The sequence below is a fragment of the Salvia splendens genome, chromosome 1 (assembly GCF_004379255.2).
Source record: "Salvia splendens isolate huo1 chromosome 1, SspV2, whole genome shotgun sequence".
Lineage (NCBI taxonomy): Eukaryota > Viridiplantae > Streptophyta > Magnoliopsida > Lamiales > Lamiaceae > Salvia > Salvia splendens.
The window spans coordinates 6,572,242-6,625,649 of NC_056032.1; the positions used below are offsets into that span (position 1 = coordinate 6,572,242).

Here is a 53,408-nt window from a genome sequence, read left to right on the forward strand (position 1 = left end):
ATATGTGTATTTCGTAGACGGTAATAAAATAATATTAATACCAACGACAATGTCATATAATAATATAATTATTTTATTATTAATTTGTCAAATAAATATTCCTCTGTTTAATAGTAACGAAGTCAATTTTTTTTTATTAAAAGTCTATATATTTCTCATTTACTTTATTATCTTACTTTTTATTTCTTCGTATATCTATTTTTTTCTTTCATACTTTACTATTCATTTACTTAACTCACCTGATATAATTTTTCTTAAATCACGTGATGAAAATAAACTCTTTCTTTAACACAGAACGGAGAGAGTAGTAGAGTAGTGTATATAGATCATCCATATTGCCTCTAAGAGTGTCCAATATAGTCGGCCGCAGCAAGGGTAGGACGGGGGCACACCGAGCACTCGGTGGGAACGGGGCTGAGGGAGAGGGGGGGGGGCGCTGACCGTGGCGCCCCGGAAACGTGTTTTTAGACCGCCCGTGGCGTGTCCACTATTATGGATACTCTAACTCATGAGAACATAAATTGTACTACTATAACACTTTTGTCGTCCCATCAAGATACATTATTTTTGTAAGACATCTAAAGTGTAATCCACTCCTATATTTGAATTATTAAAAATTTTCTTTTACTAAATTAACCATATTTCATATTTAACCAAAATAAAATGAAGTGTTATTTTTAGTTTATTTTGTACAATTACTCAAATCAGATACTATTGGACTATTGAATTAATTGCCAAAACAAAAACGAAAGAATAGATCTCAATAGTTGCACCCACATTTAATCCATCAAGATTTAGATTAGCTCGACTAGGACAATAGACTGATCGAGTGCGAAACAATCGGTCAAGAAATTTATACTGAATTAGAAATTTCGACTCTAATCCTCTAAATTTAGTGGATTAATTCGAACGGATCCTCAAATTTCAGATTAAACTAAGAGCATCCCCAACGGTGCTGGAATGCTGCTCGTCCGTCCTTGCCGCTGGCAAGGACGCGCTCCGCCGCCGCTGTGCTCTTGCCGCTGGCACGGACGTGCTCTTAGCTAAGAGCACGTCCGTGCCAGCGGCAAGAGCACAAGGCGTCGACGTGGCATGCTCTGATTGGCCCGTTGATTTATCATTTTTTATTTTTATTTTTTAAAACAAATCGAAAAAATCTGAAAATTTCAAAATTAATTAAAAAAATATTGTCTCACTTCCTAATAAAATGTATCCATTTTTTCACATTTTTAAATTTTTTTCCATCATTTTTACCCCAAAATTCATACTTTCATCTATAAATACTCTCATTTCAAACACAAAAAATGACACTATACTAAACAACTCTCAATCTCAATTTTTAGGATTTTAATTATGTAATTTTTTATTTTTAGGAGTTTAATTATGTAATTTTTAATTTTTAGTATTTTAATTATGTAATTTTTAATTTTTAGGATTTTAATTATGTCTTTTTTATTTTATTTGTAATTTGTATTATTTATTGTGGTTTTTTAATGAATTTTAATATTATGGAAATGTTTTTGTTTAATTGGATATTAAATTGAATTGTGCTCGTCCTTGCGGAAGAGCACAACTGTGGGTGTTGTGCTCTTGCAAGAGAGCAGGCAGAAAAAGTGGGGCCGGGCCCACAACCTTGCCGCTGGCAAGAGCACGGTTGTGGATGCTCTAAGCATCTCTACTTAGAGCCTATATTTGAACCTCCCACGTTAAAATTCTTAGAGCATCCACAACGGTGGAGGGACGGCGTCCGTCCGTCCGTGCCAACGGCAAGAGCACGAGGCTCGACGTGGCATGCTCTGATTGGCCCGTTGATTTATCATTTTTTTATTATTTTTTTAAAAAAATCGAAAAAATCTGAAAAATTCAAAATTAATAAAAAAAATATTTTTTCACTTCCTAATAAAATATATCCATTTTTTCCACACTTTTAATTTATTTTTTTTCATTATTTTTACCCCAAAATTCATACTTTCATCTATAAATAGTCACATTGCAAACACAAAAAAATGACACTATACCAAACAACTCTCTCAATCTCAAATTTTAGGACTTTAATTATGTAATTTTTAATTTTTAGAATCTAATTATGTAATTTTTAATTTTTAGTATTTTAATTATGTAATTTTAAATTTTTAGGATTTTAATTATGTCGTTTTTATTTTATTTTTCATTTGTAATATTATTTAGGTTTTTTTAATAAATTTGTAATATTATGGAAATGTTTTTGTTTAATTGAATTTTAAATTGAATTGTGCTCGTCCTTGCGGAAGAGCACAACTGTGAGTGTTGTGCTCTTGCCAGAGAGCAGGCAGAAAAAGTGGGTCCGGGCCCACAACTGTGCTCGCTGGCAAGAGCACGGTTGTGGATGCTCTTAGACCATCCGCAATGGGCGGACGATGGCACGCCCGATGGCGCGCATCGTCCGCGCCATTCATCGTCCGCCCCCACTGTGGGTGTGTGGCATAGGCCGCGGACGATAGTCGTTACCGTTAGGTTTCGATGAGGTTTTATCTAGGCAGACCTCAATGCGCAACCAACAGGAGCATGCGTAGCTCATGAGCGACATGATTGAAGAAGTGTGGGCTCGTAACCGCCGTCGCTGAGTTTGCGTTTTTTATTATTTCGCATTGTAATGTATTAATTTTTATTAAATGAATGAAGTTTTTAAAATTCGTATTTTAAATGTATTTTAGTTTTTTTTTTAATTCGTATGTATTTTGTAAATATTACAAAATTGATGATGTGGCGCGCCATAGGGCGCGCCTTAAGGTGCCCCACTACAGGTGGAGAAGGATAAAAATGCTGACGTGGCGCTGGACTTCTTTTGCATTCGACTACACGAAAAGCTAAATTTTGCAAATTTTGGCGTTGGACTTCTTTTGCATTTGCTAATTCAATAATCTTCGGTTTCCCTCTTTATTTAAACTAATTTAATGTTTTATCAATACTGAGTTTCAGAATACTTGCAAATACATACTGCAAAGCATTTTGATTTTATTTATTGTCTTATAGATTACACATATTCGTTTTACTTATTTAAAGTTTTTAAAGTGATATGTGGAGTACTACAAATTTACACACTTGTGATATGGTCAAAAGAATAACAAATGATTATATCAACGTTAGCAGAGAAAGCCACGCGACGTACCTACCCGCTTGATACCCACGCGCGTCGGTGGAAATATCAATCTTCCAGATCGACGTTTCAGAAACGGCCACGTGCCGACAGATGGGCCACGATACAGCTAACTGAAAACACGAGGTGCTCTGTCGTTGTCATGAGCTGTCGCAACTGCTCTTTTTTTCTGAAATAAAAAGTACTCAAAACATTTTTTTAATATTCACATTAAACATAAAATGTTTACTAAATTAAATAATATTATCTTTTTTTTTCATCTTTCTTACTTTACTCTTTATTTATTAACTTATAAAACAACATTGCATAAACTCTCAAACTAAAAAGCAAACATTTCATATTTATTTGGACACAGGGAGTACTTCCTCTCCATTCCAACTAAGTTGAGTCGTATTATTTTTTCAAAATATCTTAATTAAGTTGAGTTATTTTTCTTTTTTAAAAAAAACATCTAATAATCATTACTTTATTTCATCATTTATTTTACTCTCCTTATACCTCTATCTTATTTTTCAACATAATTTCTCAATTTCTGTGTCCAAATTTTTTGACTCAACGTAGTTGGAACGGACGGAGGGAATAGTACTTCTACTCATTTTTCATTTATTTATTTGAATAAAATTAACTAAATTTAACTATAAATCTATAAATTTATATTAGTGGATAAATTTTAATACTACTCCATCCGTCCCACAATAAAAGTCATATTTTGTCATTTTGGCTCGTCCCACAATAAGAGTTACATTTCACTTTTAATATAAATAGTATAGTAGGTCACACATTCTACTAACTTACTATACTTATATTTTATTATAAAATTAATGTAAAAAGTGGACCACATATTCCACTAACTTTTCCAATCCACTATTTTTTACTTTTCTTAAAACACATGTTCACACTAAATATGACTCTTATTATGGAACTGAGGGAGTACTATTTATTACTGCTCCTAATTACACTATATAAGAGACTTCGCATTATAAATCCCATCTAAATCTATAATTTTTGCAAGATGACAAACTAAAATATTTTTTATTTTTGTCCAGTTCCTGTTTTTCTCCAGTGGCAAAGATATTTCTCCATATGGAGTATTTTTTTTCTAATAGAGTGTTATTTCTCGAACATCAAATTGACTGACATGATTTTAATCACCCATCATCATTAACACGACACGATAACACGACACAGACCGACACGAAATTAACACGACATGAACACGCACGTTCAGAATTTGGGTCATTGTAGGGTCGACCCAATAAGAACACGAAGATAACGGGTCGGGTCGGGTCGGGTTTGGGTTATAGGTTTAAGAAAAAAAAATTATTAATTAAAAAATTATTAAACTTTAATTTTTAATTATTTTTGTTGATTAAAAACATTATACTTTAATTTTAACTAATTAAAAATATTATACTTTAATTTTTATTAATTAAAAATACTATACTTTAATTTTATTAATTAAAAAAATAGTAATTAAGTTTTTTTAATTATTTAATTTTATTATATAGATTTAATATTACTATACTTTAATTTTATTATTTTGATTAAGAAAATAATTATTTTAATTTGGTAATTTTTTATTTTATCGTGTAATATCATGTTTAAATCGTATAATAACATCATGTTTTAGTCGTTATCGTGTCGTGTCAAACTAACTTACTATCATTAATAGAGAGTTAACTTTTTTCTGGGTACACGATAACACGCACGAACCTGACACGAACCCGTTGGGTTGGGATACGATAAGAACCCGATAATTTCGGGTTGGGTTGGGACACGATTAGGTTGGGTCGATAATGGGTTGACACGATAACGACCCAACCCGCACGATTTGACAGCCCTATATCATTTATAGCACCTATAATTATTTACGTTTAAGAAAGCTTGAAATTCAATACCACGAATATTTAAACACGAATTTAGAAATATCAAATCATTACGATTAAACACCAACCAGTTAAGAATTTTGTATGATGCGCTAAATCCAAATTTTAAAGAAAGTTGTTGCCTTTTAAATGGGATAGATAAGAGCCTCCCCATCCGTGCTCTTGGCAAATAGCATGGATGTGGGCCTAAACCCACTTTTATTACTTTTTTACTCAATGCTCTTCTCCAAGAGCACAACACTCACATCCATGTTATTCCGCAAGGACATGCTCAAGGGTCTCATCATTCCATTATTTAATTTAAATACTTCAATTACTAAAAACATTTCCACAATATTAAAATGTATTAAAAATACCCAAAATACTATTACAAATTACTAAAAAATTAAAAATTACATAATTAAAATCCTAAAAATTAAAAATTACATAATTAAATTAATAAAATTAAAAAAACCCACTACTCGTGGCCGAATTTCGCCCAAATGGATGAGGAATGCGTGTATTTATAGATGATTTTGGGATTAAATTTTTTTAAAAAAATTAAAAAAAATGGTAATAAACGACTATATTTTTTGGAATCCGTATATATATATATTTTAAAATTTTTGGTATTATTTTTTATTTTTTTTAAAAAAATGAAAATGTCAACAGCTAATAGAAACGCGCCACGTCACCCTGCTCAGTAGCGGACATGGGTGCCCCGTGCCAGTGGCACGGAACCGCTGTGGATGCTCTAAAGATTTGGAAAATAATTGGGACAAAATTTGTGGTTACATCTTGTGAGAATTCCCTCTGCCGACACTCACGTGATCGACAGTCTAAAAAATGATATGGATGATATAATTTATTTTATTTATATTCAGAATAACATTATTATGGAGGATAAATTACAAGAATGCTGGAATGTCATAAAATAATCAATTATTTGGTACGCGTCTCACAATTTGGAAAATCATTAAAAAAAAGGTGAATGCGCAATTGTCTTACGGGATATTATCTGGGAAAATTCGCATAAATAGTCAAATTTGAGTGCAATATTTTCATCTGAATCTTCATATTTAGAATTCTTATCAGTTTGAAAATTTATTTAACATGTATATAGCCACATAATCAATTTGTGATATGTATGTGTCACATTAGTAACATCGTGCATAATCTGAATACTTTTTAAAAATCATGATTTTCCGGACCGATTTTTTAAATTAGGGGGAAAATGCTAAACATCAAAATTTAGTCTCAAATTATTAAGTTTTGGACTTTAAATAAGTCTAGCAGGGAACAATCTATGAAACTGAATAGTCAACAGCTAGTGAGTTATTTCATAATATGCGATATACTATGTATTAAAATAACAATTAATTATATTTGTAGGCTTCTTCAACTGAATAATTCATGTAGTAGTAAATAAAAATTTAATGATCTGGTCCAAAAGAGCAATGGGAAGGTAGAAATGTTTTAATATCCTAAAATTCAACATGTTGATTCTGCACCTACTCCAGATTACATCACGATCCTAACATAACTGCGCTGAATTTCTATGTTCCAATTTAAAATTTACCATGTTCTTACATTCTATTTCATTTTATTTATATATTAGTAAATTTTTGGTAGTAAGATTATTAACAATTACTAGTACATAACAACCAATCAACCACCATATCCATATGTATGGGAATGTTAGCCCATCCAAAACCCAGAACTTGGCCACAGATTAAATTAATAAAAATAGGATTAAATCAGGGAAAAATAATCACGGAATTAAGTCAATTTTGATTTAACCCATAACTTTAATAAACAGAAGGAAAAATCATAAAATTTGAATTTATTCATAATTATCCTACGATAAATAATGTTGGTATAATTTATCTAATATGACAACGGAAAATTAAAAAAGTAGTACTACTATTTTGAAAACAACTAAATAGCCATAACTAGGCCAAAGTGATTAATTACTTAATTAAGTTGCTACAAACAAGGAAAAGGAAGCTAATTCCGATAAAGCATTTGTTAGCGGAGTTGGTTAAATAGAAATGCGGAAATTTAACGTGAGTATATAAAGGCTGCTGTTTCACACTGAATTTCTTAATGCATTTTGAGTAAAGGCCAAAAGTGATCTTAAGCATATGATGATTTTACGATTTTGGTCCTAAACATTATCTTTTGAATTATTTCGTCCTACATAATTGAAAACGGATCACATTTAGTCCTTTTTGGACGGCACCGTTAAAAAATGACGGTCAACATTGGTAATTAGTCAAAATAATTATTTTCAAAAAAATTTAAAATTCTAATCTAAACCATTAAAATGACGTTGAAAGAGGAATCTCTACGCAAAGAGTATTCGATGGGTCGCTTAAGAAGGAATCGAGCTCGTCGTCGGAGCTATCACTGCTATTGTCGTTGAAGCAATTGCAGCGGTTGCAGGCGCATTTCAGCGGAGGACGCTCGTTGTTATCCTCCATGTCTGAACCATTTTTCCAAACAGACCAAGCTCGGATGAAATACGGAGGACGTTGGTGTACGAACGGTCAAACAACCGTTTAAGCTGAGACTTAAACACCGGTGGCTTCACAGCGTCGCTCGGGATCCAATCGATCGACTGAATTCTCATCGGAAAAGTTGATTTTCCACTGCGTTGGGATCGCTCATCCCCTGGGATCGACGCCTCTTCTTCCTCGAGGGAGAGGCGCAAGTAGGCGGCGTTGCAGAAGGAGGCGGCCATGGCGACGACGGTGCTTGAGGCGGTGAGGGGGTCGTGACTGTGCCGCAGACGACATGGCCCTGGGACCACAACGTGTTGGCCCTGTCGCGGGTGATGATGATGGGCGGCTTCGGCTTGTTCTTCGATCCCGTCGGCCGCCACTGTGGCCGCCGCGACACCTCGCCGCCCTTCTCTCCCGCCGCCATTGTAGCTCTGGTCACGGCCGCGCCACGCTTTAGGCTTAGGGAGATGTTGTTCTTGTTCTCATTGTTGTTGTTGTCGTCCGGGTTGGAGTGGTGGTGGTGCTAGAACAATTGGTGGTGGTGGAGCCGGAGATCTCGGGCGTGGAACAACGACAATAGATTTACGAATTGCTTCCCATAAAGGATAAGCAAGAAGATGGGTTTGCCGATTTAATTTCACTTTAACTAATTAGATTAGAATATTTAATATTTATTGAAAATAATGATTTTGACTAAATTGGGGTTGGCAGTCATTTTTTAACGGTGACGTCCAAAAATGACTAAATATGGCCCGTTTCTAATTGTGCAGGACGAAATAATTCAAAAGATAATGTTTATGACCAAAATCATAAAATCATCATATATTTAGAATCACTTTTGGCCTTTACTTCTTTAATCTATCTATCTATACATATATAAAAGGGGAGTTTTAGGGGTATTTATAGAATTACTATTTAAGCTTAAATATATAATTTAGATACTATAATGTAGACATTAAGAATAAAAACTATAGACGTGTCCTTCCCATGCTTTGAATCATTTCACACCATGAAATTGATGATGAAACGGCCGAAAGTTTTAATTGGCTGCCATGAATATTTACATAATGGGCTCAAGGATTTAACTATAGTTAACGGCCATGAACTTCATATTTTGAATGAGATATATACCATTAACCTCTATGATAGATACTCCATATAATTGTTGTTACAAAAAATAGGCAAATTGCTATGAGATTTCTACTTCAAAATGGATTAAATCAACATACGCAATAAATATATAAATAAAGGTAAATTCTAATAAACTAATTCAGATAATTAGTTTTACCATAACTAAAACACTCAAACGTTAGGGGAAAAAATTAGAAAATGCCAATTTTACATTTAATGTATAATCATGAATTTTAAAATTTAATGCACAATCATAAAATTCTATCAAATGTTGTTATGCATAGAGAGATGTAATCGTTATTTACTCATAAATATATAACTTATGTTGTATAATTAATTGGACCCAATATTAATAACATTTTTGTAGATTTTGACATTTACAAATTTCGATATTAGGGAAGTTAAAAAGATTTTATTTTATTCGTATTCTAAATGGGAAAAGTGAAAAGTTTAGGAAGACTTTCATAAATCTTTTTTTTTACTATAAGTACATGGAATTTATTATGTTATAATCCACACGTTCCTACATTTTTTTCATTACATTCTTCGTTGAAATTTCTCCTAAAATTTACTCACTTGGTATTCTTCCCCTTCTTCATCTATATTATTATAACATGAAGTCAGTTTTCTATTTTATGATTCCTTTTTGTGGTTTATGTGTTAATAATGTTTGTTTTGTATCCTCAATTCGCTTTCAATTGTTTTGTGATTAGTTGTTTTGTGATCGTGAATTGTTCTTTATTTTTTATATTAAACTTTTGACTTTATTTTTCTAATTTATCAGATGGTGAAGATGGACTTTAGGTAGGACAATCGGCGTTGTCCGTGTGTTTATTAGGAGTTATAGCTTTGGCTACTTCGTTGTTGTGTCGCGGGTTGGAATGGGTTGGTAATCGTTGTATATTGACGGGAATAGTGGGATGAAAAAATAAATATTGAGGATGATGAATATAGACTATAATGTGATTCTTGGTGCAAATTTATTATTTTATATATTGATTTATTATTATTTTTGTTTATTTATGTTCCTATTATTGCTCAAAATTACAAATGTTACAGATGTAAAACCCCCAAAATAGAATAAGTGATCAACAAAGTAAAATTAAACTGGGACGGAGGGAGAATTTTATTCATATTTGGCTCATTTGTTGGTCATGATGAGTAATATTTTAAAGTTAAGGGTTTAGGGTTTAGGTTTCAAGGTTTGAGTTTTAATTGTATAGGGTCACTTATTGCAATGAAATGAAGCTTGACTAGGAAGTGTCTCACCAGTGCAATATTAAATTATAGCTTTTGATAAACAATATCTTAAACCTCACTAGGAGAAGTGGTAATTATACATTCTTTAGGTTTTTTTTTGTGTGATGTAAATTTGCTTTATTTTTTAGTCTCACGGTCAGAGTCATTTTTCCATTTTACAAAAATAATGTACAGTATTATTTTCCACGTATTTATATTTTAGCTGAATCCTAACTTCCTTCGTTTGTTTTTACTAAGCGGGCCATAGTAAAACTTAAACTAAAAACAATCGTTTTTCTGGAAAAAAAAAAATGGTGCAATATATAGAGAGTTTAAATGAACAAAAACCAACAAGTCCAGAAGTCCAGAACCTTTGTCCTGGCGGCAATGAGCTTAAACATTATTGCATGAGATGCCTAGTTCGAGCCCTCTTGACATTAGTTGTAATTTCCTCCCTTATATAGGAGTTAATTTTTAAAAAAAGATAAAAAAATAAATGATTCGTTTTTCAATTTTAAATGCAAAACGGTTAATTCATATTTTCATAGAATTAAATGTATCAGTTTCAAATTCGTTATTGTGTATCAGTTTCAAATTGGTTATTGTTTGTGCTATCTCTATGCTGAATTAATTGCTTAGTTTTGCTTGTGTTGTGTGCATTCATCTTGGTGATAATTAAAATTGTGATTTATTAATGAATTCGAATCTTTAACAACGGCAGATTCATATATATGTATAAATGTAATTTACAAGAAAATAATAAATGTACACATCCATTTAGAATTCTTTTACTACAATTGATTGCATATTAATTAGAGAAAATAAGTTTCCATCATTACGGTGCAATTGTACACAAACTAGCGGCAGCAATACAAAATCAATTGATTCAAATTCTTTTTTATTACTAATAGATTATACCGTGAAAGGTCAAATAATTTGTAACTCATTTATTATTAATTTAATTTATAACAAATAATTTTAAAATTATTTACATTCTAAAATTAATATTTTAAAATTAATTACATTCTAAAATTAATATTTTAAAATTATTTTAGTCCGTGCATAGCATGTAATACTAGTTAATTTAATCACCGACTTTCCACACATCGAAAACTAAGACAACTTACATTGATAAGTACATGAAACCAATAACTTCTTGATAAATATGAAAAACAATAACCACCACAACCATTGTTGCAATAATTCATTTAAATATGAAAAACGAAAACCCAGAAAGAAGATAAACTAATTATGTTAAATGAACATGTGTAGACTTTCTTAAATTACACACTAATAGAGTATTGATGTTATAATTCCCATGGGCGGACCCAAAGTGTAAGGGGAGGGGCTTAAGCCCTCAATGAAATATTTTTTTAAACTTTTTTCTATTTATTTTTTTTGAAATTTAGTCAAGTTTAGTGTAAGTTATAGTGTAAAAGCCCCTACAAATTATCTAAATTATTCAAAAATATACATCAAAATAAAATTTAGAAATCTCAGCCCCTATGGATGATTATTTCTAGGGATGTCAATCGGGCCAGCCCACCGGGTTTCGGGCCAACCCTATTCGGGTTGCGGGTCAATCGGGTGCGGGCTAGTCGGGCTGTGACTTTTCCGGGTTATAAAAGTTCAACCCTAACCCTAAAAGCTCGGGTTTCGGGCTAGCCCATCGGGTTAATCGGGTTGCTACCGATAAAATTAACAAGCGATCAATCTAATAAATAATGATTAAAATTAATTATATTTATAAAATGTAAAATATTTAATTATGATAAATTTGAGATATATGTTTAAACTCAAACATAAACATGATCAAATACTAATATTTGAGATTTATGCAAAATAAAACATAAACATTAAGAAATTTTAAAGCTTGTTTAGAAATTTAAATATATTTTTTAGTGAAATTGAAGTTTCTAATCCATTTATCTATTGTTATATTAATAAAACTTAATATATATAATTTATATATTTAATATATAAAATGGAAAGTTATTTTTTCAGTAATCTATATTATAAAATAATCAATAAAGTGTCGAATTAGAGTCAAACAAATAGAACAATAGAAATTTTATCGGGTTTCTGGGCCAGCCCATCGGGTTTTCGGGTCTGGCCCTAACGGGTTGAGGGTTAATCGGGTGCGGGCTAATCGGACTGTAATTTTATCGGGCTGAAAATTTTCAACCCTAACCCTATAGATTTGGCGGGCTATTCGGGCCAGCCCACGGGTTACGGGCTAAATTGACATCCCTAATTATTTCTGCGTCCGCCCCTAATAATTCCAAACACCAATGTATACATGATACACTTTTTTCGACATATCATTATAGATCATTAAACTTGTAAGGGACCGTTGGCTTTATTACATATGGGCTTTCCTTAGGCCCAATTTTTATTGTGTCAATAAAACCAATTATTTATTCCAATTCTATGCATTGGAAAATATTCAATTATTCATAGAAGGAGTAACTATTTTTTGCAAACTTCCAAGTTTTTTTACTATGACCAAACTTCAAATTATTAGTTATCGATAGAATACCAAGTCAATTTACTAAAGTCAATATTGAAGTAGAAAATAGACTAAACTTCAAAGTTTAGTAGTAGTTCTGGAAACGTGTTTCATTTTAAGGGTTAAATTATTTAAATGTTTTTAACTTATAATTAGTCAGTCATTCAATGAGTTGGGCTGCACATTTTAGGTTTTGCATGCATTTAAAATTTAAAAAAAAAATAAAATTCATCTTAGGTCTATATTTAAGAATAATCCCATTTAAGAATAATTTTTCTTAGTTAAATTTAGTTTAAAACATAAGAAAATGGTTTCTTGAGTGAATATTTGGAGCAACTCTCTACTTTTTTATTAGGGTGCAGTTTATGGCATACCGATAGTGTAATTACAAGAGTACTAAATTAGGAAAGTAATTAACTAGTCTTGTCGAAAGCAAGCTATAAATAAAAGAAAAGAAAACAAACATAAATAATTAGTCACGGTGTCGAAACAGATTGTAGTATTTAACCATGAATGCCAATAAAGTATATACTCCACTATAATTAAAACTATAAATTAGTAGAATAATAAATATCAAAAAGTAATTTGTGGCTGCTGGGATTCGAGCCCAGGTCTCCACGGCCACAACGTGGAATTCTTACCACTAAACTACAGCCACATGATATTTATCTTTCATCAATATTTTTATATATTCATTATTATGTTAACTATCGTTGTGTGTTTTAATATTAAAAACAATCAATCATTATTATTTAGATGAACATTATTCTGTGGCAAGCCCACAAAATAACATTCAACTTTTCTTTTGTCAGCCCAATTGCCTTACATAGCAATACAGCATCTAGCCCAATAATTTTCAGTATAAAAGGCCTAGATAAATATATGGCATTCTCAAATCAATTAAAAAAGAAATAGCAAACATATTACTTAGCTCATTTGCTAGATAGATAATGGTTTGTGCAATTGTGCTTGTTAGTGAGTGGTAGTTTAGTTAAAATTCATCTTATCTTTAATGTATGCGTTGATGCAAAAGATAGAATAGAAAGTTAAATTTTGTGACTAAAATACTAAACAATGTCTGACAAATTATGAGTGAGAAGATGAAGGACAGCTTAGTCATTTCATCCTACTATTTAGGTCCAATTTCCAAAATTGTTAGTGTAATCTATAAAAAATGTGGGTTAATTTTCTAGACTAAAACATGAATTTCAAGATGGACTCGGACCATAAAAATTTTACAGAGTCATTCACTTAGATTAATATGCATTTCATACATATAGTTAATATCAGATAACAGCTCTCAACTTGCTCTAACATACCAGTTAAATACTCCCATAAAAAGATTGATAAACATATGCTTGACTATTTGAGAGATAAAATGATAAAAAAAAATGGGTACAAAATGAATCAATTCATCACAATTCACAATGAATAAAGTTTAGAAGAAGTGATAGTATTTAGATATATCCAATGAGAAGGGAACACAATGGAATAGGCATGTGGAGATGTTTATGGGATAGGCACCATACCCCATCCACTTAAATTGCAATTCTAGGTCAATCTATTCATTATTATTACTGTCTTATTGCAAACATATTCTTTCAGCATTTCATGCCTAAGCTGTCATTTAGCTAATAGGTGGTAACACTATTCTTTGACCACACCACTACCGAATGTTCATACTTTTTGTTTATTTTTAGTCTACAAAAAATTGTCTAATATTTTGTGGTGCTAAAAGTAAATGGTATAGTACATAATTGGGGTAAGAGCATCCACAATAGCGCCTAGCGCACCGCCTAGCCGAGCGCCGGCGCTAGGCGGTGCGCTAGGCGATCTATTGCAGCCGCCTAGTGGATTTCGCGAAAAAAAAAACCGCCTAGCGCTCGGCGGTTCCGTGGCGCTAGGCGGTGCGCTAGGCGATCCGCTAGGCGCTATTGCAGCGTCCGGATCGCCTAGCGCACCGCCTAGCGCGAATTTTTAATTTTTTTTCCGAAACACTATATATACGCGACTTGCCCGTCATTTTCATTCGCACCACTTGTATTAACGAGTACTCTCTCTATCTTAATTTCTGTACAAGATCAACACCTAGAAATGAGTAACGCCGGTGGTAGTGGTGGGAGTGGTGGGGATGCTGAGGAGTACGAGCGTATAATGAACGAAGCGCTAGATGCCTATACGAACCGTGAGATTGATCAATGGATGCAGAGGGCCTTACAGCCGGCGGTACCTCGACCTCGACCAGTGGTACTCCGCCGAGCGGTGATTGATCGTGGTCACGTAGCTGCACATCAACGCCTATACGAAGACTACTTCGCACAGGAGCCGCGGTTCAACGCCAACCTTTTCAGGCGCCGTTTTAGGATGCGCAGGTCCCTGTTTATGCGTATTGTTAACGGATTGGAGCAACGATATCTGTATTTCCGCTTTAGGCACGATGCGGCTGGCAGACCCGGCCACACTCCTATTCAAAAGTGCACTGCGGCAATCCGGCAGTTGGCCTACGGAGGCGCTGCAGACATGTGGGACGAGTACCTCCACATCGGTGAGACGACTGCCCTGGAGTGTATGAAGTATTTCTGTCAGGGCGTGATCGAAATATTCGGTGATCAGTACCTTCGAAGCCCTACCCCCGATGACTGCCGGGATCTGCTGCGGATGCACGGGGAACAGCATGGGTTCCCAGGGATGTTAGGCAACATAGATTGTATGCATTGGGAGTGGAAGAACTGCCCCGCCGCCTGGAAGGGGATGTACACTACCGGCTACAAGGGAAAGAATCCCACGATGATCCTCGAGGCCGTAGCTGATTACCGGCTGTGGATTTGGCATGCGTATTTTGGGATAGCTGGTTCGAACAACGACCTCAACGTCCTCAATTCGTCGCCACTTTTCAACGAGCAGTGTCAGGGTGTCGGTCCGGCCATCAGTTTTGTCGCCAACGACAACCGACATGATATGAGCTACTACTTGGCGGATGGGATATACCCTAGGTGGCCCGTCCTTGTGAAGACGATCCGATGCCCAGGAGATGAGAAGAAGGCCTACTTTGCTTCACGGCAGGAGTCGGCGCGCAAGGACGTGGAACGCGCATTTGGTGTGCTCCAGGCTCGATGGGCGGCAGTGAAGGGGCCAACGCGTTTGTGGCACGTCGACTGCATTGCTGATATAATGCACGCCTGTATAATCATGCACAACATGATTGTCGAAGATGAAGGTGGACAACTGACTGATGGGGCCAACGACGATAATGAAGCTGGTCCAAGCCACGGCGTTGCCGCCCGTAACTACGGAGTGGGGTACCCCACGATGAAGACGACCGCCTCCAAGCACATGCCGACATGCGCCAAACGGAGGCTCATATTCGACTCCAAAAGGATTTAATTGAAGAGTTATGGGCGCGGAGGACTGCACGACGTTAGTTTTTTTTTAATTATGTAATTTTTTTAAATTAATGTACTTTTTAAATTTTATTAATATTAGTGAATTTTCTCGTTTTTGTGTCGTAAATTTAATTCCGTATATTGTGTGATTGTTAATTATTTCATTTTGTACATATTTGTTAATAGTGATGTGGATAGTATGTGGCTAGGCTATGGCTAGGCTATTTGCTTGTTTTGATGATGTGGCAGGAGGATTGTTAGTGCTGATGATGTGGCAGTGGCTAGGCTATGACTGAGCTATTGCTGGGCTATTCCTATTGTGGATGGCCTAAGTGAATATTTGTACTTGAGACCCACTCTGCAATTTTTTTAAAGAGTTACGTCACCTTACTCGAATTCCCAATTGATAACAAAGTTGAGCGAATTAGTATAAGATTTTTATACAATTATGAATTGATTTTTGTGACTAAGTTGTTACTATTGTGATGATATTTGAAAATATTGATATGACAATTGAAAAACAGAATTGTAGCTGAAAATTATGTCCTCTCATCAACATTGTGTGACATTAAATTTATTTCATGTGAGTTACTCATTCATGTACAGTTGCAGCAATTTGTCCATTAAACCACATTCATTCACCTCTACAAAATCACATGGGACTCTCTCTCTCTCTCTCTCTATCTATTCTATCTTCTTTGAATCTTTCTCCAACTCTTTCAAGAATCAATTCATTTTTCTTTTTATAATCTGCACACACAAACAAAAACAAAAACAAACAAAGCCAAAAAAATTAGAAAAATCAATAAGTATGAAAGTGAGGAATCTCAAACAAAGAAGAGATGATGGAGTTGTTAAACAGTTCACCAGTTGATGATAAGGACACTGCCTCTGCCTCCATTGTTGGAAACAACCGAATTCTTGAGTTTTGAAATATCCTTCACTTGTTTCTTGGCTGACATCAAAACAAGCATCACATCATAAATCATGTACAACTTGTTTAGTGGTAAAAGATATCACTGTTTGATTAAGATTCAAGCCTAACCACATTGAGATTCTTGATAATCTTCATGATTCAGTAACACCCCATTATCCCTTGCCTTCCTCTGCTTTAAATCCATCACCCAATCAAATGAAAATCAAGTAAAATTGTTTTCAAAGTCTGAAAATGCCTACCTTTGGTAGATTTGGATGACTTCTTGCATCACCTTCATTAATAAATAGGATGTTTCAAGTTTCATCATACCACATTTAAACTACAAAATCTTGATATTATTTTACCATTGAATTCACTGGCTACTTCTTCTTCTTCTATAGGTGTATTCTGTTTCACCCACTCATCAACAGTCTCCTTCCATTTTCTGCAATCAGAAATGCAATTTCAATAATATTGTTTCTGAAACTCTTGACTGATTTTTTTTATAATTTTGCACTTACCTGATAACAATTTTAACCAGTCTTCGAACCTCACTCGATGAATGCTTTCGCAGTTTAGTTACATGTCTTCCTATCTCAGTATTCTTCAATACAAATAAACTCAACAAATTTGTAACACCAAAAATAGAAGTGTGAATATAAATGGAAGGAAAATGTCACCTTGAGAGTTAAAAAACTAGCATTCATCTCCAAAAGCCTCTGAAGCATCTCAATCAAATATCTCTCATTCTGCAAAATTTTTAAAATTAGTCAAAAAATAAAAACAAAAAGTCAAAATCAAAGAAACAGAAGCAGAAAAAACCTGGCTATGATCATGTAGAAGATTCCTGATTTCCAGAATCTTCCTCTGCTCATCTGCCTCATCATCATTTTGACCTAGATTTTGCTGATCGGTCTCATTCTCCTTCTCCACACAATTCTGACACGGCGGCGCGAAAAGCTTCTCGACAATTCCGTCTCTCCGATTCCGGAGCTCGATTTCATGATCAGCAGATGCCACGGATATTGCCATGTCGATGCAAGTCCAGACATCAATTCCGGAATCCGATATGAAGGAGCGGAAGCCGTTCAAATCCATAGCAAAAATTCTGCAACTAAAGGGTGGAGGAGAAGAGATAGAAGCAGCTGGAGTAATGGAACAAATTACGAGATTGTGTAGGTAGAATCGGTTTCATTTCGGAATGAGTGATGTTGGAATTAACAGTGGTTTTATGGAAATGAATTCAATTGCAATCGAATTGGAGAAATATCAATGGCGGTTTCATTCTAATTTTTCTTCAGCTCCATTGTTTCTTAATTAGTGTGTCGTTTCACTGTGAAAAGACGCAAATGCCCATGCTTTATTAAAATCTCTTGTTTTATTTCGGTTTCAACGCTCGACAATATTTTAGGTAATAGAGTCATTTATATTTGGACTTAGTTATGCAACAATAATATACGTATCTGCAGATCTAGTAAAAAAAATATAATAACTTATTCATTAGATATTTACGTAATTATTTACAAAATATAGTAGGGAAAACTAACAAGGAAATTATGTAATATACTAGTCTCTGTGATCCGATTTAAAATTTTTATACGCACAGTCTATGTGTATGTTTATTCAATTTAGAAATAAATCAACACTTAGATGACTCTAAAAACATGAGCAAATCATGCTCGTTTTTATGGAACAAAGATGGATTATGATGCTCTAATGTTTTTATTTCTCTGTTTTGCATTAATTTTGTAAATGCTGAATTGAATGTGAAACATAATTGAGTTGGAAAATTGTGCATACGTTATAAAATTGAATAAAATTTCCATAATGTGAGAGAAGTGGCGTAGGTGTAACAAAAATAATTTTAAATTGTTGAATAGTGAATAGTCAAGATGCTAGCTAATTGGAGTGACTATAAAGTTACTTGAATTAAGATTGATGATATTAATTAATTCCAGTTGTAAATAAATCAAATTCAAAAATGTTAGTACTGTTTTCTAAACTGTCGAATTTTTTGAAGATAAGTATTTTCATTTATTTTAGTTTTAAGAGTGGAAGGGGGGATTTTATTTTAGTTTTATGAATCATCGATGAGTATGCATAATTCAGTGACGAAGCGGGTTTTAAAACACTTTGCATTATATCAGAAAAATATTATGGCTCAGTTCAATATTGAGCTTGCAGAATTGGAGTCTTTAATTTCATATTAATGTTTGATACCGAAGAAATTTAAATTTGAAATTAAATTATTACCCCAATTACTCACAATTTCAAATTCCATATAAAAAATAGATAATTATATTCAAAATAGTTATAACATTACATACTTTAACACACTGTACACTTAAACGCTGCACACACACAATATAACTTTTCATATTCAATTACGTCATTTTCCCGAATAAATGATTTACAATTGAATTAATTTCTTCTAATTTAATTTCATAAAATTCTAATTCTAATTTTAATTCTAATTCTAATTTACAATATCACATAATAATTTTTTTTCTAATCTTATAAAATCTGTAAGCACAAGAATAAAACAAGCCTTTTAGATTGATTAGTGGAGTATTTGATAAAACAAATATTGCCGTTTGAACTAAAATCTGATGCACGAGCCCAATTTGTCTATAAGCCCAACCCAAATAAATAAGTTTATTTTCATCTGTCCCTTCTTCTAAGTTACTCCTATTCTCTTCTGAAAAATAAAATAATTCTCTTTGCTTAATCTTTTTCTTAGGCATTTCCTCCTCTCTCTCTCATGAGTCATGGCATGTTTTCTATTTTAATGGGATGGTTTAAAAATGAATACGTATAACTTATAATGGGACGGAGGGAGTATTATAAATTATCTGAGACAAAGATTTTTTCTATTCTTATCATTACGTGACGCCGTCACTGCATCCCACCTGCTGCATGTACTGTCAATCCTAATTGATGTGACAGAAAAGGGAATCAATGATTGGTGTGGTGGGGGTGGGGTGGGGGTACACGTCGTCATTGACTAAGGGAGACTCCACAAATTATTCTAAATAAAATTGATAGGCTAAGGGTTGAAGTAAAAGACAATAGAAACTGGTACCGTCCTTTTCAATTAATCGTTGTATTAATTTAATTTTAATGAACATATAAGAAAATTGATAATGAAAGAAAGTAGTATAAATTTATTTTTTATTGATTCTTTGAAAAAATAGTGTATTTTAAATAATATGTCATGTTTTTTTGTAGATCAACCCTTCTCTTTTAAAAAAAGAAACTATATGTGTAAAGTCTATTTTGTTTTTCAATCTTATTATATATATATGTTCACATCACTTTCAGCGTATATTTACAACAGCGTATATTTACAAATAAATAAAGCGTATAACTTTTCAAAACAATAAAAATATAGTAGCATATAAATCTTCCAAAGAAATAGAATATCTCTCACGCATTCAAGAAACAAACAAAGAAAATAGAAAATACTATATCCCACTTAAAATAAAGCCTTGCAAAGATAAAGACATATTTATAGTTAATTATAATTTTTTTTTCAAATTACGATTTACCAATTCAATCTACAATTAAAATGTGTTATAAAATTTAAAATTTCTCGCATTTAAGCATTAGATCATGCATTTAATTATCCTTACACTATTAGGAATTTAATTACGTGGGTTAATCAATTTCATATAAATTCAATATTAGCTCGATTTATATACAAGAGTTTTTTTTATTAGTTGAATTTCAAGTTTTTTTTATATCCTATATACATGGCTACACGTGTTATGTACTACTACTATGACTCTATGAGTTATTTCCCACTTAAAGCAAAGAAAAAGAAAAAAAAAACAAAATGAACGCAACTTATCAAAAAAATCACATAATTTGCATTGTAATGACAAGTACATTGAAAATGATGAATCACGATATTAATAAATGATATATAGAATAGGCCAATTAGCTAAGAATGCGTGTACATAAAATAAATTGCATGTTCTGAAAAGGGAAATATGGCACAGTCCCACTACACATGCAGACTAGATGTTCAGCATAGGGTTGCAGGTTTGGTAGGTAAAAAGACTAAACTGCCCTTCAGCCCATTTGGGCATTTTCGTCCGGAAAATTGCAAAAAACACAAGGTTTGTGATTATATATTTTGTTAGATACATGTGATGGGATTTTTAAATGTTAGGGGTCTCTGTTGTTACATGGCGAAAAGTTATGGACCTTTTGTGTAGTTCACTTTTTTTTATTTAATCATGACTTTATGTTAAAAAATAGTAAAAAAAATCATAACAAATAAGTATATCAATTTCTATTTTTATTAGGATTTTATTTTTTCCTTTGTTCTTAGGATTTTAAATTTTATATACGAATTAAGTTTTGAATTTCTAAACAAACAAATACTACTAAAAAACAATTAATTGGTCAACGATCAAATATAATGAGTGAATATACACATAATCAATGACGTTAAAAAGACTACTTTCTACCTAATCTAAGCTGGCATCTTATTAAAAACAATTATTAGTAAAGTGTTTACATAAAATAAATTGAGTCATCGGACATTCCGAGTCACTACATTTTTTCAAATGTCCTCAATTTATTTATATGCATAATAATGAAATAACAACATAATAAGAATAACCATTTTTAGACAAAACTTTAAATTGTCAATTTATACATAGTATTAAGTTAAATTTATAGTATCACTAAGATAAGATAAATTGGATCATTAATCCTAAAATATGAGTATAACTATTATTATCTCTAATTTGCAATAATGTCCAAACTTTGGGATTAGATTTACAAATTTATAAGTAATCCATAAAAAGAGAATATATATTGTGGTGGATGTTCTTTAATAATTTTTGAATATATTAGATCTAATTTGCAATTATGTCCAAACTTTGGGATTTGATTCACAAATTTAAAAAATAATCCATAAAAAGAGAAGATAAAAATTGTGAGTTTTTTTCGAAAACAAATTCTGAATATTCTGCAGCATTATTATTGAGAATCTCTCCAGCCCTAAATCACAACCAACCTCCATAACTAACAGTAACTACCACCTTTATCATTCCCAAATTATCATTTTTTTTTTCAAAACCCTAATCTTTATTTATTCAGTGGGGTTTAACATAACCACCACCTCCTTAATTTGGAAGGAATTGCTATTTTTCCCATGAAATTATTTACGCTGTTTTCTCGATTTTGTCACTGTAAATAGCAGCAGCCTTTGCTGGATATGAGTGTAATATACCATAGTTGTACCTGTCATTAAGCTTTCTACGCCTATGACCATTGGTCTCAATTTTTGTAAATTAAAGGCACAACCTTTTTCCCCAATATTGTTGAATTCGCTTGCATTTATTCGACAATTAGCATAGCTTGAAGCTGCTTGCACAAATTCCGAAGAAGGTTTGCTATTAAATCTCTGCTTTTATCTTCTTTTTCAGGGTTTTTCCAGAGGTGGGAAATGATGTATTTGAACAAGTTGTAGTTGGGAATTTTTGGTTTATGCTAGCAATTCAGATTGTCACACGTTTTATGCGATGCTGGAAAGCCCAATTCTTTCTGTTAGGCTTGTCTCTGTGTGTGTTTGATTTAACTGGATGGCATGTAAGGTGTGAGTGAGTTCCTTCCACTTAATTACATTCCTTGGTTTAGTAGTGAGCACGTGGAATTGTATGGTGAGTGTTTGGAAATAGCTGTGTGTAAAGTTGCAAGCTTTTTGCTGTTTTTAAGGAAAGTTCCCATTTTGTTGCCTAAATATTTGGGAAGTTTGAGTGTTCTAGCTGTAGTTGCTGTTATTTGATATGCTCTGGAGTGATGGTCTGTTTTTGTAATTTTGAATCTTGTGATTGCACTTGTCCGCATTTGGTTTGCATAGTTTCTCAACCTGTGAAATTCAGCAAAAGCAGTTTTGTATTTGCTGAAGGTATTCGGTTTTGTTGGAGTACAAATGGATGGTAACGGAATTGATAATGATAGACAAGTTTTAGAAACTGGGTCGGAGAGAAGCCAAGAGGAGTCTAATAATACAAATCAAATTCATGACTCTGATGTGAAATTTAAATTGAGAGAAAGACAAGGTGAAGGAGACGGCATCCATGGAAGTTTTGACCGGCAACCAGATAATCGGTCTATAGATGGCGAGTTTGATCTGCCTTCGACACCTCCGGCCAACATTCGACAATCAAACTTGTCGAAGTCCTCATCTATGGTAGAGGCGTCTTCAGTGAAAGATCTCAGTGGTAGTCCATCACCTCGGGTGTACAAAGGTTAGACTCATACTTCTCATTACACCAACAAGCCTTGATTAAAAGACCTGGAATCAATTAAGCTGAAATTCTGCCTGTTCTGTGTGTTTGTTCTACTGTCCAACTGTTGGATTGATGAAGTTTTTCTTACTTGAACATTTTCTTTGTATCTTAAGGGTTGGACCATTGCATTACAGCACCTGTGCAGAGAAATCTTTTCCTTGAAAAGGAAGAGCTTGCATTTTCTCGGTCTATGACTGAGAAGAGGGTGGGTAGTCCGTTGTCTGCTCTAAAGCTGGATAGACTTTCAGAACGTGAGAAGGTTAGACTCATTGCATAAATGTCTTGAATTAATTCTCAACATGCTTCTTTGTGTATACAGTGGATAGGTGTGGGTTATACATATCAGCTTCTATTTTAATTTTTAAAGCAGCATTCTCGTATAGGTGACTCCCCTGTAGCATGTATGCTTTACTATGGCTGTGGGGAATACCTCAGTCCTTAACTCCTTATCTCATAGCTTGATGTTAGCCTTAGAATATTATTGCTCACGTTTCCTAAACTCTTATCAATAGACACTCAAGTTTCTGAGGCATAACATATTAGTTAGGACTAATTTTCCCTCACTCTTAGGACTAATATTAAGGATCTCTATTTATATTGATTTTGTACTTTTGTGTTGTTTGGTACAGAAAAAGTTAATTGTCGAGATAGTGAAGATACAGAGTGATGGAACTGTGGAGGTTGATCTCACTAAGGATTCTCCTGTAGCTTCAGAGTTATTAGAGCTCCATCAGTTCGATAGAATTCCTTCTGCTGTTGATTATTTTTTTACCGATCATAATAAATCGGTTCCAAAACTAAAGATTGCAGTGCTTGTAGTTGGAACAAGAGGAGATGTACAGCCATTCCTTGCTGTTGCAAGGAGACTTCAGGTGCTTGAGCTTGAGCTTGTGGTAGTTTCATCCAGTTTCTAGTGTTTTCTCCCCTCTTGTTTGTCAAAATTAGTTTTCCAACTCTAAAATCGTCTTTGTTATCTCTCTGAGGTGTGATCTTAGCTTCTCTATGCCTGATAGTTTTATTATTGTTGAGGAGTTGTTATTTACAGTTGCGAACTGGTAACAGTGATTGTCATCGTTATGTTTTGTTTTGTGTTTCCATTTTTTTTGCTTGTGAAGCACTTTCCAATAGTTCTATATCCCTCATTATCTAATTGCTTATTCTAAATGAAAACAGTCATATGGCCATCATGTTAGGTTGGCAACTCATTCTAATTTCCGTGGATTTGTAAAGTCAGCCGGAGTGGACTTTTACCCACTTGGTGGTGATCCTCGTGTTTTGGCTGGATGTAAGAGGTCCTCAACCTGAATATGTATTCATAAAATTCTAGAATACTTGGAATTAATGTACCATACAGGTTGTATGCTTTTTCTTCCGCAGTTCTTCATGGCCGTGCTGCTATTGGTTTTTGATGTAGTTCGTAGTTCTAACTTTCCAAGTGAAGCAGTTATCAAAGCTGGTTCCAGAAATTAATCGAAATTGATGTTTTTGAGCATTTCCTGACTAAGTCAATTACACGTGATTGTAGATATGGCCAGAAATAAAGGTCTTATTCCATCGGCACCAGGAGAAATTGCTATACAACGTAAACAAATAAAGGCCATTATTGAATCTCTGCTTCCGGCCTGCACAGAACCAGATCTAATAACTGGGGAAACTTTCAGAGCTCAGGCAATTATTGCAAATCCTCCTGCTTATGGTAAGTTGTTGCGAAGTACTCCCATACCGCATTTTAGAAGTTTAATTAAGATTTTTGTGCAAAATTTTACATATTTGATTTTATTAGTTAATATGTTCAATCTAACTTTTCTTGACGTCGTTTTGAGAAATTCTTGACATACATGCCATTGAGATATAATCATCTAGTGCTGATATTTTACATGCCATTGAGATGATGTTCTTGTTATCAGGACATGCACACGTGGCTGAAGCTCTTGGTGTTCCCTTGCACATTTTCTTCACAATGCCATGGACGTAAGCGAAAATTACTGCTCACCCTTTTTTAGATTGATGATTAATTCATCCTGCTTAAATATGAATCTCATAACATGTGAAATTTGTCAATACAAACCGAGTAGTCAGCATGACCTTTCATGACTATGTTATCAGGATTCTTCCTTTCCTTTTTGAGGTGGCGGTGGGGCTTGTTTTTTTACACAATTTTGTACTATTTGTTAACAAATTTCTTTAGAGTTTAAAACTTGCACTCTGTTTTTGGATAATGAATCTCTCTTTGTTAGAAATGGTTAAGGTAACTTATAATCATGTGTTGAAATTACAGGCCTACATATGCATTTCCTCACCCATTAGCACGTGTACCTCAAAGTGCAGGATACTGGGTATGTGCAATCATTTTGAGCTGCTCTCTTCTTAAATTTGATAAATCCGGATTGTAAATGAATATTCTTTCATTGATCCAGCTCTCGTATATTCTTGTGGACTTACTGATATGGTGGGGCATCAGAGGACTTATTAATGAGTTCAGGAGAAATAAACTGAAGCTTCCCCCTATTGCATACTTCAGCTCATACCATGGCTCGATTTCTCATCTACCGACAGGCTACATGTGGAGTCCCCATGTTGTACCCAAGCCAGACGGTAAGGCCATCTTTCAGTTGCTTGGGATTTCTTTATTTCATACCTCAGATTTATTGTGTAAATAACCTGGTTTGTGTTGATATGATTCTCCAAATTCTCACATTTTTTGGCACTCTTCTTCATTGAGTTCATTTGGCTAATAATGCTCGATAACTTGTAGCCACCTAAGAATGTCAGTTCCGAACCCTTTTGTAAAAATTGCTCATAAGGGTTTAGCCAGCCGATTGATCTGAACTTTCAAAGCTTATAACCTCAAAACAATCTATATCTACTATCACTATAGCATCCACATTACGTTTGTCAAATGTGACCTTTTCTGCACGTGTATGCAACTTCGTTGTAGTTGGATGTTTTTTTTAATGTCAAATCTTACAACTGATGTCATTACTCCATGGCAGACTGGGGGAACCAGGTCGATGTTGTCGGGTACTGCTTTATGAACCTTGGATCAAAGTATGAACCATCTGAAGAATTTGCAGAGTGGATACAAAAAGGATCTCCACCAATTTATATTGGGTTTGGAAGCATGGTAGGTGGTAATGGTATTAGTATAATCCTATTCAAACTAATTTCTTGCATTCACTATCTTGAAATAGAACTTAGTCATGATTTGAATAGCTGCATCTGTTCTAGAACCTTTGTTTGCAAAACATGTTCCCTTCAGAGAATAAACAAATTCTTTTTCCAAATACAAACACAGATAATATGTTGGTGCTATGTTTATTTTGAGGTTTTCAATAGTTTGGTTGAATTCATTAATACTATGTTTGGTCTGCTTGATAAGCCTCTGGATGATTCGAACAAAACTACAAAGACCATCTTGGAAGCTTTAGAGATTACCGGGCAAAGAGGAATAGTTGATCGAGGCTGGGGAGACCTTGGTAAATGTAAGTATCATTTTGCTGGTTCGATCTCTTGGTGTTTCTTTCTGCTTCCTCCATCTAATCCTCACCTTTTCACAAAATTTATGCTGAGTGGCAAATAAAGAAGAATGTATTCATTTTACCAATGGTTCCAAAATCCAAAACCTCCAACCACACTCTCACACTCAAACCACCGTAGAGACTTTAGTTTGACATTCGTGTAGCCACAAAACAAACGAACACCATTTTTCTCGACTTCTAAGGAGCCTTTTTCCCTTTCAGATTCAAATATGCCCGACAACGTTTTCGTGATTTTGGATTGCCCTCATGACTGGTTGTTTCCTCAATGTTCTGCTGTGGTAAGTTTGTAGCTGCCATTTCGCTCTACATAATAACTGCAGACATATAATGATCACTTCCTTATTCAAATAGTATAAGAAACATAATGGATTTGTAGGTTCATCATGGTGGAGCTGGGACTACAGCAACTGGACTAAAAGCAGGGGTAACGTAACCTTCCTATAAATATTCTGCATTCGAACGTGCAAAATGTAATGCGTTTTCTAATCTACGCGTGCCTTGCAGTGTCCAACGACCATTGTTCCATTCTTCGGGGATCAGTTTTTCTGGGGTGAGATAATCTACCAGAAAGGACTCGGTCCTGCTCCGATTCCCATATCACAGCTAACTGTTGAATCCCTCACAGAAGCTATAAGATTCATGCTGCAGCCAGAGGTACGAAAACGTATCAAGAACACTTTGAAAAAGTTCATGTATTGGTTTTAGTCACAAGCTCACTCACTGTCTCTACGTTCTTCCAGGTGAAATCTCGAGCAATGGAAGTAGCAGCTCGTATCGAAAAAGAAGATGGCGTCGGAGCTGCTGTCGATGCATTCCACCGCCACTTACCAGCTGAGGTTCCATTGCCGCCGCCATCACCACCTCCAGAGAAGGATGACGGCCCAAATCCTCTACAGTGGTTGTTCACTCAGATTGGCAGGATCTGCTGCTTACCTTGTGCTTCTTAGACTCATTTGTACATAGGCTGTTTATTAGGTAATTATTCATTTTTTTTTGAGTTGGCATTTGATTATTAAATCTTGTACGTTGCTTGTGAGTGTTGTAATAGCAGGTAGTATATATTTGATTATTATTTTATGGAGTTGGTAATTGATTAGTACTCCCTCTCCCTCTATCCCACAAGAGTATTATTAAAATACCAACTACAATAGTACACTGCTGTAACTTTCTTTTTTCTTCTAAAACTAACAATTATAATAACACTACAATGAAGATCTCCTGTACATATTAAAAAAAAGAAATATTCCCTGAATAGTTGAGATTCCAGAAATGGTTTCATCTGCAACTAGAAAACTATTTACACATACAATTTTGGGGCACTGCATTACAGACCTGCGTATCTCTGTATTTTGATATAACCGGTTAATGATCATTGTCGCTTGTGCTAGCGATCTCTTTCGGGGATGAGTTCAATGGGACTAGGCAGCAATCATTCTTGCATTGCCCATGTTTTTTCATGTTTTCAGATATATGGCGAAAAGTCCTATTCAGTTTACACAGTCCTCTTTCAACTGGTTCGACAACATGGGACACAGTGAACTTCACGTCATCAACCATCTGTGAAAACATGAACCATCCACATATATTTAAAATAACAATGTAGAGGTATGGTGATTTTGCTCAAGAGAAAGGAGAAAGACACGGGTCTTACAATCCCACCGCTTCCAAGGAGCACATCACAGACACTTTGGTGGATTTTCGGGTGGGTTTCTTCTCCCTCTGTAATCATGGAAACGGGTATTGTTGGAGATCTTTCGCAGTCTTGAACCTCTTCGGCATCTGGTGGAGTTTCTAAGGCTGCGTAATCAGCCATGACAGCAACATTTCGCTCGCATCTCTCTCCGTGTTTGTAGGGTTCAGCAGGGAAAACATGGATGTGTATCACAGCAGCCACACCCATCTGACTCACCAACATCCAAATTCATCAGAGTCACAACATTGAATCCAATAAAACTCCTAATATTATTGCAAGAGCTTTTAAAACTATAATCCTAAGGAAGAGTCGTACTATCTATTTAACGAAGAGCCTTGAGAATAATCGAGGACAACATGTATGATCGCATAGAATAAAACTTCGGAAATGTAAACAAAGAAGATGTGCCTAAAGTTGAAACCGAAGCCACAATATTCCTTATTCTGTGAAATTTAGATACAGAACTCTACTCTCTTCAGTATAATGATCTCTCCTTATACATTCAAAACCACCAATTATAAAGTCAAGGTTCCAATTGCAAGAAAATGGTAGGAGCAATTTCGTGAAGAATACATCTATAGTCAATTTGGAAATCAGCATGCTATAACGACTCCAACCAATAGGAATACGATACTGATTGGAAAACTAGGTACAAAAATCACACGAATTCAATTCCGTCACATTAATGTTATATGATCATTTGAATTATATACTCAGCAACATTCAAAGGAAATTGAGGTAATTTTCAACACACCTCTAAACATATGAAGTAGTCTTGTATACGGGCTTCTAGAACCTGTACCAATGACCCCTTAAAAGCTCCAAATGAGAAAATAAAGGCAAGGGCAACACCTTGCCACCATGTCATGAAGACGATTGACTTGAATGTCAAAAACTTGGCCAAGGGTTTAATTGGTGCCAATTTATTCTTGGTAACAGAATAAAACTGCACAAGGCAATATAAGGCCCAGGTTTGGCTGAAATTTAGTACTACCGCTAAATAGGGATAACTGCAAGCAGATCACAAGCTTTTAACTCAATCACAACTACACAGAAACCAAGCTAGAAAAATGAAAGCTAAACTTGAGCAAGTTGTAGAATAGTAACTTACGCATATCCCCAGTCAAACTTTCCTTCCCCATAAACGCCCAAAGATTCAAACAGCACTGCAAGTAATGCACATATCATCTTCAGTGTCATCTGTTGCATCAGAGACTTTGGTTAATAACAAACAGAAAACATCATCTTGCTAATTTCTACGAAAGTCTACATACATATTGCACAACACCAATTTTTACAGCTTGATAGAATTCAGAACCAAGCTTCCAGTCTCTTAAAAAGCAACTCAATGGAAAAGGATGTTGAACAATGCCATAAGCATAAACTTCATCTACAAGAGGTGTGTAAGAGGTAACCAAGCTTTGGTCTTCCATAAATTTAATGGTACTTTCCTCTCCACCTGCAAGACATGATTTTCGACATAGTGCATTAGTTCTCATATGAGAAAACAACATTCGATAAGAATGCAGACAATTGACATATATGAGAAGGGAGACTACCATCAAATTGTACGTGATCAACAGAAATTTCATAATTTGTACTATCTGACACATAAAATTTGACACTACTATATGCATTATCTGGTTAGAACCCTATAACTTCTCATATTTTTAACACTAAGTCTATTGACGAATTTTGAATTTGAGAATATTTACATTAAGGAGTTGAACTGAAGCAGGAAGAAGAAAAAAAAATTACAAGTAATACAAGACTAACTAGACATATGTAGTACTAGATTTAGAAATTGGGAAGGTCTTTGAAGAAAGATTTTAATTGAAACACATTCCAGGTAAAGTGAAAATCGACATACCTAAGCAGGCTATGAGATATCTCTCAAAGCAATACAATGCAAAAGCTTCATAACAATCTCGCAGAATTTGACAATTGAAGGCAACCTCAGAGTTTAACAGTGATAGAAACTGTTCACATTACCAAACAATCAACAAGAAACAGAATAAGCCCTGGTCCAAAGAAAATAAATTCAGAGTGGCTCATCTTAAGTTGTTATTATCTCTCATAATAACAGTGCCCCAAATGTTGGAAGTTAAATGCATATAATGATATTCACCAGGCATCATTACCGATTCCACAGAATATACGGGAACCATTAGAATAATGGGCACCAAGAACTTCTGCTCCTGAAATAAAACATAACCAACTACATTATTAAAGGTGTGAAAGAAGACTCTTGATGGATGTGATAAACAGTCATGAACACTAGTATCAACCAACAACAATACGATCAGCTAACAAACGAGGCACCTATCTTGAAAATGGGACGAACCTCTGGCTGGTTGTAGGCAATCAAATGATCAAAGATCAAGTACATGGACAGAATGACAGCCACCAACACAAATATGGCTGCGCTGCTAACCACCCAATTGCGAATGGCGGAAGTTCCTACATACATACCCAAAGACAAAAATCTCTCCGACCGGCTCATAGCATCAACCACAGTGGCAATATGTAACAATGAGAGTAAAACCACCTTCCACCCCATTGCATATCATACAACCTTCTGAAAAAATCAAGTGATATGCTTTTCATAGGTAAGTGGGACTAGATTGAACTGTTTGATCAATAAAGAACCTAAACTCCTTGCCAACCACCTCATAAAAATCTGCTAAACTAAGGTTGCACGGTGAAATTATTCTCCACGGTACTCCAAAATCATCAATATCTTCCAACTATTTAAGGCAAGCAATGCCAATTTTCCTGTTCACAGAAAATAAAATGCCCTAAAAATGCAGTCTTGTTTACATTAAACCCAAATTGATTCCGAATATATTTCCGCATGTACGATTAAGAAACAAAAAATAAAATCAAATGCATGCCGTATTTCACCAGAACATCCCCAAATTGATTTGATAATAAATTAATAATGTGCATTAGCACACAAAAATCAAAGAAATTATAGAAAACAATCAAAATAAAACCTTGATAATAGCTCCACAAATCTGATTAAAAATTGGCTAAAGTATAGAATTCCATTCCTCTCATTTCAGAATGCATGAATCTGAGCTGAATAAAAAGCTTCTTTAGGAATGTAATCGATCGATCTTCGCTTGAACGGCTCGAAACAAAATCAATTGCACAACTCATCTCGAACCGAAGAATTCTAAATGCATCCCAATTTTGAAAATATATGTATATATATATTCCTATGTCAGTGTATTTACTGGTGGTACCTATTGCATGTCTAAAAAAGTCTTAAAATGATTAGTGTAAAAATAATTATGTACACCAAAATACAAGTTATGCTAATCTCTTATCTCTCTATATACAGATAGTTGCTTGTTTATCAACTAGTAGTACTCCATAATTCTAGTTTGTCATGCTAATCTCTCTATATAGAGATAGTAATCCACTATGAAATGAATCTTGTCTGGTGTATAATTAGATTAAAAATAGTTTATCAAACATATATAATGATCATAATGAAAATTGTTTTTCTCCAAGTATTCTCTTCTTTCTAGGTTAATCTATTTGTATTTTTTTGGGGACATTTACGAGTGAAATTAGTGCTTTCATACAACAAAAATAATTTGTAATGAAACATCTCAATTAACTTGGGATAAGTATTAAATTTGGAATGATTTTGAAAAGAATATATTTTTTTTGTTTTGTATTCTATAGAAGAAAAAAAACGCCAATAGACTAATAGTATTGACATTATTTAGCTTGTTTGAAACGCGTGACCTAATCATTGAATATGTCATTTAATTTGACGTGATTCTAATTTTAAAAAAATAAAAAACAATCTTTTTCATAAACTTACCAAAATTTTAAAAAACAAGTTTGAAGACGTATATAAGAAAAAAAAACAAATATTCTCCCGGTCAATAAAAAATAGTTTCAAAATTGTGCACGTGCTAAAAATAAATTTTTAAATAATTATTTTCATATTTTATCTTTTTTTTTTCATTTTTTTCTCTATCTTACTAACTTTTTTTTTCTTTAATAATAGTAGTATTATTTTTACTTTACTCTATTTGTCTCTTTCTAATTTTGGAGTCTCTCTCTAATCTTCAAGTCTCCACTGCTCTTTCCCCCCAGCTCTCTAACCGCAAAATGCGGTCACCGCCGATCTCTCAGCGCCGCCGTCGCTGGGTAAGCTCCTCAGGGTTGGGGATCGCAGCAATAGCATACGTAGGCGTAGACTACCTCCGCCACCTCTCGCCGGTGTGGCACGAGCGCCTGCAGCCACTTCTCTGGGTGGCTCTTGCGATCGCCGCCGTAGTTCGCGTCCCATTTTACAAGCACTGGTCGCTGGAGCTTCGGGCGGCAATACCGTTCATTCTCTCCATACTTTTCATGCTTTCAGCTCTGCTGTTTGAAGCAATTTCGGTTCGCTCTGTCACCGCTGTTCTAGGTCTAAACTGGCACAAGTATGTATACCAAAACCTATTTTTGCTATCGTAGATTTAGGGTTCTGCCCTTAATTTTTTTTGCTATTTTTGGGGTCTGTGTTGTGGTCTAGTTGTCGACATTGTTACCGTCGCAGGGAATGGGGATTTTGTCAATTGCACTCAGATTTATGATTCTGAAATCAGATTCTATTTATATATGTTTTACTGTTTTCATATTCCTTTTCTGAGTATTTCGATAACTATTAGAAGGTCTCAGATGATAGATTCAGCAATTATAATCTAAGCTGGGACATTTAATTCTCTGGACAGAGCAGAATTAAAATTTTTTCTGTACAAATTCTCTAAATTTAAATATGGCAAGTTCATAAGTAAACTTCCATTTTTGACTCTGCTGTTTTCTGTGTTTCAAATTAAGGTGTTAATTGATGCAGAACAAATCTAGTATTTTTCCATTTGTAATCTTGAACATGCCAAAATGAGATGATTTATATCTATCAGCAGGCGTCGGCTAAATTTCTCACTTGGATCTTATGACCTTGTTTCTAAAAAACTTGGTTGTATATGCTTCACAGCTTCAGTATTTCTTTGAGCTTTCAAGTCTCCAATTAATGATATGTTTTCTTTGAGTAATTTAATTGCAGTTCTGTGTATATATATGTATATGGTCTGCTTTGGATGGACACCTTGGTAAATGGAAACTTCTAGAAATTCGATTCCCTGCCAATTTAATCAATATCTCCCTGCAATCTAGTTTTCTGTACTGACAGAGTTGAAAACCTATCTGCATGTTTGCTGATAAGAATTCTGTAATTTGATGTATGATGGGCTTTATAATGGTTGGGCAGTGAAACACCACCTCTCCCTGATGTTGGCCAGTGGTTGCTGCTAGCGTTGAACGAGAAGCTACCTCAAGTAATGGTGGATATACTGAGGGCTCGGATCATTGGGTTGCACCATTATTTGATGTTGTTTATTATGCTTGGATTCTCAGTATTGTTTAATTCAGTTGAAGCTCCTGGGCTAGGCCTGGGAGCAAGATATATGTTCACCATGGGTGTTGGGCGGCTTCTTCGTGCAATAGCTTTTGTATCTACCATCCTGCCCTCAGCACGGCCATGGTGTGCTTCAGCTAGATTCCAAGTGCCTGCACACCCACATCCTTGGGTGCAGAAATATTATGTTCCATACGCCAAAGATTCTAGTGCTATACGCCATATCATTCATCATGATTTTGCATATGGTATATATCGAATTTTGCTTCCTTGATGTCAAAGATGTTGCAATCATCGGACTAACTTGTATTTGCCTTCTCAGCTGTTACAGGAGAATATGAAGCTGAATTTATACCAAACTGGGGCTCAATGAACTTTCTTGCTGACTTTCTGCGACCTACAGCTTCGGAAGGAGCTTCACCGTGGTACAGCCTTCTGAAGAAAGCTGGTGGCGGGTGCAACGACCTAATATACAGCGGGCACATGCTCGTTGCTGTCTTAACAGCTATGGCATGGACAGTACGTATAGAGTTAAATAAAACTCCACCCCCTTCCCTCCACACAGTATACAATGGCATTCATGGAAATCGTATTAAAATTATTGCAGGAAGCCTATGGAGGGTTTACATCAGCCATTATATGGATGCTGGTGGCTCACAGCGCCCAACGTGAAATCCGAGAGCGCCACCATTATAGTGTGGATTGCATTCTAGCCATCTACATGGGCATCTTCTTGTGGAAGATGGTAGGTGTATTCTGGCCAATCAATGATAGTTCGAGATCCAAGCGGCTGGATAAACTGGACAAAATTGAGAGCAGGCTAGTGCAAGCGGCCAAAGACTCGGACATGGATCGAGTTCGGGAGCTTCTAAAAGAGGTTGAGGTGAGCGGTCGGGTGAGGCAGGAATCGAGTAGCAGAGCTTTGTGGGTGTTTTCTGGTGCAACCATGTTGTTTGCATTAGTGGTAGTCATTCTTGCCTTCACATTGACTAACGACGGCTGATTTTACTTACTTTCAATTGTTGTTGTATGGAGATGTGACATGTTCGTTGTTGTATGGAGATGAAAAATTTTGTTGTATGTTTGAACTTTCAAGAATTCAGGCATTGCTGTTGCCTGTTGGTTTTAATGTTGTCCTCTATTAGTCTATTTAAATAATAAAAATGTAAGACAAAGATAACATATATAAGTAAGAGTACTTTATAATGTATATAGTTCTTTGATCACTGACGCTATTTTTCTCAGTAGTAATTTGGATATATAAGAATATTTTTGATAAATACAATATATTACAATATACATTGCACCTGCCATCAACTGATCCGTTGTAGTCTAGTTGGTTAGGATACTCGGCTCTCACCCGAGAGACCTGGATTCAAGTCCCGCCAGCTGAATTTTTTGAGATTTTCTACTCATCCATTTTTGCATATGGATATTTATTGGTAATTGCCCCATTTGAGATTTTCTATTTAACTTTTTCAGCCATATTTGCATGGATATTTATTGGTAATTGACCCATGGGTATCCGGCCCAAAATTAGCTAGGTACCCTATCCAACCCATAACCCATTATTTGGAACCCGACTACCCAATGCGAGAATCCGAACCCGACCAATTTGGTATCCGAACAACTGATTTCTACTTTTATAGTGTACTCCTACAATTTATTCTACATTGCAGTAATTTTATTAATGTCAGTATCTTATTCTCAATAAAAGACTGTCCTAGGTTAATTAACTGATATCCTTTTTTGCAATAATAGAACTATATTCTCTCTTATAGAGTATTACTACTTTATTTCTCTCCTAATTTACCTTTTCTTTTCTCTTTTATTTTATTCTCACAATTTAACTCACTAAATACATTTTTTAATTATTGTGATAAAAGAACCATCTCAGTTAATAAGACGGGACAAAGAGAATAATAAAAGAGTCAGTTCAAAAACATCTTGTACATATCTATATAGAGTTGTGATAAATGTCGAACCAATTTTAAAGACCGAACTAGAGACCAAATCTGGACCATTAGATCTAGTTTTTTTGATGAGATGTGCTACTGTGTAAATTTTTCGGTCTTCATTACAAGACCATTTTACTTCATTGTATAGGTTTATTACTTCATTCCGTACGTAATACCTTGAAACTACAACATGTTTTTACTTGCTTCCAGTAGGTTTTGAAATGATTCAACATATATTTCATTTGAATTCATTGACATGAGTTTTTACTTTATTTACATTAAAAATGCAATTTATTCAAGTGCGTTTATTACTTCATTCAGAAACGTCATTACATCATTGGATAAGGTTTTTACTTCATTCCAGTAGGACTTCAAATGCTTCTACACATACTTCATTCCAATAATTTATTACATCATTCCATGTGTTTATTACACCATATCGGCGCTGTGGCGGTGATGATAGATATTGTAGAGAGAAAGAACGGCACGCGACGGCGAAACCGCATTTACTTACTAGAATGAAGTAATAATCCTACTGGAATGAAGTAAAAACCTACTGGAATGAAGTTAAATCTTCGTAACATGTTAGTATGGCTTATTTACCTTCGGATGAATTAAAATAGGCACGTGATGAAGGCGAAAATAATTGATAAATTTGTGTCTCTCATCCATAAAAAACTAGATCTAAAAACCCTAATTTGGTATGGTTCGGTGGTTCGTTCTTTAAGAGTGGATTTGTGAATAATGGGACTCATATATATATATATATATAACAACATATTAGCAAAATTAAAAAATAAGTTTTACTATTGATTAATTAATTAATAAAGAACTAATAACCCAATAATAGACCAAGAGGCAGTCAAAATCTTAATAATAGGACTAATGTAATTAGACTAAAACAGCAACCGAAGTCTAATGATTTAACAAAAAAAATTGAACTGATAAACATCATACTACTATCTTTGATATATGTAACCCAAAATGTCAACAATCTAACATACATAGTCAAAATTAGGAAAGTGAATTGAAAATTCAAAAATATGTTACCTCGATTGGTGATTTAGAGGAAACGGACAACACATATAAAACCAACATTTCACTAAACTCTATTTTACTTTTGCATATATGATTCTTCTATTGAGTATTATTCTTCAACCATGTAGAAAATACTTTTTTAGTAAAAGAATTGTATGAAAAGGATAAGTAGATTTTGTTTTATAGTGCTTGTTTCGTCACATGACCTTTCCATGTCTATGTAAATTTGTTTTTGGTGCCTTCTACCAAGTAATTTTCCTTCTTGTCTTACATAGTCAACACATATTTCACCTTTATATTTTACAAACCCTCATTTCCCTCCTTTTTCCATCTTTAATTATTTATTACTCTTTACTTTTCTTTTTCAAATATAATCAATTTGACCTCTTTTAATGTTAGTGCACCAAAATATATAGGACCAGCTAAATTATAGGAGTAGTAACTTTCCAAAGTAAAAAACTCCTTTGTTAACCAAATAATTTTGCAAGAATCTTTAATCCTGTATACATATAACTACTACTCCCACCGTCCATGAAAATTTGTCACTTATTTCCATTTTCGTCCGTCCTTAAAATTTATCACCTTTCACTTTTACAATTTTGAGTAATGGATCCCACATTCCACTAACACATTTCCACTCACATTTTATTATAAAACAAATATATAAAAGTATGACCTACATGCCACTAACTTTTTCAACCAACTTTCTGTTACATTTCTTAAAACCCGTATCGGGTCAAATGGTGACAAATTATAGGGGACGGAGGGAGTATTATAACATAAAGAAGAAGAAAAACTATGTTATTACATCAAAAGGATGCCAAAAGGGACTAAAAATGGGATTCCTCCACCACCAAAAGCTTACATTTAGTATGGAACTTTTATTACAATATACAATATGTTGATAATCACAACAGGAATCATTTTAGAATGATAATGCCCATCATCACTATCAAATCCCACCACAAATAAAATGCCCTTTCCCTCATTCTTTATTCACATTTATTTTTCACTTTCAACAAACCATTTCTCCAACTGTTACCGTGGCAAATATTGTTGCCATCCCATCACTCTGCTCCAATCAAAATCCCTTTGCTCTGAAAAGCCCAACACATCTGACAACTCACACACACTTCTGTGAATAAATCCCACTATTTCAATCCTACAAAATTCAAGAATTTAGTAGCTGCATTGCTTTGCTCCTACCATTGAACTAAACTATGGTTTCGTCCTACATTTTGATCTTCATATTTTCTCTGCAACTGCTTCAATTCTCACAGTCTGCAACAGTTGTGGTTGATGGAGTTTCACAGTGGAAAAATCCCCAGCTTCAAATAGGAGATTCTGTCAGTAAGTTTGCTTCCAAAACTCTTTCTTTTTCCTCTGAATTTCATGCTAATGAAATCTAACATTAGGGTTTACTATAAATTTTCACAGTTTTCCAGCACAAATATCACTACACCCTCTTCATTTTCAAGAACCAAGAAGCCTTCTCTCACTGCAACTTCACTAAAGCTACAATCTTGAGAAACCCCAACTCCTCAATTTACACAGTAAGTCACACATTTTCATTTTCCATTCAGAAAATTGGACAAAAAAATTGAATCTTGACAAAAAATTGCAGTGGCGCACTTCAAGGGCAGGATTCTTCTATTTCGCGTTCTACAACGGGTCGAGCGAGGCGTGCTTGGAGGGGCAGAAGCTCGCCGTGGAGGTGCGTGGCGCCGCCGCTCCGGCGTCGGCTCCGCCTAGCTCAGGGGGGAATGTGGGGTCGTCGCCGGGGTTTCCCTGGCCGTTTCAGCCGCGGGAGGGGGACTCGCCTAGCCCCGCCCCGGGGCTGAGCATAGGCCCGGTGGCGCCGGAGAGGGAAGGAATCCCGTTCATTAATAGTAATCCGGCGGTGCCTCTGCCCACCGGCGAAGTTGACTCCGCCACCATCCGCCCTTTTCCTACTTCTGGAGGCCTTCGCTCCAAACAGGTTTTTAATTTTCTTGGAATTTTAAATTCTTGTGTTTGCTAGAAGATTTGACTAGTTTTAATTAGATTGATAACTGAAGTGATTAATTGTTTTATAAATGAAATTTATGAATTTGAATTAGGTTAATAGTAGTACTCCGTACCACTTATTTTAGAAAAGAAAATTATGAAATTTGGTTAAAATAGTTATTATTCATTTAAGATTAATCAAAAAATTATAAATTTAGTTAAAAAAATCAGATTGGTTGCATATACTCCATATATTATGAGTAATATCTTTCCAATGAAACAATATCATTTTTCTTAAAATAATGGAGTAAAAAAAGATCAAGATGGAAATCATTTTTAACATATTTGTTAATGTTTTAATCTCTTTTTATCCTTTTGCTTTCCCTTTTCTGTCACCTTTTGCTACTGTTGCAGCACGCAACACTAGTAACTTTTTTTTTTGGGCAATACAGTATACTATTAATACTCACATTTAAATGTGACAACCTCAAATAATTATTTAAGCGAACGAATTATATACGCAACGAATATTGAAGCAAGTTACAAAGTATTTTTGGATGACATGAAATTTGGGTGAGCATTTATTGACATGCACGTGATTTCTCCATTTCACTATTATTATGGTTATTGTGGGCTCAATCACAACTCATTTATTAACTTGGTCTCTTTACTTCTGTAACTTATGAATTCTCAATTTATCTGACATTATTTTGTGACAATTGGGACCAGCATGAATGGGAATATGGACACAAGTGCCCCTTTCCTTTTAGTTATCAAAATATTACTCCTATTATTGTAGTCCTATTTTTATTAAAATAGGAAAATAAAAGATACTTTGAATTTGGAATAGCCTACATTTTTTTTATCATATGCCCCTTTTCATATGTAGATGACTTTATCTAATGATTACTTTGTAATGTAACTATTGTTTTGCTGTAAATATTGTTATGCATTTATTTATTTTTTTGGCATGTAGTTGTGCAATGATAACATGTTGATTTTAGTATTGGTGACTAAAATGATTTGTGTGGGCAAAATGCAGGTGGTGGGAGTTGAGAAAGCAGTTAGCTGTGTAATTTTGCTACTAATGATGTTTTAGAGAGAGAATTTTGAATCTAAAGTAGCTTTAAGGGTGATGATTATACCATATGTAATATTGCTGTCCTTGACCCTACTTTGGAATCATTGCCACTTTGTTCTTTAATCTTTTTTAGTTTTGGTATAGCAACCAATTATTTCTTCATACTTTTTTCTTTAATCTGATTTGGTTTAACTGGGATGGACATAGATGATATACTACTCCTAGATAACACAAATCTATATAGAACTAGACAACTAGTAGTTTACATGGTGCGATATTATATTAGTAGTTGTCTTTGAAGAGATTAAAATAGCTTTATGAGAGGCGAGATTGTGATTGAGGTTAATATTTAGACATCGGGGATTAACTCATCTATCTTTTATTAAAGATGAGTTTTGGCCTTATTTTGAAATATTTATAACTTTTGTCCTTATTTTAAAATATGTGTAAGTTATGGAATGAATTTGTGATACAATTATACAATTCATAATGATGTAACCGATTTTTCTTAATAATTATTGAAACCATTATCCATTAATTAGAATAAGTGAAATTATTATAATATGAATGATTAACCGTTATAAATTTATGATGAGATCAATTGCTTGCATTAAGTACAAAAATTAACTTTTGGAACCGAAAGATTTTTGATGTATTTCCATGTTTATAATAAAAAAATATTTTTTTTGTTTTCTCCATCAAGTGATCAAATATATAGAGACTTGATGAAAAGGACGTTACAAAACATTTTTAATAATATCTATCAATATATAAAAATATGAGTTTTGGCCTTATTTTAAATATTTAAGAGTTTTGGGAATAAATTTAAAATTTACAAATACCTATCATGAATATTATTTAGATTACAATCAATAATTGGCAATTACAAATCGTAAATAGGATAATGAGCATTAAACAAATTTTGTAACCTCTATTGTCAAAATTTTATAATTTATGATTTTAAATTCCATGATCTCTCATGTTCAAATTTTGTGCCTATAAAAGGCAAAGGTATAGAGTTGTGGATGAATTACATATCAACAAAAGCAATATTCATTCACTCTCAAGCTCTCAACATTTTATTATACATTTTAGAAACATTGTATTGCATGATTTTTGGAGCCCCATCAAGTTCATCGGTGTCTAGCAGGTTAGAGATTTTATATACGTTAGGAGGAAGTTGTTTCATCTCTAGAGATAATACGTCAATCCATGAGCATTAACCATGATGTAATTTGTCTTGCGGAAAGAGGATTTTTCTCTACAAGACTTATAGTTTGGTTTATTTTATAATTTTCATTATTTTTTTTCTTTGTTGCAATAGTTACAATACCACGTGTTATGGTTCGAGAATTTTATTCCAATATTTCTAACAATTCTTAGAGAGGGAAAAATTGTAGTAACATCCTTAACTCGAAACATGCAGTTCCTGATTCTCGAATATAGTTGTTTGTTAAAAGTGTGATTCATTATTTTTAGTAGAGAGATATGAAGAATTGTTTTAAACATATTTTTCAAAAAGTGTGATAGACTCTCTTCGCACCCCAAATAATTGTGTTTTGTCTTGATTCCATTTGAAATATGTTTAATTTTATGTCTTTAGGCGTGAAATGAATTGAGAGTATAGGTTTATTGAATTGTTATTACTATAGCAGTACATTTTACTATTTTTAAATCTTATATAGTTATATTGTTTCTAATTTTAATTAATCAATTAACAATTCAAAACTGTATAATGGAAAAAATATTTCATCGTGCATCTCACGTGGGTTAACAATAGTTGTTGATAACAATTGAGTTTTTTTCGATGTCAGTGTCACCAAAACTAGGGAAATCAATCAGGTTAATTCGTTGAGGTTCGGAACAATCATATTGGATTGTTGGGTTTTTATTACTGGTGATTCGAGTTACTATAATTTTGTCGGATTATAATTTGTCAATCCTTATTTTTGAGTTTTGAGACAATATGTCGGGTTAATCAGGCTCACACAAATCTACAATTTTTTTGAATTAATATATTTTGAAATGAAAATGAGTACTAACAAAATCTGAATTTTCTACAAATTCAAAATTAGCGTATTAATCACCATTTTTAAAATTCATGGATAAAACCTGAACTGTCTGTAAGTTAGTGATTTAAAAGAGCATAATAGTTAGTTTGACATAAATTTACTACTAAAAAAAAACTTAGCTCACCAACAATTTATTAAAACGAGCCCACTCCTCAGATAAGGTTCAAGCCACAGCTCAATTAATTTGGGTAAGTCGTCCCACCGGTAATCTCCGATTTTTTATTTTTATTTTTTATTTTTTTATAGTGCTATATAGATGATTCGTCATTTTGTTAGGATAATTTGTAACAAAAAAATTTAAAATTATTGATTAGTCATGTGACGCCTTATGTAGGGAGTAATACAAATTCAACATTATTATGGAATTCATCTTACTTGCGAATGTGTTTTGTTCAAGAATTGAACCACAATATAAAAACTAACTTAAAATTGATCTTCCACTCTGCATTCCTTTCAATTCATATTTGGGTAACCCATGCACATCTGACTTTAAAATCTAGCTTAAGATTGATGGACTGTTTTGATATAATTTTGATTTGATCAATTGCATTTGATAAACAAGCTATGTTGTTGTATCTTTGGATGTGTGGCCTTTTCGAATTCGTTATCTTGTTAATTGTTTTATGTGTTCCATTATACAGAGTATCATAATAATAATAATAATAATAATAATAATAATAATATTATTATTATTATTATTATTATTATTATTATTATTATTATTATTATTATTATTATCTTGTTCAAGTTTCTTTATTTGGTTTCAACTTATTTTCACTTTATAACCTATTAAACAATAATAATCCATAACAAGTTGCTTTTTAATTAAACCAAGTAAATAATGCATTAAAAAACAGTTGGCCCCGGATTAATATTTAAAGCTGAATTTTATGATTTATCCCATCATTATGCCCATGGAGGTGCGTTAAAATGAAAACATCTCTTAAAGTGACACTGTAACACCACGTAGCCTGCAATATTTTAAACGATACACTGCAATAGTATAAACGCTACACTGCAATCTATAGATTGCAATCTAGCGTATTGGATATTGCAGACCGAGAAAATTTACCCTTGAGCGTTTTTTATGATTGCCACATGGCAGCTGATTATTCGTCCACGTGTACAAATGATTGGCTAGGAATGGTGGTATGATGTCACTTTAAGAAATGTTGTCATTTTAACACAAACCTATGTCGATTTTGATATAAATTAATCATCAAATTTGGCCCATATTTAACTAGAAACATGTAAAAAGAATATATAAGTATATATAAACATATGATGAATGGTAACAGAATATACTTTATTGGGTTGATATAAGAGATGAGCATAAGCTAAATGAGTAGATGAATGAAATATATCTAAAAATATACTAATGAAATAAGACTAGAAAAAATTACTAGATAATAATTGAGGCCCCTTAGATGAAAGAATGGAATAAATCTAAAATATGGAGTAGTACTCATAGGACTAGAAACAAATACTAACTCCATCTCATAGAAATAGACCATTTGAAATTGACACGAGTTTTAATGTATAATTGTTAAAGTAAGAAAGAATGAGAAAAAATAGTTAAAATTATGTAGGGGATGGTGGGGCCTATAAATAATAAAATACTAAGTAGAAAAAAGTTGTCATAAATAGATATGGTATTTGTATGGGATGAACGAAAAAGAAAATATAGTCTATTTCTATGGGACGGAGGGCTCTCAAAGAAAAACAACCTAATTTGTTGTGCATATGGTGGGGTCAACTGCATTTATTTCTGTCCAGATTTTTTTCTTCATATGTGTACAACCGAACGAACCCATAATGTATTCAACCGGTTATATATGTGGAGGTTTGAGAGCATGAATAAACCCGTCCCCAAGTCTCCTCCACGTCATCATTTTTCTACAGTTACGGCCCAGGCCCCAACTACTCTAACCCTGCAGGCCGCAACCCGGGCCGCAACTAATAAATGACACTATTCACAACTTCAACATATTTTACTCGTAAATGCAATACGTTGAACAATTCAAGACGGGAAAATACATTGTTCAGTCGAAAAAAGAAAATTACAAATCAAGAAAAGAAAATTACAAATCCTAGAAAAAAAATTTATAAATCCTAGAATTTTTTTTATTAAGCCCTAGAAAATAAAAATTACAATTCCTAGAAAAAATAGTGAAATAATTTAGAGGATAGAAATTGAGAAATTGGTGGAAGAATGTTGAATAAATGGGTAAAAATAGACAAAAAAAATAAAAAAAAAAGAAAAATAATTTTTTTGGGGGTTTGCGGCCCGTCCCGTATCACGTTAACCCTAGGCCGGGCTGGACCCTGGGAGCGTCACCGGGCCGCAAATGCGGCCCCGGGACCGGCCCAGGCCGTGACTCTCCTCCATGCAACGCTTGTGACGGGCCGGGACTCGCGATTTGCAGCCCGGCCCCTTGCGTTATTCATGCCCTGAGTGAGCTTGACCAAGAAATATCATAATAAGAAACATGACTAAAGATTGTGATTTTGTTTCTCTGTTCTCTTTCTCTTGTATATTTTTCTCTCCTTCCTCCTCCTCTTTGGTCTTTTGATCCTCCATTATCGAAAGACGAAGGAGCGGGAGGAAGAGGAACGGGTGAAATATGAAGAGGAAGAGAGGCAAAGGATAGAAGAGACTATCTAACCTAGCAAGAAATTTTATTTATTTTCAATAAATGTATTGATATTCTAAATTTTAAATTAAAGCTCTCCTCTTATGTTTTACAAAAACTTATTCTCTAATTCATTTAGCATGAGGATGATGATGGATCCGCGAATTTCTGACGTTAGTAAATGCTGGTAGAGAATGAAGATTATGACACAAAGAAATTACGTGGTTCGATTTACTGAGGTAAATCTACGTCCACGGGAAGAAAAGGGGGCAGAGTTGTATTGCTTGATCTGTTTTCTACAGCTTACAAATACAAACTTGCTATTTGCTATATGGTCTTTTATCTCTAGAGAGCTTAACCTTCTTCTATCTGATCTAAGTTCTATTTATATCTTGAACTAAGATCGTGGCTTGCATCACCACCCTAAGTCGTGGATGTCGTGTAGGTTATGGCCTAAGATCGTGGATGTAGCGTAGGTCATGGCCTACGATCGTGGCCTGAGTTGACACCACGTGGTAGTGGGTGTGTTGGACATCCTGTATGGGTCCACTAACTCCTTGTTCGGTCGAATACTGAGACCGAACTGCTTTGGTTGCCGATCTGAGGGTAGAGCTTGATGCCGACCTGAGAGCAGAGCTTGATTGGATGGCTTTTACCGAGCTGTAGGCTGAGGCCGAACTCTTTGGTAATGCCGAACTCATACTCCTGCTTTGGTTGCCGATCTGAGAGCAGAGCTTGATAGGTTGGCTTTTACCGAGCTGTAGGCTGAGGCCGAACTCTTTGGTAAGGCCGAACTCATACTCCTGCTTTGGTTGCCGATCTGAGAGCAGAGCTTGATAGGTTGGCTTTTACCGAGCTGTAGGCTGAGGCCGAACTCTTTGGTAATGCCGAACTCATACTCTTCCTTGGGCTTTTGCTGTTGGGCTTGTTTAGTACGCACCCCATCACTACCCCCCCCCGAAAAGCGAAGTGAATCACTTCGGCGAAGCGAGTCACTTCGGCATTCTGAAAAAGGGGACGGGGGAGGCTGAAGTCAGGGGACGTGCCCTGCGCGTGACTGCATTAAATGCGGCATTAAATGCGACAGTAAAATCCGGCCGTCGAATCCTGAAAAGGTGGGATATGAAACGGTGCGATGATTTGAAATCTTTTCCAAATCTGATAAATACCGCCTTTCTTCATCATTTGAACACCTTTGCTATTGGCTTCTTCTGCACTCTCTATCTTTTGCGTGAAAAATTTCCTTCCGCTTTCAAAAATTTCCTCAGGATTTCTTCAAACTTTCAAAGAGTAAGAACCATGTCTGCTTCTTCTTCGTCTGAGTCTGGTAGCGGTAGAAAAGGGGGTAAGGGGTCTTCTAGCCGGAAAGAATCCGGGGAGAAGACCGTAGAGTATTTTCACAGTATCTTGAGCAAGGAAACTGTGATATCCCTTTACGAAAAATACTCTTTTCCTGGGGGGAAGGCGGTGGTTCCCGACGATGATCATAGGGCTAACGACCCGCCGGAGGGTTATGCCACCGTTTACGAAGCCTGCTTAGAATGCGGGCTTCGTTTCCCTCTTCCCCCACCTTTTGTAGAGCTTCTTGATTTTTTTCAACTCCCTTTAGGTCAGGTGACTCCGAATTCTTGGAGGCACTTGTCGGCTTTTGCTGCCGAACTCCGTAGGTTAGATAAGGATCTGTCTCTGCGGGCAATCCTTAATTTTTTCCAATTTAAAAGGAAGGGATCTTGGTTTTACTTGATCCCCTTACAGCCTTTTAGGGCATTCTGCAAAACCAAGTGGCCGAAATGGCAAAACCGCTTCTTTTTTTATAATAGGACAGCGGCTCCGGGCTTCCCCTGGAGAGGGCCGAAGTCCGTGATTCCTCATCCTCGGTTAGAACCATTGGCCGAGCTCGATGACGAGCTCAACAAGATTCCCATAGTTAGGAAACAATACACGGAGTCTGAGCTCGTCAAGGGCGACGTCGTGTTCGACATCTCGTCTTCGGACGAAGAGGCCGAGGGTGAGGATTTCTCTTTACCTTTATGTTCTACTGCTTTAACGAAGAAAACTAACCTTGCTTTCTTGCTTTTTGGCAGTGTACATGCTGAACAAGGCTACCCGAAAATCTTCGGAGTCCAAGGAGCCGGAGAGGCCGAAAACCACCAGCTCGGCGTCTGATGCCGAGAGGACTCCGAAAAGGCAAAAAACCTCTTCGGATCCGAAGAAGCCGGAGTCAACTTTGGCAAAGGGGAGGGGGAAGGCCCAGAAGCCCCCGAGAGCGCCAGAGAAAGACGTGGTCTTGGCGCCTCCTTCGGAACATATCTGTGAGCCGTTTTTATGGCCCACGGACTTCGCCGAGGTGAATTCTCTTCTTGATTTTCTGGCCTTGCTTTTTTTTCTGTATTTTTTGTGGTCCCTTTGTTGACTTTTTTCTTTATTCATTTTCAGAGGAACGATATGCTCTCCAAGCTCGTCGCCGTCGAACTCTCCAAAGCGTCCAATGACTATGCCGAGATGCAGAGGAAGTTGGCGGCTGCTTGTCATCGGGCCGAACAGGCTGAGGCTAAATTTGAGAAGGCCAGAGCTGCTAGGATTTCGGCCCAGGATGAAGCTCGGTTTGCCAAAAACCAGCTCGTCATCCAGCGAGAGCAGGCGAAGCGGAGCGATGCTGCTGCCGTGGTTGCCCAAGGGGAGGCTCTCCGTGTTTACACGGAGAAACTCTTTTTGAGCAGCCAGTTCTCGGCCTTTGTCGGTAGTCTGGTAAGGCTAATTGCCGATAAGGGCGAGCAGGGGGCCGACGTCGTGCTGCCTCTGTACAGCCGAGAGATAGCAGCTCGGCTTCAGAATCTGCCGCTCCTTGAGGAGCTCGCTTCATCTTCGGTCCTGCTTTCTGCAGACCGAGTCCGGAGTTGTCGAGCTGATTGGGACGAGAACCTGGAGGCTATCTTTGCCTCCGTGGGACCCGTTTCACCCGCTTCGACTTACCACGGAGAGGGTGAGGCCGAGCCGCTGGAGCGGGAGGCCGAAGTCGATCAGGCCGGGCATCCGGAGAAGGAAGCCGATCAGGAGGCGGAGGCGAGGCCGGCAGGAGGCGAGGCTGAGGCTGAGGTAGCCCAGGAGAAAGAAGCTGTACCAGACCGAGGAGCCGGAGACGAAGCTGGCGGAGTATGATTTCGGCTCCCTTCTCTTAGTCTAGTTTCTTCCTTGTAAAATGGCCTTGAAGCCCTAGTGTAAAAAATTTTCCTTGTGAATGAAAAATTCTCTACACTTGTCTTCGTATAGCTTTTCGTACTCGCCTTTATTCCTGTTGTATTTTACTATCTGCTCGGTACAGCTGCCGAACTAATATAGCTGCTTTGTACCCAAGGAGATGGAGATACTTCACTGGAAACGGCTGTACTCTTCGGCTTTGGACGAAGCTGAGAGAAGAGCTATAGCCGATCAGACGAAAAATGACGAGCTTCTGGCTCGTTTAGTGAAGCTGGATGCCGATATCAAGGACTTAGAGTCCGATAAGAAAGATCTGGAGGCCGAGCTGAATACGGCCATTGCTGAGAGGACTGCGTATGAGGATTACATCCGTGTGCGCGGGGGAATGACCATATCAGATGTTCAGAGTCGAGTTGACGAACTGTGGGAGGAATATCATGTACTCCGTATGAACAATGTGCTGGAGAGCCCGGCTTGCCAACAAGTTGTGACATCACTGCGGCGTTGGGCTTCTCGGTACAACATTGTTCTTTCTCGGCGCCCCTCCATAGAAAGATTCCTTCGGCATATCGCGCCAACAGATGCTCGCACTCCAGATCAAACCTCTGGTTCCCTTGTTCAAAATCCTACTCCCAGCCAACAACGAACTCCGGAACAGCCGGAAACGTCAAGACGAGAACGGGCTCAGGAGCAACCGGAATCGTCAAGACAGGGACGGACTGAAATTCGCCGAGGAGTTGTGACTATGAGCGAGCAAGATCAGCAGATGCTTATTGCAGAGACTCTTCATCGCCGAGGTGTTAGGACTTCTCGGGCTCGGGGAAGAGGCGTTGGGTCGAGGATAGCACCTCGTCGACCTGCTTATTCTTCATCTGCTCGGAACAACCGAACTCGGCTTCCAGAGGATTTTGCAGATAGGTGGCTTAACTTCAGCAACCCTGGACAGTAGAATAGTCCTTTGTAATAGCGTAACGCCATTTTGTAGGGTAGCGGAGTTGTATGCCGAACAAGATTTGAAAAATGAAATTTTGTTTTCGCTTCTAACACTGTATTTACAGCTTAGCGAAAAAATTTCATCGTACTTGTCCTCGGTCTTACGAAGTAAACTTCTTTGACCGGACTTGGTCCTTGGTCTTATGAAGTAAACTTCTTTGACCGGACTCGTCTTTGGTCTGATGAAATAAACATCTTTGACCGGACTCGTCTTTGGTCTGATGAAATAAACATCTTTGACCGGACTCGTCTTTGGTCTGATGAAATAAACATCTTTGACCGGACTCGTCTTTGGTCTGATGAAATAAACATCTTTGACCGGACTCGTCTTTGGTCTGATGAAATAAACATCTTTGACCGGACTTGGTTTGTGTTCTAATTTGGCGATTTGTCGCCGGGATCGAACTTTCCCTTGTCCTAATTCGGCGAGTTTTATCGCGTGGATCGGACTTTCCCAGTTAACCGAAGTGGTCTTATGCAGTAAACCTCTTTGACTAGACATGGTCGTCCCCGGTCTTATGAGGTAAACTTCCCACAGACGGCGCCAGTGATGGATCCGCGAATTTCTGACGTTAGTAAATGCTGGTAGAGAATGAAGATTATGACACAAAGAAATTACGTGGTTCGATTTACTGAGGTAAATCTACGTCCACGGGAAGAAAAGGGGGCAGAGTTGTATTGCTTGATCTGTTTTCTACAGCTTACAAATACAAACTTGCTATTTGCTATATGGTCTTTTATCTCTAGAGAGCTTAACCTTCTTCTATCTGATCTAAGTTCTATTTATATCTTGAACTAAGATCGTGGCTTGCATCACCACCCTAAGTCGTGGATGTCGTGTAGGTTATGGCCTAAGATCGTGGATGTAGCGTAGGTCATGGCCTACGATCGTGGCCTGAGTTGACACCACGTGGTAGTGGGTGTGTTGGACATCCTGTATGGGTCCACTAACTCCTTGTTCGGTCGAATACTGAGACCGAACTGCTTTGGTTGCCGATCTGAGGGTAGAGCTTGATGCCGACCTGAGAGCAGAGCTTGATTGGATGGCTTTTACCGAGCTGTAGGCTGAGGCCGAACTCTTTGGTAATGCCGAACTCATACTCCTGCTTTGGTTGCCGATCTGAGAGCAGAGCTTGATAGGTTGGCTTTTACCGAGCTGTAGGCTGAGGCCGAACTCTTTGGTAAGGCCGAACTCATACTCCTGCTTTGGTTGCCGATCTGAGAGCAGAGCTTGATAGGTTGGCTTTTACCGAGCTGTAGGCTGAGGCCGAACTCTTTGGTAATGCCGAACTCATACTCTTCCTTGGGCTTTTGCTGTTGGGCTTGTTTAGTACGCACCCCATCAGATGAAGAGTCAAAGCAGACAAGTGAAGAGAGACGGAGGAGAAAGAGAATTAAGAGAATTAAGAGGAGACACTAAATATCAATATATCTATTTAGTTAAATAATCTAGAAAAATTTTGTTTCTTATTTGCTTTAGAATTAACTTTTGTGTTAGATGGACTGAAGTACTTTATTTGACAAGGCCCAATCACTTTTTATAATAAAATTAAAAATTAAAATGTGGGTCTACTTTTATATATTAATTTTAAAATAAAATATGAGTGAGAATGAGTTAGTGGAATGTGGAGTCTATTACCAAAATTGATAAAAGTGAAAAGTGACAAATTTTCAGTTTCAGGGACGGAGGGAGTATTATATTTTCAAATTGAATTAATTTTGTTTATAGGGACAAAATAGTATACGTACAATTTTTCTTCTTTTATTTGAACATTCACGTATCCTATTTATGTGTAACAAGGGAACCATCCCAATATATAGGTACAGTCCATGATCAAAATTTTAAACTGCAATATATATGCTTCTTTGATTCAATAAACCCATTCATTAAATTATAGACATACTTTAAAAAAATTTACTACCAATTTTATTTTATTCTACAAAATTTTTTCATTTCAATCTTATTTCAAAATCATGTTAAGGAAAACGTGCAGGCAAACAAGACTTAAAGATTTTAATTCTAGTAAATCACTAATTAATTGGCACAAAACTATGCCAAGCAAAGAGATTATTACTAACATGTCTTTTTCAATACAACTTGTCTTTGGCAAAATCAACATTGAGATTCATGACAACAACTCATTTCCACTTTCCTCTATCTCAATATCAGCTTCCCAAAACTTGCAACTTCCTGTCTGAATATACACAAAATTGGTACAATGTGAAGCTCAAATATACCCACAAACAAAACAAGAACAATGAAAAACACAAGATGCCTCCCATCTAATACATAATCACATTTCTCTAATACATACAAACGACTGTTGATCTCCCTTCCATACTTGATCACTCCGGAGCGTTAGCTCGGGCTATCGAGTCGAGCCCCTCAGTCCTGCTCCTCACAATCCTCCGAAACACAACCCTCACGAGGCGCTCCAACGGATCCAAACCCTCCTTGATCGCCTCGTATATCTTCCCGATCTCCTGAACCCTCTCCTTCACCTGCCTCTCCCTCTCCTCCGTCAATGGGAATTCGACGCAGTCAGTCAGCTCATTCATAAGCCTCACACATTTTTCAATCTCATAAATCTCCCTCATCAATCCACAGCTGTTCCTCCGGTCCCTCCTCTTCGACTCCTCCATGATCCGCTCGTAGAGGGAGCCTATGGGGGCCGCCCACGCAAACTGCCTCATGAAGACCTGAGTGGGGAGTCCCCGGTCCTGGCAAGGTATGGCTGCAACGAGCGTCCACATCACGAATAAAAGGACATAGCTCATGGCGAAGACGCCCACATTGAGGCCATTGGTGGCGGAGGTCTCGTTGCCACGGGGTGGAGCCAGGTTGCTGCTGATCGCCTGCAGCTGTCTCGCGGCTGACCAGGTCCGGGAGACGCTCCACGATAGGGACCGGAAGTTGGCCATGGAGCGGGGCTGGTGGTTGCTCTGGCGGCCGAAGGAGCGGTTGCGGTGGGAGACGGTGGCGCTGGAGTCTCTGTCGTCGAGCATTGCGATGGTGAGGTCGATCAAGGCCTTCTTGGCGCGGCGTAACTGGCCTTCGCCGATGCTGCGCTGGTTGCTGTCGAGGGCGGAGAGGACGATCTCGAGCTGCTTCTGCCAGTGGCGAATGTGGTCGATTCCGTCGCGGATGGCGTTGCAGACGTCGAGGGCTTTGACGCTGCGATCGAAGAAATCGTTAATGTGCTTGTCCATGGGAGGTTTCGCGAGGCTGCTCCTGTTGTTGAAGACGATCGCTTTGAATTCTTCATGGACGCTCAGGAATGTCTCCAGAAGCTTATGGATCCACGGGATCGAGAGGAGCTCCTCCGAGGGCGCCGCCGCCACGTCTTGGAAGCGCTCCGCCACCGTGCGCTGGAAGGCTTCCGATTCGGATTCCTGGCCGTTGGATTCGAGCGGGGAATCCGTCGAGTGGACCTGATCGCGGCGGCGGCTCAGGATCGAGAAACTGAAGGTGGATGGGGATGGAGATGAGGATAATTCCTGAAGATCTGTTGAAGGCATTTCTTCAATTAATTGTAACACAAATGTCAGATTATCAAATTGAAACCGTCAGGAATGCATCTCCGATTTCCCCCATTTGAAATTTCACACTCTCTTTTTCCGTATTCGAAGCTCAGAGCAACCGCAATTCAAATTGAATGAAAAATATCTGCAAATGCTAAAACCAGATAGAAAGCACAAAATTGTAGAAATATAAGAATCCGAATCTCACTCATTCACCAGAAAACAAAATCGAAGGCAGCTGAATCGCAAAAGAGATGCAGCACAAAGCCGATTAAACTCAAAATTGACAAATCAATAAATCAGTACAGCAGAGAAATTGAACAGAATTGGAGGGTGATTGCCGGTAGAGCGTGGAATGTGGAGAAGGGAGAGGGGCGTTGGAAACCCTAAAAGGAGGAGAGAGGCGGCGATTTGGACCGCGTATTATGGGGGAGAATGTTCACATATTCAAAGCTTCACTGATATTAACAAACGTTAAATAATGGATGAAGAAGGGATTAGTACATTATACAGTGGTGTAATTAATAGTAGTAATTAATCTCCTTAATTATTAAATGCATATAATTAATATTCCCTTAGTCCCACTTTAGGAGTCCCAGTTGAGTTCGGCACGAGTTTTAAGAAATATAAAAAGATAGTGGAATGTGGGTCATATTTTTTATATTAGTATTATAATAAAATTTGAGTGGAAAAAAATTAGTGGAATTTAAGATCCAATACCATTTATAGAATATTGGGACTTTTAAAGTGGGACAGAGGGAGTAGCGTTTATTTCTTTTGATGAAAATTGAAACCGAAATGGGCGGAAGGAATGTTTTTTGGCTTTATTTTTGTTACCTTTTTTTGCAGTTTAATCCTCCGGTCATTCATATTTCCTAAAATGGATCCTTCATAAAAAAGAGATTTTTTTATTTTCGATGATTAGTTAGGTAAATATCAATCAGTGTTATTTATGCGGATAGAAAAGTCCGCACAAAATGTTCCATTTTACTTTTATGATGTTACGTACTCCATATTTTATTATTTTATTTTATTTATATTTTGTTATTATTTATTTTCCTTTATACTAACTTTAACTTTTTATAATAATAATAATAATAGTGTACTGTCCTTCTAGAGCCACGGACTTGTTATTGTGCTTATTCAAATAAATTAATTCAATAAGATGCCATGGATACCTAAAATATTAAGTAGTGTAGTTCTAGAAGTTTGTCATTTATCGCATTAATATGGTCAAGGGAGAGTTGCTGTAGGTTGGTCCAAACGCTCAAAGAAATTAAGG

The 53,408-nt window shown here is 35.9% G+C and overlaps 6 protein-coding genes and 1 non-coding gene across 11 annotated transcripts; 3 read left to right on the forward strand and 4 right to left on the reverse strand.

The window, feature by feature from the left end:
* Positions 1 to 12,970: 12,970 nt before the first annotated feature.
* Positions 12,971 to 13,042, reverse strand: TRNAH-GUG. The gene has a single exon. It is a non-coding gene; the product is annotated as a tRNA-His (tRNA).
* Positions 13,043 to 16,325: 3,283 nt separating this feature from the next.
* LOC121794938 (probable mediator of RNA polymerase II transcription subunit 26c) lies at positions 16,326 to 17,985 on the reverse strand. 2 transcript variants are annotated; one of them, XM_042193360.1, is made up of 8 exons: positions 17,506 to 17,984; positions 17,364 to 17,432; positions 17,205 to 17,287; positions 17,049 to 17,128; positions 16,944 to 16,975; positions 16,813 to 16,873; positions 16,635 to 16,722; positions 16,326 to 16,517 (listed from the first exon to the last, which is right to left on the reverse strand). In XM_042193360.1, coding segments are annotated over exons 1-8 (690 nt in total). In that variant the 5' UTR covers positions 17,782 to 17,984; the 3' UTR covers positions 16,326 to 16,516. The 2 variants fall into 2 exon arrangements, with proteins under 2 accessions (XP_042049294.1, XP_042049288.1); XM_042193354.1 differs by lacking the exon at positions 16,326 to 16,517 and having other exon boundaries at positions 16,524 to 16,722; positions 17,506 to 17,985.
* A 3,722-nt stretch (positions 17,986 to 21,707) lies between these two features.
* On the forward strand, positions 21,708 to 27,629 carry LOC121810517 (sterol 3-beta-glucosyltransferase UGT80B1-like). 2 transcript variants are annotated; one of them, XM_042211287.1, is made up of 15 exons: positions 21,708 to 22,086; positions 22,590 to 22,949; positions 23,105 to 23,250; positions 23,621 to 23,863; positions 24,165 to 24,276; positions 24,517 to 24,687; positions 24,899 to 24,962; positions 25,270 to 25,327; positions 25,409 to 25,586; positions 25,985 to 26,115; positions 26,371 to 26,473; positions 26,732 to 26,808; positions 26,907 to 26,954; positions 27,035 to 27,184; positions 27,271 to 27,629. In XM_042211287.1, the coding sequence occupies exons 2-15, from the start codon at positions 22,631 to 22,633 to the stop codon at positions 27,475 to 27,477; spliced, it is 2,007 nt and encodes a 668-aa protein (XP_042067221.1). In that variant the 5' UTR covers positions 21,708 to 22,086; positions 22,590 to 22,630; the 3' UTR covers positions 27,478 to 27,629. The 2 variants fall into 2 exon arrangements, with proteins under 2 accessions (XP_042067221.1, XP_042067214.1); XM_042211280.1 differs by having other exon boundaries at positions 22,607 to 22,949.
* Positions 27,630 to 27,732: 103 nt separating this feature from the next.
* LOC121810530 (protein LAZ1 homolog 1-like) lies at positions 27,733 to 31,406 on the reverse strand. 3 transcript variants are annotated; one of them, XM_042211302.1, is made up of 10 exons: positions 31,220 to 31,406; positions 30,893 to 30,998; positions 30,568 to 30,798; positions 30,365 to 30,421; positions 30,094 to 30,202; positions 29,498 to 29,682; positions 29,335 to 29,423; positions 28,978 to 29,233; positions 28,182 to 28,430; positions 27,733 to 28,087 (listed from the first exon to the last, which is right to left on the reverse strand). In XM_042211302.1, exons 3-10 carry the CDS (start codon positions 30,781 to 30,783, stop codon positions 27,893 to 27,895), a joined length of 1,356 nt encoding a protein of 451 aa, XP_042067236.1. In that variant the 5' UTR covers positions 30,784 to 30,798; positions 30,893 to 30,998; positions 31,220 to 31,406; the 3' UTR covers positions 27,733 to 27,892. The 3 variants fall into 3 exon arrangements, with proteins under 3 accessions (XP_042067236.1, XP_042067232.1, XP_042067227.1); XM_042211298.1 differs by having other exon boundaries at positions 30,568 to 30,801; XM_042211293.1 differs by having other exon boundaries at positions 30,568 to 30,998.
* An 879-nt stretch (positions 31,407 to 32,285) lies between these two features.
* Positions 32,286 to 34,774, forward strand: LOC121794953 (protein PHLOEM UNLOADING MODULATOR-like). Its single transcript, XM_042193371.1, has 4 exons — positions 32,286 to 32,671; positions 33,499 to 33,893; positions 33,968 to 34,164; positions 34,253 to 34,774. The coding sequence occupies exons 1-4, from the start codon at positions 32,355 to 32,357 to the stop codon at positions 34,646 to 34,648; spliced, it is 1,305 nt and encodes a 434-aa protein (XP_042049305.1). The 5' UTR covers positions 32,286 to 32,354; the 3' UTR covers positions 34,649 to 34,774.
* Positions 34,775 to 37,610: 2,836 nt separating this feature from the next.
* LOC121794961 (early nodulin-like protein 3) lies at positions 37,611 to 39,870 on the forward strand. Its single transcript, XM_042193380.1, has 4 exons — positions 37,611 to 37,991; positions 38,079 to 38,194; positions 38,266 to 38,619; positions 39,670 to 39,870. Exons 1-4 carry the CDS (start codon positions 37,862 to 37,864, stop codon positions 39,724 to 39,726), a joined length of 657 nt encoding a protein of 218 aa, XP_042049314.1. The 5' UTR covers positions 37,611 to 37,861; the 3' UTR covers positions 39,727 to 39,870.
* A 10,859-nt stretch (positions 39,871 to 50,729) lies between these two features.
* Positions 50,730 to 52,592, reverse strand: LOC121794971 (protein ROH1-like). Its single transcript, XM_042193391.1, has one exon. The coding sequence runs from the start codon at positions 52,121 to 52,123 to the stop codon at positions 50,951 to 50,953; it is 1,173 nt and encodes a 390-aa protein (XP_042049325.1). The 5' UTR covers positions 52,124 to 52,592; the 3' UTR covers positions 50,730 to 50,950.
* Between the last annotated feature and the right edge of the window lie 816 nt (positions 52,593 to 53,408).

Coding starts and splice junctions, on each gene's coding strand:
- LOC121794961 (XM_042193380.1), top strand. CDS start 37,862: ATGGTTTCGTCCTACATTTTGATCTTCATATTTTCTCTGCAACTGCTT. Junction 37,992..38,078: donor TCAAATAGGAGATTCTGTCA/GTAAGTTTGCTT, acceptor AAATTTTCACAG/TTTTCCAGCACAAATATCAC. Junction 38,620..39,669: donor GAGGCCTTCGCTCCAAACAG/GTTTTTAATTTT, acceptor GGCAAAATGCAG/GTGGTGGGAGTTGAGAAAGC.
- LOC121794971 (XM_042193391.1), bottom strand. CDS start 52,123: ATGCCTTCAACAGATCTTCAGGAATTATCCTCATCTCCATCCCCATCC.
- LOC121794953 (XM_042193371.1), top strand. CDS start 32,355: ATGCGGTCACCGCCGATCTCTCAGCGCCGCCGTCGCTGGGTAAGCTCC. Junction 32,672..33,498: donor CTAGGTCTAAACTGGCACAA/GTATGTATACCA, acceptor ATGGTTGGGCAG/TGAAACACCACCTCTCCCTG. Junction 33,894..33,967: donor TCATCATGATTTTGCATATG/GTATATATCGAA, acceptor TTGCCTTCTCAG/CTGTTACAGGAGAATATGAA.
- LOC121810517 (XM_042211287.1), top strand. CDS start 22,631: ATGGATGGTAACGGAATTGATAATGATAGACAAGTTTTAGAAACTGGG. Junction 22,950..23,104: donor ATCACCTCGGGTGTACAAAG/GTTAGACTCATA, acceptor TTGTATCTTAAG/GGTTGGACCATTGCATTACA. Junction 26,955..27,034: donor CAACTGGACTAAAAGCAGGG/GTAACGTAACCT, acceptor CGTGCCTTGCAG/TGTCCAACGACCATTGTTCC.
- LOC121794938 (XM_042193354.1), bottom strand. CDS start 17,781: ATGGATTTGAACGGCTTCCGCTCCTTCATATCGGATTCCGGAATTGAT. Junction 17,433..17,505: donor TTCTACATGATCATAGCCAG/GTTTTTTCTGCT, acceptor AAAATTTTGCAG/AATGAGAGATATTTGATTGA. Junction 17,288..17,363: donor CTAGTTTTTTAACTCTCAAG/GTGACATTTTCC, acceptor TTTGTATTGAAG/AATACTGAGATAGGAAGACA.
- LOC121810530 (XM_042211302.1), bottom strand. CDS start 30,783: ATGGGGTGGAAGGTGGTTTTACTCTCATTGTTACATATTGCCACTGTG. Junction 29,424..29,497: donor AAATTGGTGTTGTGCAATAT/GTATGTAGACTT, acceptor CTGATGCAACAG/ATGACACTGAAGATGATATG. Junction 29,234..29,334: donor AAGTTTGACTGGGGATATGC/GTAAGTTACTAT, acceptor ATCTGCTTGCAG/TTATCCCTATTTAGCGGTAG.